General features: G+C 44.4%; 5 protein-coding genes across 5 annotated transcripts; 3 read left to right on the top strand and 2 right to left on the bottom strand.

Moving 5' to 3' along the window:
• Positions 1-5,078: 5,078 nt before the first annotated feature.
• BATF3 (basic leucine zipper ATF-like transcription factor 3) lies at positions 5,079-9,903 on the bottom strand. The gene is given in 3 exon segments (XM_050894743.1): positions 5,079-5,710; positions 8,214-8,318; positions 9,805-9,903. Coding segments are annotated over 3 exon segments (390 nt in total). The 3' UTR covers positions 5,079-5,524.
• A 3,607-nt stretch (positions 9,904-13,510) lies between these two features.
• NSL1 (NSL1 component of MIS12 kinetochore complex) lies at positions 13,511-25,897 on the bottom strand. The gene is given in 7 exon segments (XM_050893130.1): positions 13,511-15,024; positions 15,636-15,703; positions 18,468-18,522; positions 21,066-21,196; positions 25,242-25,326; positions 25,593-25,732; positions 25,735-25,897. Coding segments are annotated over 7 exon segments (921 nt in total). The 3' UTR covers positions 13,511-14,745.
• LOC127014069 (putative deoxyribonuclease TATDN3) lies at positions 25,896-31,859 on the top strand. Its single transcript, XM_050893118.1, has 11 exons — positions 25,896-25,967; positions 26,042-26,074; positions 26,172-26,245; positions 26,425-26,509; positions 27,171-27,233; positions 28,942-29,051; positions 29,452-29,507; positions 29,723-29,835; positions 30,333-30,389; positions 31,059-31,139; positions 31,491-31,859. The coding sequence occupies exons 1-11, from the start codon at positions 25,896-25,898 to the stop codon at positions 31,632-31,634; spliced, it is 888 nt and encodes a 295-aa protein (XP_050749075.1). The 3' UTR covers positions 31,635-31,859.
• Positions 31,860-40,092: 8,233 nt separating this feature from the next.
• Positions 40,093-47,964, top strand: LOC127014068 (putative deoxyribonuclease tatdn3-A). Its single transcript, XM_050893116.1, is given in 7 exon segments — positions 40,093-40,147; positions 40,669-40,777; positions 42,599-42,654; positions 43,616-43,732; positions 45,022-45,098; positions 47,822-47,912; positions 47,915-47,964. Coding segments are annotated over 7 exon segments (555 nt in total).
• A 4,816-nt stretch (positions 47,965-52,780) lies between these two features.
• On the top strand, positions 52,781-64,524 carry FLVCR1 (FLVCR heme transporter 1). The gene is made up of 10 exons (XM_050893635.1): positions 52,781-53,422; positions 56,748-56,892; positions 57,430-57,570; positions 57,881-57,948; positions 58,199-58,302; positions 59,492-59,602; positions 60,675-60,780; positions 61,000-61,111; positions 61,808-61,875; positions 63,290-64,524. The coding sequence occupies exons 1-10, from the start codon at positions 52,781-52,783 to the stop codon at positions 63,350-63,352; spliced, it is 1,560 nt and encodes a 519-aa protein (XP_050749592.1). The 3' UTR covers positions 63,353-64,524.
• The last annotated feature ends 5,975 nt before the right edge of the window (positions 64,525-70,499 follow it).

Here is a 70,499-nt window from a genome sequence, read left to right as displayed (position 1 = left end):
TATGCCAACTATTTCCAGAATAGTCAAGCCCTTACATTTGACGTCATGGTTTAAAAGTTCTACAGTGGGAGAAAAAAATTCCTGCTCTATTCTTATGGATTTTTTCCATAGGAACTATCTAGGAAAAAACCTGAATGACTACCAGAAAAGGAGCACGCAATCCCAGGGATGATTGTTACCATGGTTTCCTTATTAAGAATTACCCACTTCAAGTTAGCCTGTAGCTATTCTTGAGTTAAGTATTACCCAGGTTAGTAAGCATAGTGCCACATGTCCTCTGAGGCAGCCATAGGACTGTTTCTACTTCCAGTGAAATCAATGTAAACCCCACGTTTCTGCAAAGAATTAATCCAAATTCTTTCACTCCATTATGGATGTGTGCCCACACCACATGCTGTATGTACATGTAAAATGTTTCTCCAGTGACCACTTGACAGTAACCCAGGGTTTACAAACAGAAAACTCCTACCCTCCTATAAAGAGAATAACAGTAGTCTTTGTAACAGTAAATAAACCCACCACTTCTCCTGCTTATCAGACATGCTTCCTTCCTGTGACAGGAATTATATCACTGCACTGATGGGAAGAAAAGGGATTTTTTTTTAAATGGTTGTTTTATCTATCACTTTCACTGAGGCAGAAATTCTAGACTGATTCACAGATGGAAACCCCAAATGCCATGCAGCAAAGCGTTCATCTATGGACAGGAAACAGTATGGGTTTTATAGGCTAGAGTAAAGGTTATGTCACTTTTAAGTACATTTTAAAAGACTACAGAGACACCTTCCTTAATATTCAACTGACAAAACTAGCCACACATAAAAGACTTTAATCACATACAGGGTGTACCAGTGAGGTTCAATTTCTATAGCCTCCTACAGATTAGCCTTGTTCCTCTAATACTGGTAACATTAAGCGATGTTGTCACCAAGCTACATAGGAACAGAAGAAAACAGAAAGAAGGAAAAAAAGTGGCATTTGAAATAAAATGGTGAGAGAATACAAAGGCTACTGCAAATAGCAAATGCAGATGAGATCAGCAGATATTACAGAAGGAGCAGCAGACGACTGTAAAAGGTATCAGGGAAAAGAACAGCAAGTCTGTAGAATGGGCTGTTTTAAACATGTTTTTAAAAAGGTGTATTTTTAGCAAGATTCTGGATGAGTACATGAAGATGCTTATAAATGTTCACAGACATACATGTAAAACATCAGTGGGAAGGAGCAGGACTTTCTAATCAGCTCTCTTGACGTGTAGTAGTTGATCTCTGTTACACTGGCAGTTTTGGGAAGCTTGACTTTGTCTTTCTGTTGATTTTTTTACCTTCGGACGCTAAAATTATCTTTTCAAAATATGATCAATTTAAATCTGACCCAACAACAACTGAAAGAAATGAATAGGCAAATAGCTGAATTGGACCCAGTCTGCTCCCGGAATGAATACTTTTATCTGTGGGTAAGTTTGCACTGAGCATTTTGCTTCTTCATTAGAGTCACAGAAAATACAAAAAGGAAATCCATGCTAACCAAATCTAGACAAACTGTAACCTTCATTGTGAACCTAAGAGGCAAAATCCAGCTTTCTTGGCAACCCTTATCTACATTATGCATCCACAAACAAGACTGCAATTCACAGTACTCCTCACGTGAACCACCATCTGAACATAGAAAAGATCTTCCCTATATACCTGCGTCTGAAAATCATGCGAATGTAATACAGACCACATTCATAGGGAACAAGTCAAACTAACTGGAAGTTTTCTGAAGCTAGAATACGCCAAGCGGTATTTTAGCCATATATAGGTATGAAACATTTTTTGTGATGGTGTAATGCCCTGCTTCAAAAGGAGAGGTTTGGATTTGAAAAAGAACTTTCTGTTGCTTCCTTAACAAATGGGCCTTTTCCTTTCTGTTCTCCTTTCTGGTTCCCTATTCATGTAACAATTATCCCAGGCTCCAGAACGTACTTTTGGTTTTGAAACTCTCTGTAAATCGATATCCTTATGAACAGCTCCTGCAAAGAGTGTAATCAGCCTGTATGCGTATCATTTGCTTAGGGATACATAAGCCTGTGCTTTAACAGTTCATTGTCCCTTTTGAGCCATGATTCAGCTATGACATTAATTCTATAAATATATCAGAATGTTGGGTTTATTTGGCTTGGACACTCATTTTGCTCACTTCTTTTACTTGAGGTTCCCAGCTGCCTTTGAACATCAGTCACACAGTATACTGTTTGTGAGAGATGCCTTGGTTAATCTATTAAACAGAAGAATGATGCATAAGGCCCTTTAGAAATAGTGCTGGGAAAAACAGTGATGCAATAGATGCAGGAGGAAGAAGCAGCCCAGGCCCTGGAGAGTTCACAGTCCACTGTTCCTAATGGCCATGGTGCACAGCCTGGAGCTACACCCTGCGGTTGTGGGAAGGAACTGGTGGCAGTGAGTGCCTCTGCAGGGCCCCCACCCCTTCTGTGGTGGGTTGAACCTGGCTGGATGCCAGGTGCCCACCAAAGCCGCTCTATCACTCCCCTCCTCAGCTGGACAGGGGAGAGAAAATGTAACGAAAGGCTCGTGGGTCGAGATAAGGACAGGGAGATCACTCAGCAATTACCGTCACGGGCAAAACAGACTCGACTTGGGGAAGAAAATTAATTTAACTTATTACCAATCAAATCAGAGTAGGATAATGAGAAATAAACCCAAATCTTAAAAACACCTTCCCCTCCACCCCTCCCTTCTTCCCAGGGCTCAACTTTACTCCCGAATTCTCTACCTCCTCCCTGCCAAGCGGCACAGGGAGACAGGGAATGGGGGTTTCCGTCAGTTCATCACATGCTGTCTCTGCTGCTGCTTCCTCCTCAGGGGGAGGACTCCTCACACTCTTCCCCTGCTCCAGCATGGGATCCCTCCCACGGGAGACAGTCCTCCATGAACTTCTCCAACGTGAGTCCTTCCCACCGGCTACAGTTCTTCATGAGCTGCTCCAGCGTGGGTCCCTTCCACAGGGTGCAGTCCCCCAGGAACAGACTGCTCCAGCGTGGGTCCCCCACAGGGTCACAAGTCCTGCCAGCAAACCTGCTCCAGCATGGGCTCCTCTCTCCACGGGTCCACAGGTCCTGCCAGGAGCCTGCTCCAGCATGGGCTTCCCACAGGGTTACAGCCTCCTTCGGGCATCCACCTGCTCCAGCGTGGGGTCCTCCACGGGCTGCAGGTGGATATCTGCTCCACCGTGGATCTCCATGGGCTGCATGGGGACAGCCTGCCTCACCATGGTCTTCACCACGGGCTTGCATTGCAGAACAAGCATAGTGCTTACTGATGAAAAGTGATGAATAGATCTTGGAGTACTGAATGAGAAGCTGGAGCCAGTTTCTAGACAGATGTTTAGAAGAATAAATGTGTAAGAAGGAGGATTTTACACAGGGAACTAGACCTCTTCTTTTAGAAGAAAGCACCTGTGGGACAAAATCCTTAGGAGGATTCTGCTGGGATGGACTGTCTTGGACAAGGTGGTTGACCTTTCCTTCCATTTTTGAGGGTCTGCAGGGCTCCATAGGAAAGACCATGCTTTTGCACCAGCCGTGACCTCAGCTACCTACTGTCCATTCCCAGCCTCAGCTCAGCTGCACATACCTCATTAAGAGATGTGAGACATCTCTCTCACTCCCCCTCCATCCTAAGCTATAATGAATTTTCCCAGAGTGAATGTTGCTCATTTCCACTACGGTCCTCCTTCTCCATTACACCTCTACTCAGCCCAAATTACACAGTGGCATCCAGGGACTGAAGGAATGTGGGTGGGTGGATGAAAATGCTTAAGATAGCTTCCTTTCTTAAGGGTGACACACAGAATCATATCAAGGACATAATCCAAAAAGCGTAACGTGAAGTGTCCTGAAACTTTCGTTTTCCTTGGCAGGGGCTGCACCACTTTTTCTTTGCACAATGACTCAGTTCTTACAGGTCCATAAGAAACTTTGAAGACTGCATTTAGGCTGTAGATAGCTTCTGCAAATGCTGACAATTCTCTTGGGAACAACCTAATGAAAAATTTTAAAGAAGCCAACAGCTCACACCTGTTATCTTGAGCTTCTAGCCTAAGACAATGGCATGAGAGGGCCCTTTAGAAGGCAGAGCTGACTATACGGTTTCCCTAATTATATCTTGGCAGCGATCAGCAATGCATCATTCTCCTAAAGAAGCTAAAAAAGAAAAAAAATCTTTTAGACATTTCAGATCATATTCTGCTGATAAGTACTATGATCCTGGTGAGGGGAGAAATTAATCCCATGAGTTGAAATGAAAAAAATCCAAATGCTGAAGTGAAAGAGTTGGCAAAGGGGGTGGAGCTTTTTATTATCCAAAGGTGCTCTCTGACTGGGAAATACTGTGAGAAAAAACACTCTTTGCTAGATCCCAGGCTACAGCATTCACATTTCTAGAGCTTGACACTACTAAGAATCTTCAGAGAAAGTAAACACATTTTTCTGTATATTTCTCACTAACATTGTCATAATTCTTCCTTTTTGTAAAAAAAAAAAAAACCAACCAGTTAAAAACATAATGTTTTTCTTGCAAGCAGTTATCAAACATCTTCAGTGTGGACATGGAACAAAATGCTTAGCTAAACTGAATTTGTTCTATCCACAGACATCATTTACCAGAAGCAATATGCAAGATGAAGGATAAAGAGATTTGTTAGTTTCCAGTGGGTGCATTAAACTAGTAAATTTTAAAATCTGCTTTTTAAAACAACGTGTAGAACCAGCAAACTCTGTTTTGCTTTTCTTCCACACAGAGCAGACAATCATAATTAGAAATTGGCCAAGCCATATTTTAGGATATAAAACACTCCAAGAACTAATGTTGGCAGGGCTGATGATTGGGGATATTAAAGAAATAGACTGGGAAAACTCATTTGTTACTCACACTTCAAAAGAGGAACCAATGAAGAGGTGATAAGCAAATAATAAAATAACTGACAAGAAGATTAGCATTAGACTTTGGATTTGGCCAGTAAAGAAAAAGTAGAGATGTTATAAAGACGTTGATTATTGAAGAAGGTGGAGAACATCATAAAGATGGGACATCGCTTTTATTAACCAAACCTGTTTAGAGAAAAAAAAACAGCAGCCAGAACATGATATACATGGATGACAAGTGACAAAGGGTTATTGGCAGTGGACGTGTGGGAGAAAGGCATCCCAGCCCAAGGTCGGTACTTTTCCCTGTCTACATTCCATTGTGTGATGGTGAGCTGCACCGCACTTTGACATTTCTGAATGCAAACCCATGGCTCGAAGATTCTACCAAATAAGAAGTCACAGTTTGAGTTGTCTTTTTTCCATACTGGTGTTTTCCTGAGATTCGGAAGACTGTAACACTTCAATGTGGAAAAGAGCTGCATGGTCAAGTCCAGTCCTCTTCGATGGAAGACCTGCACCACAAGTAGGCAGTTCTTCAAATCTCCCCTGTTAATGGCACTTTCACACATCACATTTAAAGGCAATCGAGGAGACGTCTCATCTTGGCAGGCAGCTGGTGAGTGCATCAGGCCTTGGTACGGTCACAAAGTTCATGGTGCAGTGCAATAGCGGACAGATCTTTTCATGATCCTTCAACACTTCACTCAAATGTTTCATTTCATCTGTTAGCTTTCCGATTTCTCTTTTCAGGGAGGTATTTTCTTGCTCAAGAGACTCATATTCCTGGAAGGAGAGGGAAAAAAAAAGCCTACTCATAGTCAAAACATTCCTTTCAGTGCTTCCACCTTGAGTATATTCATCTAACTGTAGAAAAACTGCATGGTTTCTTATTACAACGTGCAAAATGCTAAGGAAGGAGACACAGCCTGGGTGCTGGAACAGGGCGAGCGCTTTACAACCTGTGCCCTGACCACACTGCGATTCCTTTTGTGGCCCTGAAGACCAGGAGGTGCTGCTGGTCCTTGGGGGTCCCCAGCAGCCCAGGGCTGCAGGCGTGGGTGACTGCGTCCCCGTGGTGGCCTCTTCCAGCCCTGGGCTGTCTCTCCTGGGAAGGGCTGAGCAGGGCAGCTCTGCGCTGTCAGAGCAGAGAAAATGAAAGCACTGACTGCGGGTCAGTGCTGGGAAAACCTGGTGCCTGGCAGTGCCGGTGAGGAAAGGGCAGCCCCTGCCCCGGGCTAGTGCGGGGAAAGGCCATTTACCCAGGTGCCGGCTGAGATGCACACCTAGCACAACGTGTCCAGTGCCAGCCACTCTCCTCCAGGCCAGCTGGGGCTTGTAGTCACCTGCTCTGATACCCGGGAACTCAAGAGCAGGAGGAGGGGAGCGTCATGCCAGCTTGTTCCCAGCCCCACTTTGTCACCAGAGGGCCTGACCACTGCCTTGGTTATCCCTGACCTGGGCTGCTTTTGAGCTAAGGCTTCTCTGGCAATGAATAAGCTGCTATTAACTGCAGAGGAGTTTTGAGATGCTCTGCAGCATACATCTGTGACGGATGTGAGACTCGCGTGTCACATTTTTTGATAATTGTGTGTCTCAAGTGTCCCTGCTGTCAAGCCACCTAATCCCAAAGAGAAGAGAGCTAGAGGTTGAGAGCCAGCCCACGGAAAACCTGCAGGTGTCTGCACCTCGCTGCTGGCCTAGGGCTCAACACTCGCCCACTCAATCTCACCTCCCTGGGAAAGCTTCAGAGCAAACTTCAAAGCCTACACATGCCTTAAAAGGCCTGTTTACCAGGCAGCAGGGAGAGCCTCTCATGCAATGCTCCTCTGGGCAGCCTGGGGCTGCCTCTGCTGCCCTTTGCTGCAGGAGTTTGGATCCCCCTGCCCTCCCTCACACCCTTCCACCACCCACCACCTCTCTCACACACAGAGGAAAACAGGCATGGTGCTCCTAACACATTATGGTAGCCAACTCCAGCAAAGTTGTCCATCCCTGACTCTGGCTCTGCTCACCTCTTATTGCCCCAAACCCCATGGGGTTGGGTTTTGGAGTAACTGTTACTCTCCCATTCTCTGTCCCATCTTCAGGGACGAGACCATCAAATTGTTCTTGCTAAGAATGAATTCCTATTCAACCAGATCTGCCTGCACCTGGGAAAACCTGCGTGCCTGAGAATGAAGATTCCCAGCATGAGGAAGATCCTCAAGTTCAGGAGGAACATCAGAGAGGCTGCAGGAAGGCACAGGGCACAGAAACGATTCCACAAAAGCCAGGGGTTACCCCTTTCCAGAAGTACCCTGCACCTGGCTTTCTCAGGCGCTGACTCAGAGGAGATCTGGGAAAAACCAAACTCAAAACTCCCCACACTGTCCCTCTTGGCCTCTGCTGACTGTTGGCAGATCCTTCCACACTGAGAAAGAGAAGGGCCTGTGCTGAACCTCCAGCCAGAGCTGAACAACTGACTCAGCCACAATCACAGCAGCAGAACTAACATTTACCCCAAGAGCCCTGACTCCAAGAGCCCTGGCCACAACAAAAGCACTGTTGTGTGAGGTAACATCCAAAACCAGAGAAAGGGGATTCCTGTCCTCCAGCGTTCGCACTGGGGACCAGAGAAAACTACACCACGTTGTGATATTGAGAAGAAGTATTAAGAGTTTCTGGAAGAATCAGTTACTTCATGGTTTTTTGGAAACACCCACTGTTATTTATCAGAGCATACAACTATAACAGCTAACTGAACCGAGCTCTCACACTTGGAGGTTTTGGAGTTCCTAAGAAGCCTTTTCAGCTGGGTATTTCTGTCTCACACCATAGTTTTAGAACTGACTTAAGCCAGCACTGCCACTAAGCTCATGGTCCCCTCCTCCTCCATCGCCTTCTCCCTTGTAAGGCAGCAAGCATTCATCCACTGCCATAGCGAATGTGACAAGCTTAACGCTAATCCAGAAGGAAATGGGTTTGTTTTAGCCTCGAGGAGCCCTGTGGTCCAGTTCACTCGGTGGTCATGGGAATAGCAAAAGAGGGAGGCGAGGGCAGGACCATGTCTCTCTCTCCCCATGGCAGTGTCATGGATGGCAGAGCTGCACTGTCCAACATGAGCATCAGTGTCCGGGAGTTCCCGACCAGGCACCCCGCAGCACGCCTGTCTCTGCCTTACACCCACAGCTCTCTGAGCTGGATTAGTGTGAAGACAGGCCCACGCCTGCTTAAGAAGTCCCATTTATTGTAAAGTCCCGTGCTCGGTACCCAAGCTGTGCCTGCAAAACATCAAGTTCCCATTCACCTCGTGAAGTTTATCTGCTTTCTGAGTTTGCTTCTTCCGGCTCCTCTGTGCAGCAACTCGATTTTTCTCTCTCCTCCTTACCTTCCTGTCATCTTCTTCATGACTCTGGAAGACATAAGCCAGAAACACTTCACTAGTTTTTCAGGTGCACACAGAGACGCCCGAAGTCAGGCGTGTCACTGTTTCTGAGAACGGGCACATACTCCCAATTTCACAGCACCTAACCCCGGCCTCCCACAGACCGCACGGTGCCTGCAAAGGGCAGCGCATCCCCCTGCCCCGCGGCACAGGTGGGGCCCGAGGCGGAGGGGTGGAAGCCGGCAGAGATGCCCGGGGGATGCCGCAGAGCCCCGCGGGCACTCGCTCTACCGCTGATGAGGGAACCTGAGCACCCCCGTCACCCACGGAGAGGACCTGCGCTCCCGCTCTGCCCGACGGGCAGCGTTTTACACCTGCCTCGCCCCAGCGCGAACGAGGAGACGGGAGGTGCGAGCAGCGGGGAGGACAGCCGGGCTCCCGCTGCGCCCGCACCCGCTGCCGGCGGAGCAGCCCTGCTCCGCTCCCGGCTGCCTGCGGCGGGGGAGGAAAGCCGCTGACCACGCCGTGTGGCGGCGGCAGGGAGCTTTCCGCGCACCGCCGGCGCCTCGCCCGCTCTCCTACCTGGAAGAGCCGGCACCCCAGCCACCTCCCGGGAAGGGAAGGACCGATGCCCGGGGCGGGGGGGAGCGGGCACCCCCGACACGGCGCTGCCCGGCGTGACTCAGCCCCACGTGCCCGCCCGCCCACAGCGCCGAGCCCCTCCGCCCTGCCCCTACCTGCTGGCTGCCCTCGGCCGCCGCGCTGCCCCCCGCCGCCGCCGCCGCCGGGACGGCGCACGACATCCCGCCGGCTGCGGAGCCGCCCCGGGGCGCCGCGCTCGGCGCCGCTGGGCTCCCCGGGCCCGCGGGGGGTGAGAGGGGAGGGGAAGGGAGGGGAGGGCAGGGCGGACCGGGGCGGGGCAGGGGACGCACCGCCCCGGGCCGCCCCGGTACCTGGCAGCCGGCACCCCCCGGCCCGGGGGCGGAGCCGCCGCCCCGCCGCGGGAGCCCCGCCGCGCCGCCCCGCCCCGGGCCGCTCTGCCGCCCGCATGGCCGTCACATGGCGCTTGCCGGTACCCGGCGGCAGCGCGCCGCGCCCGGGCAACCGGGAGCCCCGGGACCGCCCGTACCCCCCCCGGCCCGCACTGCTTCCCCCGGGCCGGCCGCCCCGGTTCTGAGCCCCCCACGCCGGCAAGGGTGCCCGTCCCCCGGAACCGCGGGGTCTGCTCAGCCCCCGGGAGCCGGGGGAAAGCCCGCACCCCCGGGGCACGGCGCTGCCGGGCAGTAGCTGCCTGAAAATCCCCCGGAGAGCCCCAGCCCCGGGGGCCGGCTGGGCCCGGCGCCCCTCCGGGCGGCCCGACTCGTGCTTTCGCCTGCATAAATAACAGCCCCGCCGTTTCTCTTTTCCCCAAATTTCCTCCCGGCGGCAGGGCGGGGAGGCCAGGCTGTCCCCGGGAGCCGGCCCAGCCCTCCCGCGGTGCCCGCCGCCCAAAGCCCGCTCGGGGCCGGCTTACCCCGGGCCGCTCCTGCGACATCGGCTTTCAGAAGCGGCGTGAGCTCCAGTAAAGTGACAGCCGGCTCAGCCAGGGTTCATGGGCGTGAGGACACGGCATCGGTGCTGGGATAAAGCGATTTTCACTTTCGCTACTCGCCCTGTTCCTTTAAATAATAAGGAAATGCCACAGGCTTCTTGTAAAGGCAAAGCCAGACAAGGACTGGTGAAAACAGTCGCTGCAGACAAGAATCTCTCTGTTCGACTATTCTGTTGAAAGTATTTTAACAGACTGATCGATGTTTCTTTTACCCCTTCAAACGCTTTCCTTACGTTTTAGTTGAACTGTTATCTTGGCCCTTCGCTCTGAAGGAGGGGAAGGTGTTTGCACCGACAGGTACTTCAACATCCTTGCTCTACCGTAGATGCGTTTGTATATGGTAACTAATGTGCACTCCTGGCTGTGCTCAACTCACAGGGGCAAACGCATGGCCATGCGAGGAGGGTTAAGTGCCCCCAAACTGCAGGGCAGTCAGTCATGAAGCCCCAGATATCTTAATAAATCGGATACTTCCCTATTTTTCTAGTTTCCCCAGAAGTTTGAGTCATCCACCTTAGATGAAGACGAGGTTACAAAGTTCGCAAACTGAGTAAATATAGACTATCCTTTCAGGAAGATCTGGCTAACAGTTCATGTTGAAGGTGAGAGAACCGTGCTGCCCAGGAGTCCAAGAGTCAAACCGAAGTCTGCGCTCTGCCACAGGTTTCCTGGTAGGCACCGGGACCATCAGCATTACTGAAAAACCCGAACAGGACTTCCCCGGTGGGAAGCGCTTCTCCCCAGCTGTTCCACCTCACAGCAGCTTGTGCCTCCATCTTCCAGGCTACACACACCTTTGCTTCTGCACTTTCTCAGAGCTCCTCTGACCCCGGAGGACTGAGTACCTGTGAGCGTTCCCCACCCTAATGGCCACGGGGACCCACAACTTGGATGGGCACCCTCACCAAAGTGCCCTGACCTCACCTGCGTCCCCAGACTGCGCTGGGTCTCCCAAGCATCTTGCAGGATGTTCCTAGCCCCCTGGTTTCTTTAAAAGCAATCTTGCTTCTCCCTTCCTCCGTCATCCAACATGCCGACACCAGGATGCTCACCAAGGGGGTGCTCCTGGAGGCAGCAGAAGGTGGGGGTTCAGTGCCGTTCTCCAGCTGAGGGCATCCAAACCAACATCTCCTGGAAGGCAGCCCGAGCCGCCAGGCAGCGAGTGATCAGAGGGTGAATTGCTCTCAACCGCTCCTTTGCAACAGTCCAATCTTGCATTAACTACACATCGTGCAGTTAAAGAAAAGGAGTAGAAATATGGGCACGAGCAGAGGCTTAGTTGGGACAGTTGCTTAAAAAGAGAGCACTGGGCTCCGTGCTGCCTTTGTAGCTCAAGCACAGTTGAAATAAACAGGACTAGAAGCCAGTATTTTCATAAGCTCAGGGAACAGGTATATTCTCTTGCAATAAAATCTATGAACTATGCGGACAAAATACCTCAACAGCCCTTCAGAGTGATCTGCAGGAAAAAAAGCCCCCTTCCACAGAAGGACTTTGAACTGATCCCACATGAAGCTCTCGTGCGGTTCCAGGAGCAATGCTGCTGTTAATGGCAACTGCACAAGCAGGCTATCTAACAGGATCAAGTCCTGAGCAGCTTACCAAGAATTTATTAGTACTGAATAAGTATCTGCTTCATCGAATAACTTCCAGCAGCTGTAGAGTAAGGTTTCCAGGATCCCACAAGTATGGGACAAGTCACAGGACGGTCCCCTTGAGCCTGAATACAGTCTGTTCTTGCTCAAAATGGCAAAGGAAATGGAAAGTTAAAATTTGCTTGTGGGAACAAGTTTCTGCTTAGTATTAAAGCTATCTCTGGTACATCTGTAGAAATGCCTACACAATAATTCCAGGTAACGCAGCAGTGAAGGCAGAGCGTTTCTATTGCAGGAGAGAAAACAAGCCCAGAAAGCAGTCTAGTCTGAGTTTACATTTTATAATGGCAGTTTATCAGTGATTTTTGTCTGCACTGAAGCAGCCTACACACATGCAGACCAGAGTCGCTGAACACAGCTTAGCACAGCGCGGCTCTTCTGAAGAACAGCACGTATCAGAACTGGGTTTCAGAGCACCAGCACGCCCAAGCTTCCAAGCAGACATCGGTGTCCACGTGAAGATTTCTGGAAGAGGAGCTTCCCTGCACGCTGTTTGTAATCCCCTCTGTTCAGAAACTACACACAGCAAAAGTGCGCTACTTTTGTGTGCAAATACTGCTCCAATTTGCAAGTTTTTCTTGGGTAGGGATGGCCCACCCTCACGAGCGATAAGCACATCGCTAACAGTACACGCTAACAAACAGCGAGATGTTCCATCTCACCCCAAAAAGCCAAGAAACTCAAACTCCGTTTGCAAATGTTCCCAAGCATCCCTCACCATTGAGCTGTCTTACAAAATTCAAAGGCTATATAAAGAAAAACTACCAGACATTTCTTGTTGCAATACCGATTCGCTCCAAGTTAAAAATAAGAAGTTTGGATGTTGTGACATTTCAGTAGAAGCCTGATTAGACACTTGTCTTGCACAACACTGCTGATTTCTATGAAAAGTTAACCGAAGGACAAAAGGCTAATGGAATGAGAAAAAACAAAGTATTTTATCTATTTCTGTCAGTGGGATGAACAGATCCCAGGCATGGCTAGTTGCAGATATCACTTGCTGTAGAAATTTTTAATAATAATTTGAAAAACAGCTGACCATTCAGGTGTTGAGTTAGCTCATCACAGAACTTGCATTTAAAGGGAGTGACACCTTCCATTGCCGCTTGGCCAAAAGTAGCCATCAGAAATTTGTAAATTCATAGTTTATATGCTGCACTTGGAATCTTGATTGTTTTCTTTATCCTTCTTTACACTATTTATTTGGCCAGTGCCTCCAGATGCACTTGTATTCTTTTTCCACCCAGCTGTGGTTGAAACAAGGGCCGTGGAACAAGGCCCGACTGCCCTAGCTCAGGGCACCCATTCCCACTTCCTTCAAATCCTGTGCAGACCAACTCTCTTGCAATCTCTGAACACCAACACGCACTGTAGGGTGAATTCAGTAATTCACTTATTAAGTCTTAACCCACAGTGCTCTCCCTCCTTATTTCTTAAGGCATTTGTCCTACCCTGGCCATTTTTGATGGGACCTCTTCAAAGAGATGTGCCTATTCCTAGCCATTTTCTGTACTTGTCTATCATCATTCGCAGAGAACAGCAGGGAATCTTCCTACCAACATAGAAAATGTTCAAATACTATAATGGTAGCCAAGCAAAATCTTGCAGGACTAAGATGAAGTCTAGGAACACACGGATTAAAGAGTATCTGTGGATCTTGGTGAAGAAAGCCATGGTGGGGATTTTCAACGCAGCACGCGTACTCAAAGCAGCTAGAATAGCAAGTCGCTGTGTGAAAAACCGTCCCAGTCACACGTTCCACAGCTTCGCAGCTCCAGCCCCTCTCACATCCTGTCCTCTCTTACATTAGACGCTTTGTAGCCCTGAGATTAATAACAGTTGTGAGTTCAAAGGCGGTAAATGGAACTACTTCAGTTACTCGAGCCAAAATTTAACACAGATGTCTTCTGAAGTACACTCGCTGTTCAGTCACCATCTATTCCAGGATTAGAACTGACAACATTATCTGGAACTTTGATCTTCCTTAATTGATTTAATTTACTTTGTATAAAAACACACATTTGTATATACAAGAGCGGCGGGAAACAAATATTTACATATGATTAAATATACAAAGTCTCAGTACAGATGCTCACCTTTACAAAATAACTAAAACCTGTCACACATTTTCTTGAAAATTTTCAGTCTCTTAGATATTAAGTTGGACCTATCTTCTTACCACAGTACATTTCATTAATAAAGCTTCTGAAAAACCCCTCCATTTACTGTGTGAGATATACGTTACATATTAGACATGAGTATTTACTGCAAGCACATGCAATCATAAACCAGAAAAAGTTATGAATGGTTAAGGCACAATGCTCAATTTAGTACTACTGTGCAATCGTCTAGGTACTAATGTGTAAAGAACAAAAAAAAAAAAAGTTAGCTAGCTCAACTTAATACCATTTACTGGTAGCCTATACTGATCTTTAAAGTTCAGTCAAACATCACAAATGCATGTATGACCCAAGTCAAGATCCTGTAATGTGTAGAAATATTGCCCAGGAAACCCCCAGACTGCATAATGGGATTACATGAAACAAAGTATCAGATGGTAAGATGTGGATGGTTGAATCCTTGTTCAGAAGAGCACACTGCAAGTAAATACATACAATTACTAAAAATCCAAGTTTAAACAAACATGACTATAAATAAGCCCAGCTGACCTAAATTCAGGAAAGGTAGAATAGCAGGGACCAACGCCACATTTGTGCGTGGATTTTCTAAAAACTGTAACATTGTATCAAAGCTGGTGTTTTCAATATGCTCCAGTGTGAATTTCTTCTTTATTTATTTATTAAAAAAATAGCCACCCGACTCAGTAATAAATGAAGGTGCATTAGGAGAACCAGACATTCTCCAACCTCTTTAGAGACATGCTTAATGTAAGTGAGCACTTAGCGGTCTACTAAAAGACTGCCCATATACATAAAGCATGTGCACAAACTCTGAGAAGCATGAGGACTCAAGCTAAATGCTGCAATAAAAGAGCAAAAAATGATGCTACTGGTATGCGTAGGCTTTCATATACCATCAGTGTGACAGTAAAAATAGAAGTATTTAAAAGGATCAAAGACTAAATAATTAAGGAAGCTCCCATGTATAGCACTGAATTAGGGAGGAGATGAAGTTTTAAGAAAAAAGACTGAGCACACTGAGCAAGAGTACAACTGAGATTCCAATCTGAAAATACTGAAGGAGAAATTCATGCGCTGAGAGTAATCTTCCTCCGTCGAAGTGGGTAGCGTCTTCTTTCTGGTGAATCTGCAGCTTTTTTTCTTTTTAGCAAAACATAAGGATTTTTGCTGGTATCAGTGTCTGTTGGTGTGACTTCTCCTGGTGATACGAAATTTTGGACGTTATTTTCCTCCTTCGCCTTGCAACCAGCAAAGACTTCTTGCCGCAGCTTGCAGAGTTCCAAGGTTGGTTGCCAAGTTAAGGCTTGGGAAAAACCTTCTGCTCTTTCTATTAGCGCTGGGAGAGACTGCAAAAACAAACCCAAGTATCTCAAGTTACATGGGAAAAGTAATGGTTACAGTGAATGAAATATGTTAATTAGATTCTGACAGGCACAAAAGCTTCAGTGTCTGCAGAGATGATCCTTAGGATGGCAGGTGAAGGTTGGGAACTCAGAGCTACCAGCCTAACAGTGACCAGGGTCTGCACTCAGAGGCCATGCAAAGAGTATGCCAAGTTTAAATGTTCCTTCATGACATCTCTAAGCTGAATAAGGATCACAGGAACACCACAGTTCACGTCTAAGCTGGTACTGCAGTAATAAATGTCACGTGCCATATGAAGTTGTACAGGTCTTCAAAAGATGTTTTATTTTTCAGATGCTGCAGGTTCTAAAATCTCTGTAAAAAAATATTTCCTATAGTCACAGGGTAATCTTCCTTACTACCATGGGAGGGGGAATGCTTTATAGATACAACTTCAGCAGTCCAAACCTAAAGACGTACTTGCTTCAAAAGTACACACGCAGGCTTTTTTGTACAAAACTATCACCAAGATGAGTTAGAACTCCTGTTTCAGGACATATTATCAGATCAAGAAAATAAAAATATATCCTCTTGGAGCACACAGAGATCTCACCTTCATTGCTCCACTGATCTGTTTGGATGCCACTTCTGTCACCTGCTTCAGATCTGCAATGTAAGCATCTACAGAAAAACATAAAGCTCAAATAAACTTCTGAAACATAACTCCCTCCCCCCAATACTTGCTATCGACTTCTTAGAAATTGGACAGAAAAGCAGTAGAGTCCCTGTATAAAACTTAAACCTACAACACATCCCTTTCACTATAGCATTGAGGATGACAGCTTGTATGTTTTATCTTACTATTATTACTCTTTATCACTCAAAATGTAGTATTGGCTAGCAGTCTCAACTATAGCAAGCCACAGAGTTCTTACTAGAAAACCTACAGCTTATACAAAGCATGAGACACAAAGACAGTATTTGACATAAAGGAAGAGAACAGTTATAAAGAAAAAAAAAAAGATCTGTTTTCAAACCCTTCAAACAAGGAGAATAAACACAACTGTGGAGAAAATGAGATGAAGGAAATCCATTTTAAGGAGGGGAAAAAAATAATCTTACAGTTCCAAGAAGTCAGCTTGTACAGTAAAAGCTACATTTTTCTGCTGGCTTAACTTACCAAGCATTAACACCAAGAATGAATAAGAACCAAGCGTAAACAACATGAACTGCATTAATTCTGCTGGGTTAGTAAGAAAAGAAAGAAAAAGAAGCTTTCAGGAACACTGAAACAGACAGCAGGTGCAGATACTGGGGGAAAATGGCACATATTTGATTGCGATAGCAATGTGAGAAGATCATCAACACAATATACGCTTTTGACGATTGATTTACAAGCAATAATTCTTTACTCAAGAGTTAAACTCTTTAAGTTATTATAAAACTGTTTTGCATGTTCTCCGTCATTATTCTGTCTGCAATGCTATGCCATCAACAAAAACTTAAAATCAGCAGCTAAGCAAGCGTGCTCCTGGGAACGAAGCAGCCTCACCTCCCCTACTATTATTTTTCTGTAGGGTTTCACCAGTGCCTGCAGTAGGATACAACGTTAGATGGTGCACACACCCCTAAACCCTTTCAGGCTTAAGCATTCTGCTTTGAAGTCAATCCTGTTAGTGCTACTGAAGATAAGTGAAGTCAATCACTGTATGCTAGTGCAGGGTGACAGTGATCCCCTGCTGAAATGTAAGCAGCAAGAGATGGTGTTTTGTTAAATTGTCTGTCCGCATGCCCAATGTGCTGATCAGACATGGTTTAGGAACACATACTCCAAGTACGGTCATGGATGCTAAAATGCACCATCATTCAGAGTCTGGAAGGAAAAATAGTCAAACAGCAGCCTCTTTAAACACACCACAGAGGCCTATGAATGCACATTCTCTAAAAGAAGGGTATGTCCATAATGAAGCATTCTTACAGTAGAGTATTGGGATTAGAAGACCGGTGACCCTATGAAATGGCAAGGAAGGAGTTAAGTAAAAGTAAAAATAATTACTTGGATTATTCCAGTTATACAGAAAGACTGACACACAGTTAAATGAAATTTGCCTGCAGGAGTTCAGCTTGACATGGACAGCATTATATTCCTCAGTGTTCAAGGCTTTCCAAAACATAGGGAAATGAAAAAAGGAAACGAAAGGTATTGAGTAATCTAAACATTTTTGGTTTCTGGCCACTGTACTTGCTAAACTGGGATACATAAACTTCCCAAAGACTACATAATACTAAAATTCAGCACAAACTCTATGCTATCTTTGCTAGGACTTTGCTGTTACCAAACCTAAAAAGGCAATACCATAGTGCAAGCTGTTACTAACTTACAAGAAGCAGTTAATTCACATCAGAAAAGCATAGCTCCGGACACTAGCTATGTGTCCACAAGAAAAGAAACCCAGATATGAAGCGACGCTCTTTACTGCTCCTGTTAGCTGCTTTGCTGCACAGGCTGGCATTTCTGGAAGCAATGTCTCCTGTTTACAAAGAGGAAACGATGCCTAGAGTGAAGTCAGATCAGCAGGGTGAGAACTGGAAGATTAAGCTCAGCTTCTCAAACTTTAACACCACTGCTTGTTACACCAGCTTTACATCATGTGCAGTCATCCATAGTGAGGGTTCTGTAACTACGCTTTTCAACTTAGAGCAGCATTGGTAAATTCTGTCATTTTTCAATACTTAAGAACAGGCAAGACAAAACTTTCAATTTCTTAAGGCCAGCCTCAAAAAAGCACATCCCAATCACCAATTGCAAAATACACCACCTTGTTCCAAGGAGTCGGTATAAGGAATCTTTCAAAAGCACGCAGCAAACTTAGGGCGTTGTTTGCAGTTTTGTTTCTTCATCAACCCTTACAAATGACACAGGCAGGATAAAATTTGATGCCTGGTTTGCAAGTTAGGAGAGTCAACACTGCCATCATTGAGTACTACACAACTGCTTTCAATTCCCTGAAGAAACTGACTGATTAGGAAGAGAGACTGAAGCATTTCTAGTATTCATGTAAAAGGAACACAAGAACGGCCAAAGTATAATGTCAGCGATCCATCTAGTTCCCCATCTGGCCTCCACCAGTGGTGAAGGAAAGAAGTAGGAAAACCTCTTGAGGGTAGCTCTGTGACAATTTCTACCCAATACCCACACAGCGGCCAGCTTTTGCCTTTACGTACAGTGCCTAACAGCAGACAGTGCTCAGAAGAAGAGAAATGGGTACAACAAACTGATGCAGCAATACATTCAGTTATGACAAACTTCTAGCTATTTTAGTTAATTATTTAAACAGTCAGTAATTTTAAGCAAGTTTAAAGAAAGCTTCTTAAACATTTACAGCTAGCCAGTAAGGTAGGCAGTGCTTCCTCAGTACAGTTGCCCTCCCCGTGAAATCTTTACCTTGAGAAGGCTGTGATCTTATCTCTTCTGGTGTTACAAAAGGCTGGTAGAGCTTCTGCATATTCAAAAAAAGAAAAATTCTGAAATACCCTCTTGGTTTAATAGATATCTAATGTACACATAGCAGTCAGAACAATGGAGAAAGGCTAATACAAGGAGATGGTGGTTGAAATATTTAGATAAAGAATGTATTAGATGCACAGTTTATAGATACTCAGTTACTGGAAACAGTGTTCTGGTTAACACAGTTAAGTTCACTGCAAACACATCTCCAAAATCTGCTTTAGTTTGCAGAATTCTAATTATTAAAGCATGAGAACTAAACTGAAACCCAGGCATTTTGGAAGAAGCATTGCCACCTGCTGCACAACTGAGGAAAAAGAGCTGCTCTGGCTTCTAAGGAGCCATTCACAAAAACAGTATGCTTTCAGAGGAGCAAACTCGAACAAAGGGTACATTAAGACAAAAAGCTAAGAAAGAGAAAACTATTTAAATGACTACATTCTAGCCCTGCAATTACTTATGCATGAATAAGAACACTCTCCTTCACAGACCAGGCTCTCTCTCTCTTTGGTCCTACTGTGAGTCTTGTGACTTGACATCAATTAATTGTGACATGAAGTTAACTAATAATAAATAATGAATACAACTAATATTTAGTTATATTAAAGGTGGAATTAGAAGTAACTACTGGCGAAGAAGGAAACAAAGCAAAGACATGGGAACATAAATTATATCATCTGCAAGTTAGTATTCTTCTCCACTTCAGGAGCTGTCCCTCAACCTTCTTCAACCAAAAACAAGTAGGAGGAAAGTTAATTATTCCTCCCTGTAGTTTTACCAGCGCAAATTTTTCACAGTTCACACATCTTCTTAGCAAGTTTACAGTAACAGCTCCAAGCAGAAGAACAAACATTGCTTGCATTATCCTCAAACATAACAGAACGTATTGACTGAAAACCTACAAGATGATCTCTTGCTTTGTCAATTATAGGGGGATCACCACACTAAATGAGTGGTTCTCTCCAGATAAACTGCAGTTAATTAGCACGTCTTCATAGCTGCTCTTTATGCCTCAGAAAACATGCATCACAGGAGTAGCTAGGGTCAAAAAAGAACATAAAAATTCCTCAACCAAAAGCAGAGAAACCACTAGTACCTTCGCAGAAGCAGCCAAGAGGGGAAAAAAAAGCCACTTCATTTACAGAGATAAACTAAAAACTGTCTATATTTTGCAGACACTTTTAATTAAAATAATCATCTAGTTGTGGTGGTGTAAAATTTGAAGAGGTCAGCAATAGAAAAAAGGTAGCATGAGAGGCATTCTAAAAAACTAATCCACTTTGGCACTCAGGTAGAATATAGTTTTCCTTTTGCAGAAAGATTAAAAGGTCTTGTTGAATCTCAGTGTTATGCAATAGCATATTCTATTTTAGTTGATTTTTTTTGTTTGGTTTACAGACTTGATATATCAACAAAAGGCAATATATGTTAGAAAATATCTCAGATTTAAGACAAATATATACCCATGCACTTTTACTTACTGTAAATCACCTATGCCTGGCTCACCTAGAGAGTTAGTTACTTTTGACAATTTTAGTCCTCAGAAATGCAATGCAGGCTCTTAAACAACTTTCTAAAAAAAATCCCTGTCTTCTTTAGTATAGAATCACAGAATAGCTGAGGTTGGAAAGGGCCTCTAAAGACAGTCTAGTCCAACCCTCTACTGAAAGCAGAGCCAACTACAGCAGGTTGCTCAGGACCTCATCCAGTCAGGTTCTGAATATCTCAAAGCATGGAGACTCCACAGTCTCGCTGGGCAACCTGTGCCAGTGTTTAACTACCTTCACAGTCCTTTTTTATTTTTATTTTTAAATGGTTAAATGGAATTTCCTGCATTTCCATTTGTGCCCATTGCCTCTTTCCTCCCCCCCCCCCCCCGAAAATGACTCCTAATTAATCAGCAGGTAAGCAAAAGGCAGGCCTAACGTAACTGCAGGAAAGAATTTAGCAACCAAGGACGTGACTGGGTTGTTTAATGCCAGTAATTACTTTACACTCAGTGTCAAAAAAAGAGAGAAATTACTGCACCTATTCATTAATACACACTACTTTTTTTTCCCCTTTCTTTACTGAAAGTACTTACTCAATGTAGTCATTAGCTCAACAAAAGTGCTTAGGAAAACACAGACATCTTTTTAAAAGTCATATACTGCACATGATAATATCTGTATGTATCATAACATTTAGTACTTCAACCAGCCTTCAGCCAAGGATTTCAGAAACCCGGATTTGACAAGATAAATAGGTGTATACTGGCTTGTAAATCATGAGTCATCATGTTGACGCAATCTGCTTAAGTAACTTGCTGAACTGTGCCACAGGCCCAATTCACTCATAGTCACACCCCTTTGTAGCAAACCTCATTTTACTGAAGAACAAATTAATACAAAGAAACAATTTCATTATATGACAAAGAATCAAAAGCAACCATGGGAAGGAGTTTAAAGGTCAACATTTGATGATTTATTTCTTCAAGTTACACGTGGTCAGCAGCTACTATATGCAAAGGTTTTCTGAAAATCTTACGTTACTCACCAACATCTCTTGCTCTGCTTTCATGGTTTGGATAGCATGCATCAGTACCTTTTTAGGCCACTGCTTACGCTTTGTTGTTGTCTCTACTATTATTTCATCAAAGTGATCTTCAAGAATTTTGATGTTGGAACCTAAAAATTACAAACACACAAAGTTATTATAGGAATTCTCCTACAATTTTTTTTTAATTTGAGACAAAGTTATAAGGAAAAAGACAGCTTTAGATCTGAAATAAGAAATCATGCATGATTATCAGTGAAGATAAAGATATCTGTCTTGGATCTCCTTGTAAGGTGATACAGAAATTGGAGCACAACTTGATATTGACCAGTTACTTTTGAAGTAAGGGAGCTGGTGAGAATGGGGGAGGCAGGGAATGATCTGGGGAAAAAACAAAAACGTATTTTTCTCTAGGCACTCTGAATCTATAAAGAAAACCTCACAAAGAAATGGTTATCTTTCGAGATAATTTGTTTTTCAACTGAAGAAAAGCAATGCAAGATGCAGCAAGAAAAATGGTTTATCTGTGTAATTTACAAGTGTTAAACAAACACCAACTGTTCAAACAGTAATCTGAAGCCTAACTGATTTTATATCATATAGAGCAGATATGCAGTTTAATTTTAAAATCCTTCTATGAATTTTTGACAATATACAATGCCACCTTAACGAAACACCGTTCCTGGAAATACTCTGCATCCTGAGGACGTCTGTAATTACTAGTCATATGGAGTTTGCAAAAAAACAAAACATGTCTGCTTTCAACATTTGAGGCCCAAGAGACTGTATCTGGTAGGAGCTAACTTTCATAGCTTGCTTTTCCAATCGTAAGATTAGACTAAATACCTGGAACATATTTTCAGCTCTTGACTGAAGTGTTTTGACCACTGCTACCCTACTACAGGTACTCAGCTTCCTCAAGATTGCAACTAAACTTAACAATTTTAAAAGCTTAAGATATATTTTAAAACTGGTTTCAAAATTTAGTAAATGCCTGTGCTGCCCTGACATCACACACCATCATTACAAACTATAAAAATTAAGAGTTCTAGAAGAAAACAGAATTAACCACTCAATCTTATATCCTAACTGTGTGTAACTGAAAGGTAGTGCATATTTCTATATTCTTCCATCTGCACACTCCTATAATTTTTCTCCCCTGATGGAGATTTGAAACGTTGACAACAGTCTTGCTTTTTTATTTTTTTAATTTAATTTTGCAAACTCCTTAGCATTTAAATTCACTGTCTCCACTAACGTCTTGAGCACAACTTGCAAGCCATGCAATGTTTTCAATCCAGTGGTAAAGAATGGATTTTGAGCACCCTCTCTTGGTTAATCTGTGCAGAATCAGGTGATTGTAAACCTCAGAAAGGCAAAATCAACGTTTTAAGAGCGTGCATTTGTTTTGTTTTGTTTGTTTTAGGATCACCATGAAATCATTTAAGTATAGAGAGGAAAGACTTGAGCCACTGGTCAACGTAAACACCAAAGGCACAAAATGCCAGATCACTTGGTGATTCAAACTGGATCAGATAGGGAAATGAGTAAATTTACGTCAAATTAAAAAGCACTATACAGTCCTTACACCTGCTTTATGCCAGCTGTAGGAAGATGACAGTATCTCAGCTGGCATAAAGTTAGACTTGTACAGACAAAGGCTAACTTACTGAAAATAACATCCAACTGGCCCTGTTAAGAAAATCCTCTTACGAATTTTTGAACAAACTGGAATTAGTTAAGTGAGCCTGAATCAGTTCAGCATTTTGCATCGCGAGACTACTGCATTTTTGACTTTGTAGTCAATGGAGTTGGAGTTTGATCATTCTATAACTACAACTGCAGAAGCTTCCTGATCAAAAAACATTTCAAAGAGCTCTTTCTCCATAGCCAGTTCAATATATCTGTATTTTCGGCTTCGTGCAACTGTAAAAAGCATCAAGTTACAGGCAAAGAACATCTAACACTAACTCAGGTGAGCAAATGAATCACAATGAAATTTTCTTTGGACACCAGACTACCAAGAATCTCCACTACTATTATTCAAAAGACAATAATTATAAAAATATTGTATATATTACATATAAAGATATGACTATATAGCAATAATTATAGACATTTACTTAATTTATATATTAAATAGTAGCAACAGACATACTACTAGGGTCTCTTGGTAGGAAGAGATCTTGGCCAATGCCCCTAGTACAAAATCACTCAAGCTGGAAGGGCCCTCAGGAGGTCTCTCCTGACTCAAGCCTCCTGCTTACAGCAGGGTCAACACACAGTTCAAACCAGGTTGCTCAGGACTTTCATCCAGTTGGTTCTTGGAAGCCTCCAGTGCTGGACACTACACAAGCTCTCTGGGCAACCTTTTCCAATGCTGAGTTATCCTAATAGTGAATTATTACTTCCTTACATCAAGTCAGAACCTCCCCTTTTAATTTATGACCCTTACCTCTGTGCACCTCAATAAATAGCCTGGCTCCATATTCTCAGTAACCTCCTCGCAAGTACTGGAAGGCTGGCTTGTCTTCTCTGGGCTAAACAAGCCCAGTTCCTTCAGTCTCAACTCATAGGGCAAGTGCTCCAGTCCCCTGGCCGTCTTGGCAGCCTCTGATGAACTCACTCCAGTTTATCAACAATTTTCCTATACTGGGGAGTCCAAAAATGAGCGCGCTACTCCAGATGTGCTCTAGTAAGTGCAGAGTGAAGGCAAATAATCGCTTCCTTGGATCTACTGACTACACTCCTGTTAACACAATATACTAGGCTGGCTCAGGGTTAGCCTGCCAGGACCCCCAGGTCCTTCTCATCCTGTACCCCTGCAGGGGGTTATCTCTTCGCAGCTTTAGGGCTTTGCTTTTTATTCTTGTTGAATTTCATGAGATTCCCATAGATGCGTTTCTCCAGCCTGTTTATGTTGCCCTGAATGGGCCTGCCCTTGAGCACATTCACTGCGTGCCACTCTGGTTCATGTCAGCTGCGAACTGGGTGAAGGCATCTTTCATCTCCTCCTCCAGGTCACAGATAAAGACATTAAACAGAATGGGTCCCAGATTAGACACCTGAGGAACTCTGCTTGTAATCAGCCCTGAGGTAAAAGTATGAACCATTAAACACTACCCTCTAACCTCAATGATCCAGTCAGGATTCTCACCTACCTAGACCATAACATCCTAGCTTGGATGCTCTGGGAGACTGTGTCATTGAGTACTGGAGCAATTCCAATGGAAGAACACCAAGAGTTCGGAGTACATGATGTACAAGAAGCAGCTGAGGGAGCTGGGTTTGTTCAGCCTGGAGAAGAGAAGGCTAAAGGGTAATTTAACTGCTACCCTCAGCTACCTAAAGGGTGGTTCTAGAGAGGACAGAGGCAGGCTCTTCTCAGAGGTATGCAGCAAAAGGATGAGAGGCAACAGATACGTTACAGTAAAGGAAATTCCAACAGGCCACAGGAAAGAAAATTTTCACCATCAGGGCAGTCAAACACAGAAACTGACTGCCCAGAGAGGGCAGAAAGCCTCCGGACTTGGATCCTGTTGCTGTGTTCTAGCTTTAAAAATAGATCACCTTACCTTATTCCATTAAATGTTACATACTCCCTTTATTCTAATAAGAGAAGCTGATGAAATAGAACATGCTCTTTCCTAACCTCCCGAATGAAAAATCTTGCTTTGAAATACTGACTTTCTAAAAGCTTGCTGTAGACTTTCCAGCAAGACAGCTGCCATTAAACTTAGTTAAACCTTTGTTTTTCCCATACTAATATCAGATACTTTCAGAGTCTCTATGCTACTTTTCTCTAGTAGTCGAGGGCAGATCCTTTAAGTTAGGTAGGCACCATACTAGTGATAGCTGGAACTTGTGCCTCAAGATCTAAAACGATCTTGACAGAACTGTCAAACAAGCAACGGTCCTTCAGATAAAGCACCTTCCCCTTCCCTCTTCTCTTGGATACAGGTCCCTACGCATCCTTCTTTTCGCTTATGAACACTGCTCTGCAAGAATCATGCTCCTGCAGTGCAGCACTTCAGATCTTTACAGGGGCACATCTGAGCTGGAGTTTGACCTTACCTGCCACAGACAGCCGGGGGAAAAACTGCCCCATTAAAAATATCACATGCAAAAACCAAACCACAGCCACCCAGCAGGCAATCAATGGAAACCAACGCATACCACTCTGCAGCTCGGAGTCATCCGAAGTCTCCTCCCAGGGCTGCCCATTAATGGTAACGTTCTCCCGCACCGCTGTTTCGAAGTTCTGCAAGACACGGCAGAGCCTGAGAAGCCATCCTTCAGGCACAGGTACGCAACATCTGCAGCTGGAAAGGCCCCTCCTGCCTCACCGCCCTGCCCGGCTTGGCCAACCTCGGGGGAAACAGCTACATAAACCCGCTAAGCTAAGGGCTGACACCATGGGGCGCCTCAGTGTGGTGCCGGGCCCCTGGCAGGAGCGGGGACAAGCGCTCAGAGACGAGACCCGGTAGCGCCGGGCCTCCCCGCGCCCCGCTTCCCCCTCGGTCTCACCCAGAGCGCGTCTCCCGCGGCGGCGGGTCCGCCCGGCTGCCCCTGGGCCAGGGCCCGCACGAAGGGCGCGCAGAGCGCCATCACCTCGCTCAGGCCGCGCCGCGAGCAGCACTGCACCCGCGGGTCCTGCCGGGCGGCGGCGGCGCCGGGCTGAGCGGTGGCCCCGCGCCCGCCTCCCCCGGCGGCGGCAACAACGGCGGCGCCGGGCCGGCCGCCATTTCCCGCCTCGGACGCAGGGAAAATGCCGGCCCGGAAGGGGAACCCGCGGCCTCCCCGCCTCTTCCCCTCAGCCCTGGGCGCGGCATGGCGGCGGCGGTGGCGGCGGCGGGGCCGGTGGACTGCCACTGCCACCTCGCCGCGCCCTGCTTCCAGACGGTGAGGCGCGGAGGGGCGGGCGGGGGTTGGCGGCGGCGCGGCCCCGGCGCTAAGGCGGTGCGTGTCTCTTGCAGGACGTGGCGGCCGTGGTGCGGGCGGCGGAGCAGGTGAGGCGGCCGGCAGCGACCCTCTCCCCGCTCCTCCCCGGCCCCACCGCCCGGCCCGGCCTGGCCTCAGCGGGGCGGGGGTTTCTGTCTGCTGCAGGCGGCGGTGTCGGCGCTGGTGGTGGTGTCGGAGCAGGCCGGCGAGTTCCGGAGCGTCGTGGCGCTGTCGGAGAGGTGCGAGGCCGGCGGGGGGGCGCGGCGCCCACCCGTGTCCCGGCCGTGGGGTCCGCGCCTTGGCGGGAGCGACTGGGTGACGCGCTGCCCTCTTCCTTGGTCAGGCCGGCCATTCTTTTTGACTTTAAACTTGCTCTCTCTGTGGTCTTTCCTGCTACTGATATCTATTCCGTGTCTAGATTCCCAGGGTTTGTTTTGCCATGCCTGGGAGTTCACCCGGTTCAAGAGATTTCGCCAGAGGAACAGCGCAGTGTTACTTTGAAGGTAAAACACAGGCAAGTTAGATTAGCGCAGCTATAAAATACTGCTGGGACTGCTCAGGGCAGACGACGGGATGCTCTGGTCTGCCTGATTTAACTTCAGATCTGCCTAGTGATTTTTCTGCACTTCTGTAATACAGAAGGCCCAGCGGACCAAATCCCAGGGTCTCTTAGCACATCCATCTGTCCGCGTTAGTCCTAAAGCAGAATTGTTCACTGGAGTCATCTGGCTGTATCACTGCAGTGAAATAGTTTTAAAAATCCCAAGTGAGTCCTTTGCTTACAGCGAACAGCACACGTGTGTGTTTGCAGATGTCCCTTTGTTAGCACGGGAAGTAGAAGGCGACCGTTTGTGCCCTTAGCCTGAAAAACTTGGAGAGCTGTCTGCAGCCATTTAATGTTGCCAGGCTTTTTATGGGCCCTGTTTTAATTACATCTTCTGCTCCTGTGGAAAGATAACTTGAAATGAAGGATCATTAAGTAAAGAAGGGAAATCCTGCAGGTTTCTAAAATCTGTCTGACCACACAACTCACAGTAATAGCAAGTTTTAAGGTATAGAATTTAAGAACAATGAAGGAAACTCCAATTTAATCATAATGCTGTGTTCATACCCCTTCCATCTTGTAAGATCAGTGAGGGTTGCATCTTTAATTTGTTCTTGCAGGATCTGGATGCTGCGTTGCCGCTTATAGAACTCTACAAAGATAAATTGGTGGGGATTGGAGAAGTAAGTAGAATTCCGTAACTTGTTTAAATGTCTATGGCTTTGGCAGCATCTGTCACCAGAATTACAAAAACTTAGTGAATACTTGGTTTTGTGTACACAATAAGTATTGCTATCAGTCTGAACAAGCGCTAAGTCTGATTTGTAATTCTCTTAACGTGCTTTCCTTCATAGATTTGCCTGATTCCCTCTTTTCCTTCATTATCATTATTAGGAAATAGATGGCATTTATGCTGATGGATTGTCTTGGTTTCGGCTGGAATAGAGTTAATTTTCTTCTTAGTAGCTGGTACAGTGCTGTGTTTTGGATTTAGTATGAGAATAATGTTGACAACACGCTGATGTTTTAGTTGTTGCTGAGTAGCGCTTATCTTAAGTTTAAGGATTTTTTGGTTTCCCATGCTCTGCCAGCAAGCAGGTGTCTAAGAGGCTGGGAGGGAGCATAGCCAGGGCAGCTGACCTGAACTAGCCCAAGGGATATTCCATACCATAGAACGTCATGCCCAGTATATAAACAGTGGGGAGTTGGCTGGGAGGGGCGGATCGCGGCTCTGGCATTAGTCAGCGGGTGGTGAGCAATTGCATTGTGCATCACTTGTCTTTTCTTGGGTTTTATTTCTCTTTTTTTGTTCTATTTTTTTCATTACAATTATTATTATATATTATTATTCTTAGTTAGTAGTGTATTTTATTTTACTTTAGTTATTAAGCTGTTCTTATCTCAACCCATGAGTTTTACCTTTTTTTCTGATCCTCCTCCCCATCCCACTGGGAGAGGGGAGGGGGAAGCGGCTGCATGCTGCTTAGTTGCTGGCTGGGGTTAAACAACATGGATTTAGTAGGAAGACTGCATAATTATGCTATATTGTCTTAGACCCGAATGTCTTTTGACCTATTCTCTGGCACAGTGAAGTGTCGAGTCACATTGTTATCCTCATTGAGATCCTTCCTGCCTTCTTCCCTGACAAAGTTAGGCTAAGCTATGATTTCAGTACACCTCGCCGACTTGTACAGTCCTTTTTTCTTGTGATCCCTCATCTGTCTGTATCCATATGTTGTCTCCTGTCTTACATTTGTTTATAAACTAATTGAGGATTGAAAGCTTTAGGGTAGAGTCTGCCTATTCTGTGTGTTGGTACTGGAGGGACTTATGGCTGGCTGCAGAAAAAGCAGTAATTGGCAGAGCTTTGTAGCTAAACTTGCCATGTTGTACTTGTACTGTACTGTATATCAGGGACTTTGGTTGGTGTAACTGTGAATGGGGCTGCTTTGACAAACTTTAAATTTTGCCTGAATGTGTTTAAATCAAAAAAGTATAGAATTAATGGGTAATTTTTGCTAGAGATTGGACTAAAGCTACAGGTTCAAGTCAGAAATTTTACTTGTATTGGAGATCCAGATTTGAGATTTAATCTGAAATAATATTCAATAGAATATAAACCCCCAGAAAACCAGTTACAGATTAAAATGTTAAATACCCTTGTTAGTAACTATCTGCCCACAAATGCTTTCATAGTTGAAAAGCTTATGGTTGAGAATGGATTCCTTTCTGAGTTAAGCTACAGTTGAGCTCATTTTAGTTGCAGTCTCTACTATATATATTTTGAAATGCCTTGCAGTTTTGAAGCATTTTTTGCCTTTATATATGGTGTTGTGGTTTAGTCAAGCGTTAGGACTGTAAAACTTTCTCACCTCTCTTCTTGTACTGTAGGTTGGACTAGATTTCACTCCCAGATTTGCCAGCACGGATGAACAGAAGGAAGGACAAAGACAGGTTTTGATCAAGCAGATTGAGTTAGCAAGAAGACTGGATTTGCCTTTGTGGGTTTTGTTTATACTAGTAGGAGAATTTGCCAGATCTCAGTAACATGTGGAAATATTTCCCAGGATTTATAGTTACTAAGAGCCCACAGAACTTTTCTTACATGGATTAAACTGGCATTAGTGTCCTGTCAGTCTCCCGTTTGAGATTTAATTATAGAATTTTCCCTGTGTTTGCACTTGAATACAGTGGTCTTCTGTGTCCTGTCCTTGCTGTGTTGTTGCTATATCTTCACTGTAGCTAAAATGATTCATATATACGTCTCTAGATTTTTTTTCCTGATAAAAGGTGTAATACAGATTAATTATTTTGATCCCAAAATGCTGTTAGTTTGTTTGTGTTTACAAAAAAAAGTATTTTGCTGAATTTCCTAATGCCGGGCCTCTCCTTGCTGTGCAGAAATGTTCATTCCCGCTCAGCTGGAAGACCAACCATTAATCTCTTAAAGGAACAAGGTATGTTTTTAATGCATTTTCTCCATCATGGCTTTTGTCAACAGCATTTCTTCAGTTGTGCCATGTCCTCACATCAGTTTGTGTACATGAAACTTGGGAGGAATAGTGCAGAGATTCTGTGTTCATTCTTTATGGGACCGAGGTCCCATTGGAAGCTGACATTGCAGACCTACTGTAAACACTGCTAATGATTTGGTTTGCTTCTTTTCTCTGAGGTGCTACAAAGGTGTTACTCCATGCATTTGATGGAAAGCCATCTGTAGCGATGGAAGGGGTGAAAGCTGGATACTTCTTCTCCATTCCTCCTTCCATTATAAGGAGTGAACAGGTAACGTTTAAAGGGGTATGCTCCTTCTCGGTGCTTTGGGGTTGCAGGTAATAGCTGACAGTTTATCATGATGGCAAACATGACTGTTTTCACTGTGCAGCTCAAGAATATGCTTGTTTTTTAAGTCTACAGTTTGAAGTGGGACTAGCAGTACTCGCGTACGGTTGCTGTCACCTGACACTTCACAATAGAAGTTTCAGTTGCTTTATAGCCTTGCACATTTTTACTTTGGCTAAATTTCTGCCTGGGGCTTTTGCCTTAGCTAGACTTCTGGGGGGAAATTTTGGCTGAAACAGTTCAGCTATTCCTAAGAAATAAAGATAAAGAAAATAGGCTTTTTTTTTCTGATTTTAATGTGGTTTCTGGTGAACTCTTCTTTGGTTTCTAGTGAACTCTTCTTTGGAAGCTTCTGTCACTGTACTGTTTTAGAGTAGGGACATGACATGTGGAAAAGGACCAGTTTCTATCTCAGTGCTGTGGCACTTTCTGTTCAACAGGAAATCTGCTCAAATTGGCTAAGTTACAGACCTTTGAAGAATTGTGATTATCACAAGGTATGCCCAGCAAAGAAGCAGCTAAATTGCTTAAAGACAGCATTGGTCAGGTTCAGCCCTTGATTTGGTGAGACTGCTCTTGTAATTTCTACTCTGGGCTGCCGCAAGCTATGCTGACTTCTTATTTTGGGGTAGCAATCTGTTTCCATCCTGCACCATCATCACTTTCTGTGATAAGCTCAGGAAATGTAAGAAAGGAAGAGGCATGATTCAAATGGAGGGGGTGTGAGGGATGGATATAGATAAGGATGAGGTTAGGAAGTTGGAGAAAGGAAAGCAAAATGGGATTGAGGGGTAAAAGCAGAGATGGGAAAAAGGTGCACAAGTATTATATACAGAAAAATAGCAAATTAAAATTACATTGGCAACTCTAAATATAGGGTATTTTGTGCAATGTAACTACATGATTTAATAAATAACAATGGATTCAGTGTTTAGATAATAGTACTTCAGATATTTAGAAAACAGGATAATCCTAATTTGAAGGGACTCCTTGAGCAGTTCCTGGTATTCTTGCTTCCATTCTGAAATTGTTGATGAAATGCAGACAGTGGCACCGAAGTCTTTTGGCATTCCTTTTAAATGCAGAGGATATCCTCCCTTCATACATTTTTTTCCCCACAGGTCTAAGTGCATAAAGCATTTAATAGCTGTCTTATTTTCTTCAAGAAGCAGAAGCTTGTGAAGCTGTTGCCTCTGGAACATATGTGCTTGGAAACTGACTCTCCTGCGCTGGGGCCTGAAAAACAGGTAAATGATGGGGGGGATGACTTCTATGTATGTATATCCAAACCCACACCTTATGGAGGTCAGTTACTGTCATGGGAGAGTGAAGTAGTGTAAGCGTGGGTGCAAGGGGCGAAAGAGGTTGCCAAGTGAAAATTTTGAGATGAGCAAGTCGGTGTTCCTGAGGCTGGGAAAGGAGAAGAAATTCCAGGAATGGGCAAAGGGGAAAATAATCCGAGAAGAACAGATACATGTAATTTCTTTGGCACACATGCCACAATGTGGCTGAAGTTGTGTCAGGAAGTACTGAATCTGAAACATCTATGATTTGTAGGGATCTGTAATTTGGTCTGGTTTTTGTTTGTTTGTTTTCAGGTGAGAAATGAACCAAAAAATATTTACATTGCTGCAGAATATATTGCCAAAATTAAAGGAATTCCAGTTGAAGAAGTTATAGAAGTGACTACACAGAATGCACTGAAAGTATTCCCCAAACTTCAGAACTTTCTTCGGATATAGATTCAGAAACTGAAATATATGATATTGCAGAAACTATTATTTATGGTGTAACTAATAAAACCAACGTGCGTCTTGTCTTAAAGTGGAGTTTTGCTGTTGGAAAGTTCAAGAAGTGAACAGAGTGTTATATAGATGCATAGGATGAATATAGGGAATTTCTCAAAGACCTTTAGTATGCACCATTGTCATCTCTTGGATGTGATAAAGACAGGTTGTTCATTTGCATCTCTCGTGTCTCTGAATGAATGCTTTGTAAAGAAGAGCACCATAAAATTGTCACTTCAGTTTCTCAGAGTCCTTGCTCAGCTGCTCCTAGTCTGGGAGGTGGCTAATGTGCAGTGTTTAACGTCCCCCTCATTCCTTAGTTTCTGCTGACTGAAAGTCACACGGTTGTGGGCCCACTCGTGATACGTAAGCTCCTGTTAGGACTTGCAGGCTGCACATCCCTTTCTGAGCCATTAAAAAAACCCCAGCTGGATGGACATTCTCTGTATGTTGTGTTGACTGGGCTCTGTGAGCGGTGCAGAAGCAACACCTCTGATTTCCTTCAAAATACAGTTGGAAGGAAAGAATTACAGCCCTTCTCTCCTTTTCCCTTGTATACAGTAACTTAACAGTTGCTCAGATCTTGGCTATTTTGAGAAGCATTTGCTTTGATGTTTTATATTTTATTTTTTGATTCAAGGGAAAAAGCCTGGGTTTGGTCTTATTTCAAGGACTTACTCTTCTGACTACTCAGTATCAGGAGATATGGGATGTGAAAGGGAGACAAGCCCGATTTTGTGAGATCTTGGAGGTACCTGTGGATTCTGCTATGTTGGCCAGTGTCCTAAAAACTGAATCTTGTGCTCCCTCACAGCACCTGTGTGGATGCGGGCCTGTTGAAATACTGATCAAAATTTTGCTGGCTATAAACCAGCAATGAACGAGGCAGGTCATATATGAAACTCAATTGTTTTGTGGGCCACTGGGGAAGCGGAGGCTTTGTCTCCCTAGGGGGAGTTTTACTAGCTCAGTGAAGAAAACACACAAGTATTAACTTAGTCCATGACGACCTCAGGTACAAAATCGTACCAGCCGATGGTGAGAGCATTTGGCTTTAAGATTTGGGCACATGTCTTCTATGTCTGAGGTGCCTATGTGATTTTTCAGATTGGACTCCTTCCTGTCTTCCTGGTTAGGGCATCTTACCGGTTGTCCCTCTGCAAAATGACTTGTAATGCCCAGTTCTGGAATCATCCGATGTCTGCCTTCTGGGGTGTAGGACTGCAAGGCAAGGGTTTGGGGTTTTTCCCTGTTTTGAGGAGGATGCAGGTGGAGAAGGTATCAGTTCCCAGATAGATAGGGAAAAAAAAGAACAAAAGCTTGTAGTGTAAGCGATACCCATCTTAAACTTTTGGTTCCCTCTACGTTTTCTTCCTCAATTTCTTCAAACCACATTGTCAGGAGGGTTTTTTGCTGTCTTTAGCAGAACAGCTGTGGTGTTCTGCTTTTTGCCTAGAGTTAGCTTATTAAGTTTAAACATATGTTCCTAAACAGTTTTCGGCCTGCAGCAAACAACCAAACTTGAATAATTTGTCTCTATTACAACGTGTATTCAGAGCAGCACACACCTGAATCTTTGCTGAATGTTTGACCCAGAGTAGTTAGAGCCATTTGTTATCCTGGATCTACAGGCACAATTTCCACTGAATTGGATGAAGAACAGAGTTTGCCTCCAGATGGTGCTAGGGAACAGGTGTGCAATAGTCTTAAGAATACTAATGGGATTGACATTAACAATTAATAATCATGTTGTCATCAGAGATGCTAAACAGGTGATACCAGGCAGCCTTACACGTGTTTCCTGCTGCATGCGTGACGGGAAAGCTCCCAGTATTGCATGGGACTGCAATTATGTATGGAGATGCTCGCGGCAAAAAGTCAGGCAGTGTCCAAATGTTTGCAGTGTTTTGGCCTTATTACTATTCTCTATGAAATTCTTAGCCTTGGATGAAAACACTGGTTTTGCAAAAAGGGGACTATCAAGTATTTAGTCTGCTCAAAATCCCTCTCTCTGCAAGGGGGTAACATTGCTCTGGTTCAGGCTCAGCCTCGCAGTCAGATGATGCCTGGCCTGAGCTCTTGAATCCCTTTTGCTGCTGCAGCGCTGCAAAAACCTGCACACACACACACACGTCCTGCAGCTCCCAGCTGGGCAGGGCACTGCCGAGGGTGGCCAGCCCTGTGGGGGCTGTGGGGGGCTCTGTGGGACAGCCTGTGCCCCCTGTCCCTGCAGGAGCAGGGCCCAGAGGTGCTTGTGGTGGTGTGGGAGTGTGGTTGGGGCTGGGGAAGGAGGGGTTGCTTCCCACCGGGCGAGAGAAACCTGGCATTGCAGCAGCCGTGGGTAGGGTGAGCCTGGCGGGGTGCCCGCAGCAGAACAGACCAACTTTGTCCTCTCCTTAGACCTGTGGCGCCTGAGCTAAGTCATGGCGTAGGTGGCCTGGCGCTCCACAAAAGCAAAATGCAGTGTCGTTCCTACCCCGTCTTGGCATCCCTAACACCATACAAGTGTCAGAAGTAGCACTCTTTCTCCGGTGCTGCTGGTTTTGCTGTGCGAGCTGTGCCCCAGCTCCCTGCAGTCAGCGCCGGGGGGGCGGCAGGCGCTGGAAACAAAGTCGTTGCTTTGGGCGGGAAACCCAACTTTTTAAGGCGCTCACTCGGGACTGGTGGTAGCTAATGTGCCGGGGGGAGGAAGTGTGGTTTCTGAGCTGGAAAACATCGTTGATCCCTCAACAGCCATCCTGTGTCTTTACCTTGAAAGGGGAATTTAACAGAGAGCTTGCATTTCTGCCTGCAGTCCCAGGCTAACGCCTGGTCCGGAGGGGCTCGGGAAGGCAGGACGGCTCATGGGAGAGCCGTGTGGCTGCACACCATGAAGTCCTCCATCCCCACAAAGGCTGGCCTTAGCAATATCAGTGTGTGTGCTGAACCCTGTTGCAGCCTCTCAGGTTGTCTGGACAAGCCATGTCCCTTCCTACATGGCATAGGACACTGGAGCGGCCAGCGACGTACTGGGGGAAGGACCCAGTGCAAATTTAGCTGGATGCCATGTTTAGCTTTCGGGAAACCTGAGGGGAAATGAGAGAGAAAGCACAGAGTTAGTGGAGACCCAAGTTTTCTTTTCAGTCATGCCATTAATTTTGGGGGATGCTAACAGCCCCGGTGACCTCTGTCTGTCTCACAGAGATGAAATGGCACAGGTGGTCTGCAGCAGTATGGGAAGCGGTAGGTCCCAAGCCCCATCTGATACCTTTAGCCATCACCTTTCCCTGGGATGCTACAAACAGCAGATCTGATTGCACTTTGTATGACTTCTCGTGTCTCTATCTTGCAGGATGTACATGATGTGATAAAAAAGATCAAGAAAAGTTTGTGATTTCTTTGGCATAATGAGTGTCTTCAGAGTGCCTCGTTCATTAGTTAGTACTCTGTTACTGATGCAGCTCTGGCTGGTACAGCTTCTGCCAGAAAAAAAAGCCCCACGTCGCTCAGTTCTTTCCAGGCTTAAAATAATGCACACAGATGCGCTGTCTGCACTAGGGACTCCCACACATGCAAGGGCTTACAGTGAGTGCATAGCTTAACACCAGGCATAAATAATGAGGGGGATGCAGGGTGACGGTAATAATGTGAAGGTACTTTCCATAGGCTGAGATGCAGAGCTTGTAGATCTAGAGAGCTTCTGAAGTGGATTTGTCTGTTGATAGAGAAAAATAGTGGACCAGCACATGCCAACAGTGGCTACCAAATCACACAGAGGTACTTTGCACCTTCCTTGTTCAATGAGCACCTTGAATCAGTAGCAGGGGCTGGAAGGACGCTGAAATTGCAACTTCTCGGCTGGCTGGTGTCATCACCCTTTCACCACCCATGCCAAGCTGTTTGCAGGACTCATGTGGAACAAGACTGAAGTGATTTTGCCTGAAGACCAAGTGACTTGCAAGAGTGGAATGGGTATAGTAGAACTAAAAAGTTCAGTGTAAGTCACTTGAACTCCTCAGATCCTGGAAATCCCCTCTGAGTTCAGGACCAACAGCTAAGAGTCTGTCTAAGGGCTCTATCTGTGCTCACTCAAATAGTTTTTGGAGGGTTGCAGGTGGATCATCCTCCCGGGGCCTTTCTTCTGAAACTTGTTTTTAGTCATGGGCTAAACAGGGTCTGAATCTGCTGAACTCTGGGACAGACCGTGAGGGTGATGAGCTTTTCCAGATTTCGACATGGGAACAAGCGAGGACATGGTGATAAGGCCAAGTGGATGATACGCTGTTTAATCCTGCCGTTTATTGTGATAAGAGTTTAAACAAATTGACCAAAGACTTCTACTCGAGGTGCTTCCAACAGGCTCCTATGCAATGCATAGATAGGCTCTTCAGAGGCAAAAGCAAATAAATAATTGGCTGGAAATGCAACTTTCATCACCAATGAACTTCTGCTTTTGTTTGTTTTTTCATTAATGCAGGCTGGGGTTCGATCCTCTGTTCCTGTTACAGAGCAGGAAAATGAATTTGAGTCACTGGCTTAGCAGAAAGGTTTGTTGTTCTTCTCTTTGCTTTCTATATGCAGTACAAAGATAGAGCTGAGATCAAAGAAAGGATACGAATTGCCATGGCACCTAGTTGTCTCAGCATTTTCCTCTTCAGCGGGTGGTTATCTATCTGTTCATTTCCCCTGCTGGGGCTGGCTTTTCTATCAGTGTCAATTGGTTGGGGCACGGGCATGATAACCCTCACTGCACTGCGTGGTGGCCCACCATGCAGTGAGTGCAAAGTACTCCCTCCAGGGCCTGGCAAATTTTTATGCCCCTCTTTGAGCTGCTGTGAATGAGAAAACCGTGAGAAAACATAGTGAGGATCATGGCTCTGATGAACCCATGCCTGGGGCAGGAACTGATACCCATCTCCCCAAATGCTCAGTGCTGTGCATAGAGAGATGCCGCCAACAGGGTGCTTAATGCAAACACAGGAGATCAGTGCCACTACGGCGCCGGGTCTGCTGATGAAAATGGTGGTGTGGTTCACCTGAAAAAGCAGAAACAATGAGGCACTGGGACAAGGAGTCTGTAGGAGCAAGGTGTAGCCCCTCTCTGCCCTAGAAAACAGCATAACGAGCAGTGCTGGCGTTCGGCTTGGCAGCCGCAGAGGGCTTTGGTGCACAGATGCAGGTGGCATCAAGGAACTGAAGGCAAAGCTGAAAAAAAGTGTAGAGAAGTGGCACACGCACAGAACAGGAAGATCTGGCCTGTTTTCAAAGGGCTGTGGCCTGAAGAGCAGGCTACTTCTGCAATAGCGCTTGGGGACATATCTGATATCCTACCAAAGCGACAGTCAACATCAAAATATATAGATTTTGTCTGCAATGCCTGGGCGAGGTAATATGTCTATGTACACTGCCTTCAAGGGCAGGCGAGGCGACCGCGTGGTGTCCACGGTCAGTGGCTGCATACAGATGCAGTCTGGCCTGCCGTGGCAGAGCACCTGCACCACGGCGTGGCTGAGCAAACCTTCAGCTTCCCGGCACAGGAGCAAGTACAGCTGCCTGAAAGACCACGAAGCAGCACTGACACGGGGGGAAGCAGGGCCACATCCCCGTTTTGGAAGTGCAGGGGGTGAGACATGGAAAAGTCACAACATCGTCAGTGTGACTGAACCTGTGATGCCCCAGAGGTATCACCTGGCAGGCAGGCTGGGTCAGCGCACGGACTGTGTCTGGGGCTGGCTATTAAAGCCTGCCTGCAGAGGTGAGAGAGCTGTTTGTGCTCCCCACCCTGCTTAGTCCCTATTGACGAAGCCCATAGTGCTAAACAGCAGCAGAGCTGTGCCCCACGGCACTGTGACAGGTGTCCTCTCCATCTGCTGCAAGATCCCCATGGATGCTGGCACTTACTGCACCTGGGCCATGCTTGCTGCTGGGGAATAACAGCTGACATGTCCCTGCCTCCTCCCGCCCCCCAAAGGCATCCTGATTCCGTCACTGTGTGTTTTGGGGTTCATCTGATTCAGATTGGAGCAGATGGGCAGTGCAGCGCCACGGTCCAGGTGAGGTGCCTGGCTCCTTCCCACAGAAATTTTGTATTTCTGTGACAGGGCGTGGACACTGCCTTTAACTTCTTTAATATGCATGTTCAGATTTTGTGTCCGCTATTTTGGCTGTGCCACGGCTGTATGCTCTGTCACCAAAGAGTGCAAACAGACGCTTGGCTCCTTGTCAGTGCTCAGCCGCAGTATAGATAAAGTGCGTGTGTCCCTCATTGCTAGAAGACAAGTTATCTCACAAGCAGCACAACCAATAAAGATTTTTGCCCCAGGGATTTGTCACCTCCTCACCATGGCAATCCCAGTCTCCTACCCATGTACTGTGATGCTCCCATCATGGCCTAGCATTCCTGGTGCTGTATTTCCAGTTCCCTGTATGTCTCCCTGATCCCTGCCGTGGTACCACCAGCTCTTCTGCATACCCTCTGGGCTCTGCCCGCCACAGTACCTCGGCTTTCTTCTGTGTCCCTGTGGCCTCCCTGTAATTCCCCAGCTCTCTTCCATGTCACCTCCCTGTGCTTGTTGGATTGCCATTCAGGTAAGAAATAGCACGTGCTGAGATTAGTCCAGAGCTGGGTAGGTCGTGTTTGGATAGCTGCCAGCGTCAGGCTCAGCAGCTGGGTATGTGCCTCCTCTTGGTAGCCCCAAGGGGGAATGGAGAGGGTTGCTGTCCTCTACATGGCCACCAACTCTCACAAACTTTGTAGGAACTTTGTACCCCCAAGAGCTTTGTCCATCTGCCAAATTTTGTTGACTGTTGTCAAAAATGGTGAGTTGTGGATGGGGACTAGGAGACAGCATGACCATGTTAACTGATTTCCGTGAGAATGTGTGTATGTTGGATGCTGCGTCTCCCGGGTGGAACTGGACCTGCTGCTTGGGACCTCCTAGGTCTGCTCAGCACATGACTGCTGGTGAACCCGTGAAATGGAAAGGACCTGGAATTATCTAGCAGGAAGGTCTGTCCTTGTGAAGTGCACTGCCTGGAGAGGGCAGCTTTGAAGTCCTGATTGGCACTGGCTTATTGCTATAAATATATAGAGAGAGCATTTTTGTGCTCAGAACATTTCTGGACACACAACAAAGGGGGAGGAAGCGAACAAATGGAGCGAGCGCTGTGGGAAGAAGTTAAATGGAGCACTACATGGGGAGCTCCAATCAAAGCATCACTAGATAGCTTCCCTTCTCTTTAGGGGTCATTACTCCTGCCTGGGAAAGTCAGGGTGGAAACTCAGCTCTGTACTACACAGGACTGAGTTGAGGCAATGGCAAGTGCATGTGCAGTGGGCTAACGTGGTATATAATATGTACGAGCAGATGTCAGCGCTCTCCAAAATCATCCTTTCTGCACTCCCAGTGAGTGTAGCACATCCATTGACAATCTCTGTGTGTACGTGGGACCATTTATCCAAAGAGGTTGTTTCATGACCAGCACCTGGAGGCTGCTGTGGTATCAGGATGCTCAGAGCTCCCTCTCAGAGTCCTTAGGTTGCCCTTTTTTTTGGAGAGGCGTGGCTACATGCAGTGGTCTTGCTTCATCCCTGCTGTCGTAGTGGATGCAGATTGTGGCAGGGCAGGGTGAACACTGGGGCATCACTGGATGACCGTAAGTGCTGACCCTGTTGCCAACAGTGATGGACAGAGTTGAGGTTCAGCGGGAGCCCTGCTGGTAAAGGCTGTCTTGCCGGCATCTCCCAGGGATGGGGAGAAGTGTCCTTCCCACTTACCCTCCATCCCACATGGCACTGGATGGGAGTCTCATTGCTGGAAGCCCACAGTGAAGTTTTACCAGAGCTGAGGACACCGGGCATGGGAAATTGTTGTGTCCATATGCTGTCTGCTGGTGCGGCTCCTGAACATGACCCTGTGCTCTTGAATAGCCCAAAGTGGTGAAGGGCTGAGCTGAGAAGGCAGTGATTCGTGGGACTGGTCTGGTAGGTTGGTTCAACGAGACTTGTTCTCTGGCACTGTCAAGTGCCTTTCCTCTGGGAAGGACATCACCCAGGACCAGGCTGCCAGAGACCTATTAAGTTGCCACGATGCCTTTCTCAGAGGTTTCCCAGCTCTTAGAAGATGAGGCTCAGTTCAGCCAAATTAGGAAGAATGGGGTCTTTCTTCCTCTGCTCACTAGCAGAGTTACCTGGACTAGCACCCCTCCAACCCTCTTTGAATCTATCTTTTCATTTTCTTCTTAAAGGGCTGAGTAATTGGGTGTTCAGAAGCTTAGTAACACAGTAGACTGATCCCGTCTGTCCCGGACTGTCATTTTCAGGATTTGCATTTCAAGGTGCACCATAATACAGTTGCGTGTGGTTTTGTTTGCCATGGCTCAGTTTAGCACCCAGCAGTCTTCACAAAGCATGTGAGGTGGTTTATTACAGGGCATGGAATCTGTCCTCTCACTCTTCGAGAAATACACAGATAAGCTGGTGGCCACTGGCGAGGTAATCTGCTCTGATTTCTGCATAACCAGAGTTTGCTTGATTTGACTATATGCAAACTGTCTTAAGCTGCTAACTTGTAATCTCTGGCTGCTTACATTCCTCTGCATGGATAGATATGAAATGAGTTGGGATTAAACCCCAAAACTTTATTTTCCTGGCTAAACATGCATGCAGGAGTAAAATGAAAATGGCAAAATCCCACCAGGGGGTGTATTGGTAGATGTCTAAAATGCTGGTTTCCTGCAATGAAGACATTGTAGGGAAGCTAGAAAAGCTACTTGAGATCTTTACCAGGAGTATTTTCATAGCTGATGTCACATTTTCTTGATTTTTGTTATTTATATGTTACTGTATTTCCAGGTATGTTGCCTTTTGGAGGGTGCTGTTTTCTGCTGTTTCTTCATTGCTAAGAGCTTCTGCCACTCTCCTGAGAAAATTAAGCTAGCGAAGGCATTAGATCCCCACAGTTTGAAGTTCATCGCATTGTGTGAAGTCTTAACTGGCTCTTTGTGCAAGTTGGGCTGGACTTCACTCCATGGCTTATGTCCATGCCTCAGCAATGCGAGGAGCAGCAGAGAGTCCTTGCGCTGCAGCTGGCCACAGCAAAACAACTGGACTTGCCAGTGTGAGCCAGAAACCTTTCACACAGCGTCTCCTTCATACATCAGACTTTAACTAGGCTCAACACCTGTTTCCTGCATCACAGCTCCACAGGCATCCTCTAAAGAACACTAGGGGTTGTTTTGAAGTTTGAGTTTATCCAAGTGTTCAATGGCTTGAGATGAAAAAATAACAATACTTGTGAGCAGTTACATCTAGGAGCGTGGCATCTTTGCCAAACGTGAACTAGAAAAATGTTCCTTTCCAGCTGTGCTTCTGCTAAGGATGTGGGAGACTTCCTAGCCTTTCTCCCAAAGGAGACTTCTTTTTACGGTTCTCCACCTTTTTCTGTTAGTCCCCACACCATCCTTTCAGTGATAACTGGGCTATGCTTCCCTAAAAGGACCACTCAGGGTTTAGACTTGTGATAATTACTCTCAAGGCTTCATTTTCTCTCTCATGCTACATGACGTAGCAGAGGAAAGGTTCTCATTGAAACAAGGGGAGAAAAATGAAAGAGGGCCTGCTTTTACCTCCAGGGAACTTGGCTAGTGATTTGCACATGATGCCCAGGAGCAGATGTGCCTCCTGTGCAGTTACTCTTAAAAACTCCTTCTTGACTCAAGTTCACGTTTCAGCCCTTGACATATGTAACTTGCAATGGAGGAGGGAGGATGCGACAAAGAAGCTTATCTTCTTATTAATATAAATAAGCATGCTGCATGCAGTTTATAGACATGGGGAAGGGTCATAGTTGTATTCGCATAGGTGCCCAGGGCACTGTCAGAATAAAAATGAGTTAAATTTAATCCAACACTTGTGAAAGACTCTCTTAAACTTCAGATGGATGCAAATAGCAACACAAATGAAATAACATGTGGCCAGCAGTGATTGCTGGAAAACAAATATTTGGAGGAAATCAAAGATCAGATTTTCTGGAGCACTACTGCTTTGCTGTGCACCGTCCGTGTAATCTGGCCATAGGCCAGTTTGAGTGGTCAGGAGAGGGTATTTTGCGTATAGTCCACTGCAGCTAGTCCACTGACCTGGCATAGCAGATACAAAGGTGGGGCTGGAAAAAAGGGCTGAGTGTTTATCCCAGTCTGCTGCTCCTGGTCTCTGTCCAGCCCAGGGCGAGTCAGAGCGGCCTCTGCTCACTCTGTGCCCTCCGGCTCTAAGGGCCTGTTCAAAACAGCATTGGGAGTGAGTCAGTGTAAAGGGGGACTTGAAACTACCTTTGCATGTGACTTCTGACATGTCTTATGCTGCTAAATTCACAAAAAGTAGGGAACTGGATCCATGGAAAGGGAGATCTGTCTATGTTTGGTTTGGGAAATCATTGCAGAATAGTATCTTTCCCCCACACTGCCTGCCCTGTAGAGTCAATCTGTGATTGCAAACCAGGTGAGGTCCTTTCCCTCACACTTCCAATAACAAAAGGATGCAGATCAAGCAGTGCCCTCCATGGTAACTGTTCAGTGCTATCATCTTACTATGTGTTTGGTGGACACGCACCACCACCGAAACTGATGGAAGCAGAAGGAAAACTAGAAGGAAAAAGAACAGCTCTGCCTTGCTTTTCCACAGCCATCATGGCTGTATGCAGCGAGCGGGTGCAAAGCCTTCCTCTGAACCGCACATGGCTGTCTTCCCGAGTGACCCGTGCTCCTCTCTCTCCACTGTGCTCTGAGTGCCAAGTCTAACTCTGCTCACCTCCACAGCTGCTCTCTATTGCTAATGGAAGGCTATTGCTTTCTAAAAGTAAACAAACTAGTGTTTAAGGTAAAAATGATAAGCTCACTCAGTGTCACTCTGCTTTTCTAAGGCATGTGTTTGCATTGAGCAGAAACCTGCATCCTTGCTCAGCTGGCAGACAAGCGATTGCTTTCCTGAAGGAGGAAGGTAGGCATTGCTCCTGGTTTTTTTAACAGTGGGTACAGGACCCGGGCTTAGACATAATTTTTTTTTTTGGAAGTGATCTGTGAGATGACTCTGCTCACATACAAGAACTGCACCCATTGCCTCTGCTTACACGGAGGTGATGGTAATGCACCTCTGCCTTGAATGTACATCTCAAGACTTGGTAAAGTCAAGAGAGCTGGGTGGAAAGCACAGGGGTGCTACTTAGCACTGACCTAGTAACTTAAGTAATCACGAAGTACACCTGAACAAGTATGTCAGATGGAAAATTAGTGAAACAGAGACCAAGGAAAGTACTGTAACTCTGGGGGGAATGGTGAAGGTAGTGGAGCAAAACAGCTACTGCCTCAGCATTACCCAATACAGTGGGGGTTTTTTAATTAGGGTAAGAAAGTATGATTTCATGAGGTTTTTTTTCTCCCTGTGGACTAATTTAAGCAGATGTGTATATTCCAAATTTTATTTACCTAATGGGGAAAAAAATGTATATCCTTTCCACTCATTTAAAAACAATTAGGTTTATGCATACCTTAAAATATAAGCATGGCAGAAGACAACAGGACAGAAAAAAGGGGCTGTGGACCTGGAAGAGAGGTAGCTGAGCAATTACAGCAAAGATTTTTCCTATATTTGCAAGTCCCAATATGGACCAGGCAGGTGCTAATTGAAAAATGTGCCCATTACCAGTCCTCTGGTGACTGATAAGAAGTTAATTTGGTGGTACTTACCTACCTACCAGTGGGCTGAGGGAATCTCAGCAGCCATTTCACCATATGGAGGGCAGGGTTAACAAATCCAAGCTTTGCATTTTTCAGTGACCGTAGCACTGACTATAATCTTGGAGTCTTCTTGTCCTGCTGTAAGAAAACCTGATACACAGTGTTCGGGTTGCTCAACTCTGCAGCCTGATCCCAGCTCCCTGGGTTTCTTACATATATTGTAGGTGTTCAGGACGTACTGCTCCACAACTTTGCTGGGAGACAGTCTGTCACTCTGGAAGGGGTACAAGCTGGCTATTATTTTTCTTTTCCTCTGGCCGTTACAAGGCATGATTAGGTTAGTCCTTGCAGAGTTCCCGGAAGCCATTTCAGCAGGGTTATAATTGGATTGCATGAGCCTTGGCCTTTTGCCTTCTCATCCAACTATCATTTTCCAGTACCTGAATCAATGCAGAAGGAACAGTGATACTAGCAGGGATGGGGGGTTGGCTGTGGCTGGCTGGGGGGTGACTTCCACGCCATGAAAATTGTCAATGCCCCCATAAACTTGTCTTCCTTTGGAGTGAAAATGAGACACTGGGATTTTTTGGATTTTGGAAAAAAACATGAGAAAGAGTCCTCATGTAGCAGTTTGAAGCTAAGCCTCCCACAGGCTGTTGTTTTCAAACAAAACTGCCCATTTTGAAATGAGAGGCTGATTTTTTTTTCAGTATTTCCCAGGTAAAACCAAACATTTCAACACTCCTTAACTGAAAGCTCAGTATGAAATTCACAGTGAAATGGTTTGGTGTTTATAAATGAAAGAAAGTTTCCCAAACATGTAAGTAACTTTGTTCCCTCAAAAATGCAGCCTCTCCCAAGCCAACCCCTTGTCAGGGAGCGGTGGGAGCTTCACCTTCACCACCATCCATCCAAACACTGCCCAGCTCTGCTCTTGCCCCAGGCTCTGGCTGCTCCATCACCTCCGTCTGGCCTGATGGAGTCACAAAGCCTTTTGCTTCCAGCACTCAGACATTTACCCTGGGAAGAGCTGAGCTGACAGGAGAGTCACCAAGAGTGCCAAATCTGCCTAGGTAAAAGGAGGCAATAATGAGCTCTCCCTATCCGTTCACTCAGGCTGGAAGGAGGGATGCGGGGATGTTTCTGAGCACGGTGCTCCCGATCCGCTGGCTGGGTCGCGGCTGTGCTGTTCTTTCACCAGTGTTTTAAACTGACCCGTGTCTTTTCAGCAGCTTTGTGAGTCTGCTTTCTGGCATCCAATATCGCTTTTGTCCTCTGTGTAGCTCCTAGGAGCCCAAGGTTGTTGTACAGCCAGCGGAGAGAAGTAAGCACCCAAAGCAGAGTTATTCTCGGGACCCAAGTTACCTCCTCTTCATTCCTCTCCTAAGGTCTCTAAAAGCTATAAGCTGTTGGTAGTGTCTGAGGTCTCAAGGGACATAAATACTCTGTTCAGCCTGTGTTTGCAGTTCATTGGAAATACAGGTTTACCTCCAAAGGCTTAAACAGTCTGAATGCCATTCTGGCAGAACTGGTACTTATTTTGCATGTTGCTATATATTGATTGCTGTAGTGAGACTGACCTTCTCATGAGCTATTCTGTCTTGTTTATTTTCCTGGCTGCACCAGTGAGAGAAGTTAATTAAACAGATTCCACTGGAGAACATTTGCTTGGAGACTGATTCCCCTTCCCTTGCTCCAAACAAAGAGGTATAGTCAACACCATGTAGATTAGTCCCTAAATTTATGCTCCTTTAAAATCCTTTTCCTATAATCTTTCTAAAGTTCATGCCCTTTAAGAGACTTAGTGCTATGTAACATTTACATGTGTTCTTTTTTACTGGCCTGGTCTTATTACTTTTAAAAAACCTAATATACATATATATATATATATAGGTGTGTGTCATGGGTGTCGGTCTCTTTTCCCAAGTAACAAGTGATAGGACGAGAGGAAACGGCCTCAAGTTGCGCCAGGGAGGTTTACATTGGGTATTAGGAAAAATTTCTTCACTGAAAGGGTTATCAAGCATTGGAACAGGCTGCCCAGGGAAGTGGTTGAGTCACCATCCTGGCAGGTATTTAAAAGACGTGTAGATGTGGCACTTAGGGACATGGTTTAGTGGTGGACTTGGCAGTGCTAGGTTAACAGTTGGACTCAATGATCTTAAAGGTCTTTTCCAACCTAAATGATTCTGTGATTCTATGATTCTCTATATATGTAAGAGCCACCGGGATCTCACAAGATAGAGAAACAATTTGTAAGTCAACACTTCAGCTGTTGGGCTGACATTATATGACCTGCTGCTCCAGTAAAACACACTGATGAATGTATTCGTGGACACCTCAGGGATGTCAGGTGCTGGGTGAGTGCTGGAGCTGCCGAGTGCCCTCCGTTCCCAGCAGTGCCATCAGGAGCCAGCGCAGTGTTGAGTGGGTCAGTGCACAGGCAGGAGATGGAAGCAGAAGGCCAGGCTCTCCCTTGCTCTCTAAACATCTGGATGAAGTAGACGTTGTCACTCACGTGCAAAAAGCTCTAGATGCTCTGGGGTTGTCCTAGCAGAGGAGCTGCCCACTGGCCGGCAGCTGTGGCAGTAACAGCATGGCTGATTGATAGGGGCACTAGGCTTGTCTCCTGTTGTGGTTTAACCCCAGCTGGCAACTAAGCACCACACAGCCGCTCGCTCACTCCTCCCCGGTGGGATGGGGGAGAGGATTGGAAGAGTAAAAGTGAGAAAACTCGTGGGTTGAGATAATGACAGTTTAATAGGTAAAGCAAAAGCTGCACGCACAGGCAAAACAAAACAAGGAATTCATTCACCACCTCCCATCGGCAGGCAGGTGTTCAGCCATCTCCAGGAAAGCAGGGCTCCATCACGTGTAACAGTTACTTGGGAAGACAAACACCATCACTCTGAACGTCCCCCCCTTCCTTCTTCTTCCCCCAGCTTTATATGCTGAGCATGAAGTCACATGGTATGGAATATCCCTTTGGTCAGTTGGGGTCAGCTGTCCCAGCTGTGTCCCCTCCCAACTCCTTGTGCACCCCCAGCCTACTCGCTGGTAGGGTGGTGAGAGAAGCAGAAAAGGCCTTGACTCTGTGTAAGCACCGCTCATCAATAATGAGATAATCTCTGTGTTATCAACACTGTTTTCAGCACAAATCCAAAACATAGCCCCATACTAGCTACTGTGAAGAAAATTAACTCTATCCCAGCCAAAACCAGCACATCTCCCCTGATAACAAGAGAGCGGCAATTTTCTGTGAGAGATTCTGGGTTTGCAGCTAATCTGAAACAGTTTATATCTTGCTAGGTGTGCTGCAAAAGACAACTGTTCAAAAGGGTCTTTGGAGAATGCTTGGAGTGCTCTCCCAGCACAGGAGCTCCAACAAGGAGAGTCCCTCTTGGTGTCTGGCTGGCTGACTTCCTGTTAAAATGATTAACACTGCTGGAATGTTAATGCATTTTCCATAATGTGCTGTCACAGCCAGGGTCTTGGGCAGGCATCTTTTATTGTTATTCAGTCTAAACAGAAAAATTCCTGCTGATCTTTAGTTAAGCTGAGGTCAGCCAGCATCTTCCCCATCGAATGGATGTAGACCTTTAAAGAACATGGCTCTCTTCCTGCTGATAACCTCTTCAGAGAGAAATAAGGAACTTCAAGCTGTTACTAAATATTTAGTTTTCCTCAATAGTAAAAGCAGCAACATTTCTTAAGCTTGGGTGAGCAATCTGTCTCTAAAATACAAGCACACTTCTGTGCTAGGCTCTTAATGGCTCCAAATTCACATGTCCCTTCCATTAAATTTTCAAAGGATGTGTATGCATGGACCAGGCAGGTAAGTTGTAATGAATCAGGTAGTGAAAGAGTTGGAAAATTTAAGTTACATTATGGTGTTTTTTCATGAGTGTAGTACTTTAAATTGTTGTAGCTCTTCAGTTATCTGAGACCTCCTAGAAGTGGACATTTTATCCTTGTTGCTCTGAATGGTGGTTTCACCAGCTAATTGCTTCAACACTGCTATATATTCCTCCGTAGATGGGGCAGGGAGCGGGAGCTCTCAGTGGACATTCTGCACCCACAGAAGGCTACATCTGAGTTAGTCACTTGGGATCCTGCTGTAGCCAGTAGAGAAAACTCTTAGGGAACAAGTCCTCTCATGTTACTGAATTCTTATGCGCTGAGTTGATAAATGGGTTGTGTTAGTGGAAACCTGCAATATCTCCCCAGTGTATTATTTAGGATGGGATGAACTGCAGCCTAGCAGTTCCTCGGGCTATAGGTGAACCGAGCCAACCCGCTCAGATGCAGCTGGCTGCAGCTGGCTGCATGCGCATGGCTTCTCTAATCACTTCTGTCGCACGATTCTTTGATGGGTCAGGTTGATGTCACTTGATCTTGCTCACAAAAGAGCTCTGTTGATTATCTTTTAGGAAAGAAATGAACCCGAGAAGATCAGGATTGTCTGCCAGCGCACTGCTGTCGTGAAAGGCATATCAGTGGAAGGAGTGTGTGAAGTAACAACAAAAATGCCTCAAAGCTTTTCCCCAAAGTTAACCAACCTTTGAGTGAATGAGTGCTTGTCAAAAATGAGAATGTTCATCCAAGACAACTCTTCTGCAGATCACGCTTTTTATTAATTTTTGTGGGCATATACATTTTTCTTACTGTGTATAAAGGATTCAGATGGAAGTTACATTTTTGGTAATATATGAAGAGCCTGTTAATCTTGGCGAATAAGAACCCAATAAATTTTACCTACTGTATTTGCTCACATGATTATTTTTTTGTACACAAAAAAATAATTATTTTGTGTATGTAATTTTTTTCCCCCGCTTGCTTTGGTAGGAAACTCAGGGGTAAAATTCCATTACGTATATGAAATTGATAGCTAACTACAAAAGGAAAACCAGATGGCAGCCCAACAGAAGTACCAGATGTACATTTCTGCATTTTTTATATGGATTGAGACACCCAGAAACACAAATTTCTCTTGTTTGCAGTAGAGGAGTTCATTACCCATATTTTAAAATTCAGAACTTTTCTCTGATACTTAAGAGTATACTTCTATATTCCTGTCAGTATATAAAAAATTGAACCCAGGTCACTGGCAAACACGCCTACTGTGGGCAGCCATATTCCAAAATTGAGGTGGCCAGACAAACACCTGGAGCTACAAACAAATTTCAGTTAAGTGCCTTGTGTTGCAAGCGCTCATTCTCCAGGTGGGATTATGGCTTTATCTTGTGGGGAAAGTGGGCAAATGCTGCTGGAATGAGGACTGCACAGGAGGAAGAGGATGTTTACGTTTTCCCCTCGTATTCTCTAATAGCTTTCAATCAAGAAATTTAAACATGTGACTCTCCAACTACTTTCTTTCAAGTCCAGCTTATTGAGGTTTGTTTAATATCCTGCTAAAATAGTTCATTTCTGGCTCAGTTGGAAATTCAGGGCTTTTGTTCTGAAATCCCTTTCTTAAGCTGCTGTAGTTTTCTTGTTTAAACAACTCGTCTGGAAGACAAGTACCTGGTGCACTCCTGCCATGTAGGTTTTCTCTACAGCGAGGGATCAACACTTGCATTGAAAATCATAACCAAGAGTTAAATGCATTATAAAATAATGCTTAATTTTTTTCCTTTAGAGACTGAAATACATGGTTTGAAACATTAAAAAAAGAAAATCTGGAAGTCTTAACTGTGTGCCTGCTGTACATAAAAATTCTAGTTTTATTTCAGAAGTGTTGATATTTTGGCAACATTCTACATTGTTCACTTCAGAGTCCTAACCTTGGGCTCAAGTTTTACAAAGATGGATTGACTTGTGGTTTCTTTGGGGGGTGGCTTAGATACCATTTTGAAGTTTGGAAGAAGGACATAACTAGGAATTGATATCACCGAAATAATCCAGCTACGAGTGTCGGAAAGCTAGTTACACTCTGAAAGCAGCACTCTCCAGCTGAGTTTCCTTTATTTTGTGAAATACCCTGGACTGAAATAAAAAGGCACCTTGTGAGCCATTTTTTGTACAAAGGTGGCAATATCTGTAAGATAAAGTTTGGAAATAGTTATGAAAATACATTGTTCTTTCAATGGAACATATGCTACAGGAGGAACAATACCACCACTACAAATAAGGATACTGTATTTCTAATTGCTTTTTAACTTTCTCCAGCCTGAAAATTTGAGTGCTTGGCCTCTGCCTGACTTCCAGAACTTGGGCACAAGAAAATAATTGCTGTGGAGCAAATTAGTACCAGGTACTTCCCAGTGAATGCCTGATACATAAGACGTATTTTAGCCTTTTCACAGCATTCAGGAAAACATCTTTGTTAACGTTTGGGTATACATGAGCAATTTCTGGCTCTGTCATTAATAGGAATATTCAGGAGAGCCTAAATTTTCAGTGAGAGGGTAGACTGAAAAAGGATAGCAACAGTTTTAAGCTAAACTTGTGCTGTAAACCTTGACATCAATGTTCTGTTTTTAGCTTAATAAATTGTCCATGAAATGTAGCAATCCAAGGACACGCGTTTTAAGTGAACTCCTGCAACGGATGTTTCTCATGGGCTAAATTTCCCTTGCTGGGCAACTATGTCCTTGGCCCTGCTTCTCATACAAATGGGTGTAAATCAGAAGTAATGGTTGTGAAGCCTATGAAATACTGCAGTGTGAAAAGTCAGGAGATAAGTATCAAAGCTTTGCCTTGATGCTGTCAATGTGGTTTGCCTTTTCCTTTCTTGTTTAGGAAGGTACTTCTGGAGATAAACATCCCCAAAGATGGAATTGTATTGACCGTACCTCATCAAAATCAACCTGGTTTTATTTCACCACGCTCAGTGCAGCTGTAGCAAAGGTGGATTTGGCTTCGTGTTGATCTGTTGTAAATAAACTGACTTCTTTCTGGAAAGTCTCCTCTCCTTATGGGAGGTAGCTTTCATCCAGGTGCTCCTTCTACTGCCAGGCTTAGCCTCTTTTTCTCTACAGTTCCCTGATGTCTAGTTATTTCTTCCGTGCAGGATCCCTGTGCAGGAAGCAAATGACGCTTTGTGTGCTGAACCGTCAGGCGGATAGAGGAGACGGCGCTCTGCAGGCGCTGTGGCAATGAAACCCAAGGCGTGCCGGCCATTCTAGAACAGGCTGAATTCAAACCTTTTGCTGAGGGTATTAGCTGGCAGCAGCTCTGCCTGCTGCATGGATCCAAGGATGTAACAGTAGGAAAAGGAAGAATGAAAGAAGAACAAAGCCTGTTTTCCTCTGTCTTTAAGGAGTAAATGTTACGGTTGGATGGACTTTGAGGTCATCCAAAATTCAACAGGAAAAAATGTTAAATGAAATCAGCTGTAGATCAATGTTTACACCTTCTTCCAAAAGAACAAGAGTTGTTTAGGACACTAACACTACGTCTATATGACCCAACCAAAGTGTCATGGTCCTTTCCCTGGCCCCAAGCCAACCCACAGCCTGTGCCAGGGATTGCTGTAGCAGTTCAGCAGTGTGGATGACTGGGTCCCAGCGACCATGAACGGGCACTGCTGGAAGTACTAGCGTAGATGGAGTCTCAGGTGTGTTTTCAGCATATTTCTACCAACGTGTAACATGGACACATGTTCCTAAAGCGAAAGCCGGCTATTCTGTTGCTTTGATAATGTTTGTTTCAGTTCCCACTACACTTCTTGAAGTCCTGTTTTTAAAAAGGCTTCACTGCTACAGCACGTAGCACTTGAACTGTGAAGTCAAGCAGAGGAATTCAGAAGAATTTACCCGGCATTTGATCTTACACAGGAAAAGTAAAAATAAATCAGGCTTTTTCTTGGTATGAATGAAAGAGGCAAGAAGGGCCCGAATCTGACGTAGGTAACTTTAGTTTTAAAAAGCAGGTTTCTAACACACACCTGTGATCTGCAAATTCAGGATTCACTTCCAGTAGTCTCTAAAAATCCATGGCGCCTGCAGTCATCACTACCATTGCTCAGCTAAGTGGTCAGGGAAAGCAAACATAGCCAAATTAATATTTTGAAGCATGTATTCATATTATTATTCATGCTGTAAATAAGATCAGGAACTGTGGCTTACATAGACCACCTGATCTTGAGCAAAATACCAACTCATAATTAGTGAGGGAACTTAAGACTGGTGGCTAAGCGCATCTACCACACAGACACAGATCTGATTAGGCTCCGACATGTCTGTGAACAGTGTGCAGTGTGTTATTTGCTGAACACACGCCAAATGATTTCCCACCGAAGCCAGTAAAATACTTCTAACATCGTTAACAAACTTAAATATTTCTGTGTTTTCCTAATGCTCTTTGGAGAACAATCTGGCTTTTTATTAGGGTCCGGTGTCTGCAGCAGCAGAATTACAAGCCGTGACAAGGGCTGCCAGACACTGCTCCTGTGCAGACACGTACCGAGCAGGGTTTGAGGGGAGATTGCTTACTGAAGTGGTATCTCACCGCCTCCGCACGTGAGCCAGACGGCCAGTTTTCTGGGGTACGTGTCAAATCAAATTTCAGAGGTTGAGTGGACACAAGGAACACCTCGCCTGCGGCTCTGGAGGCAATGGAGGGCCGGGGTGGATGCACACGCCCTCGCGGTGCACAAGGCCGGGCCACCTCTGCCGCCATTCGGGCCTCCGCCTCTGCCCATCTTATCACTTCGGTACATTTCTCCGCGCCGCCGCTGTGAAGAGACAAATCTTGACTATCGCAGGGGAAGGCCAGTGATTTTTCCCTGACCGTGCTGGGAGCAGGGCGGCCTGCGTGCCCGTGGCACAGACGGCGCAGCAGCCGATACAGCAGCCTGCACTGTGCCCAGCCGGAGGTAGGCGAGGGACGGGCTGCCAAGCGCAGGTCTGTGACCGCTCAGCCTTGCCTGACACACCGGCCGGGAAGGTGATTACAGGAATGAGATTATGCTGCTCCTTCCTCGGGGATGCCATGGGGATTATTTACATTGTTCCCGTCTCCGTATGGTTCCCAGTCACCTGCATAGACAGCCTTCATAGGTTCAGTTTAAAAGACATTAAGAAGCGTATGTGTGTGTGTGTGTGTGTATATATATATATACACACATACACACACTCAACGGCTTCCCAGCAACCAGGGCTGCAGCAAGACCTTTTTAAAACCACACTCGGCCATTCCAGTGCCGCCCCCCGAGCGAGATCCTCCCTCCCTCCCCACTCCCCGGAGCCGCCTCCCGCTCCGCTCCGCCCCGCCGGGCTGGGCCCCGGCCCCGGGGGTGGGCGGCCGGGCCGGGGCGGGGTAGTGGCGGCGTGGTCTCGGCGGCGTGGTCTCAGCGGTGGAGCCGGAGCCGGGTGACCTTGCCAGGCAGAGCCGGGCTGCGCCAGCCGCTGCTACCACCGCAAAAGCTGGGTGGGGAGACGGCCGAGATGGTGGAGGACAGCGGCGAGGAGGAGGCGGAGGGGGAGAACGGGGAGATGCCGGCGGCCGCCGCCGTGCCCTCCCTGCAGCGCTGCAACGGCTTCCTCCCCGGCAAGGAGGCGGAGGACGGCGGGCGGGCGGCCCCGGCGGGCGGCGGGGAGCGGGCGGCGGAGGCCGAGGCCATGCTGTCGGCGGCAGGCGGCCGGGTGGAGACGCGCCTGTCGCGGCGGCGGCTGGCGGTGCTGGCCGTCTTCAGCTGCTACTCGCTGGTGAACGCTTTCCAGTGGATCCAGTACAGCATCCTCAGCAACGTCTTCGCCGGCTTCTACGGCGTCTCCTTCACGCAGATAGACTGGCTCTCCATGGTCTACATGGTGGCCTACGTGCCGCTGATCCTGCCCGCCACCTGGCTGCTGGACGCCCGCGGCCTGCGCCTCACCGCCCTGCTGGGCGCCGGCCTCAACGGCCTGGGCGCCTGGCTCAAGTGTGCCAGCCTGGCCCCCGACCGGTACCCGCTCACCCTGACGGCCCAGGCCGTCTGCGCCGTCGCCCAGGTCTTCATCCTGGGGCTGCCCTCACGCATCGCCTCCGTCTGGTTCGGCCCCACCGAGGTCTCCACCGCCTGCGCCGTGGCCGTGCTGGGCAACCAGGTAGGGGCGGAGGGGGGGGGCGAGGGAGGCTTTTGGGGAAGCGGGCTTCCTTAGAGTTTGGCGTGGCATTGATTTAAAAATGAGTCGTTTTAAGTGGGAAAAAGCGTTCTCCAAGAAACGGTTACGGGGCAGCGTTGGGGAGAGGAAAAGTGACAGAGCGGGGCGGGCGGAGAGGTGATGTGATGTCCCACCCTCCCCGTCCAGCCTGGCTTTGCAGGACCCTGGCTGTGTGGCAGCGTGTAGCAGCTCGCACGCTTCTGTCAGCTGCCTGGAGTACCTCAGTCGAGACCCTTTTCAGAAGTCATCCTGCTCTGCTTTCTCTTCCTCTTGCATTCAGTGTCTTGTCTCTTGCGTTTGGCATCATTCGTCTGACTGAATCCACCCCCAGCTGGAGGGGGGTGAAGTGTGTGAACTTTCATGGAGAGCCCCAACACCAACATATATTAATTCCTGCTTTTTAAAATATGGCCTCGAATCACTAAGTGCCAGTAGTCAATGCCCTGGTGACTGATGAAGTTTTCTGTAACGCTGTGATAGTCCACGTCACTGTGGGGAGCTGATAACTGAGTCACGGATTTCCTCGAGCTCCCTGGTCCTGGCCAGTTTCAGAGAGCTGGAACAGGTGTATGTGAAAGCACAGGTGAAGATATGATACTGATGGTTTTTTTCCTCCCTTAGCATTGTTCTGGCCCCCTGCCACTGTCCCTGCTTTTCTCTGGCAACAAAACGTTAAGATTCCAATCAACATCACTGGCGCAGGCTGAGGTCATAGGTACAGTTTGATTAAGGTAACAGGGGATTTGTTTTTCCTCGTGTGAGTCTAACGATTTTATGTTTGTGCACTTTGGATTATTACAGCAGTAATATTAGCATTACATATTTACAGTTAGGGTTGCTCATCAGGTCATACCTGGCTGTTTAGAGTTTTCCCAATGCTTTTCCAAAACAATTTTTTTTGCATTGAAGTCTTCCAGTGGACCAGTCAACTGTCCCTTTTGGACTGAAGACTTTGGGGTTGTTGGTTGGTTGGTTTAGCAGTTGAGCAAAAACTTTGCATCTGCGTTCCCGAATCAGTTTAAAGGTTTCTTTGGCAGCTAAATTTCCACTCTTCCTGACATGCACCAGTCCTCCCAGTATCAAGGAGTTACTGGGGTTTCAGTTCTGCAGCGCAGTGCCAAGGATCCAACTTGGAGTCTGAAACTGATGCTTCACTCAGATGCTGAGATGTGGGGGTTGAAGTGGTGCAGGACAGGAGCAGGAGTTGCAGGGATCGTGCGGATAGGAACCACGAAAAAGATGGACAAGGAAGACGGGAGCAGAGGTGTGAACAAAATAAACCTTAGTTATTTCTGGAGTGTATTCCCCTCCAGAAGGTAGGACTGATCTTAGTGCGCTGATGTGTTTGATGGTCCTCTGCTGGGGAAACATCTGTGAAACGCACTGACAAAGTGTGTTTCCTCTCCCTCTGGCAGCCCTGCACAAAGGATAATGGCTTATTCTGCAGCTGTGCCATACCCTGCTAGCTTAGAGCTGTGTGCTACATAGGTCTTAAGATCCCAGTCCTGCTTGTGACCTGTGAAGACTGATATGGTGTCAAACAATAGAATTTCTCTGTTCTCAGTCTTTGCTTTCTTAAAAAAAACCTCTCAAAAGCTAGATTGAAAGAGTAGTGCAATGTCAAATTGGGCACTTGGAAGTTAGAAGTAATGTTGTCTGTATATCGCAATGCAGTTCACTTCTGCATACGCATTACGATGCAGTCTCACTGTACTTGTTTAATTGCACAAGGTGAACTATGTAACAGTTGGGTTGCTATAACCAACTGGGCTGTTGGTCATCAGATTTCCTATCGGATACTTTGCATAACTTCAGAGCTACAGCAAACAGGGCTGGGACTGCAGGCAGGGGAGGGGCAGAGTAGTTATCAAAAATCAAATCGCACCTCTTGTCTCTTGAGGTGCTGATCATTTGCACTCGAAACACAAATCACTGGGAAGGCAGCGATGTACCTGTCAAGGGTTGTTAGGAGTGCCAGATTTCCACAAGTATTTAGCATCTTAAACTGGGCACGCCAGACTCATTGGAACTCTTGATCCTTCTGGCCTTAACCTCTCTAGATGTAAAAGGTGAAAAATGGTATCGCTTGGCTTTCTTGCAATATTGTGGGTACTGTACTGGCTCACATTGGGGGAGGAAAAAACATACCTTAAGAAAAAGAGTAATTGTATACTCAGTTCATGTTTGTAGGGTTCATATGCTGAAGGGTGAGGATAAAAAGAAACAAATTCTTCAGGTGAGCACTGGATACTGTGTAAATCTGATGGTCTGGGGGGGGGGGAAAGCAGCAAAACCCTTATCAGGCATATGCACAAAGGGCGCTTTTGTAAGCACATTGGCACACCTTTAATTTACGTACTTTCTGAGTGTTGGACTTGCTACTCTAACAGGCTTTGGTGATCTCTTTTTTTTTTTTTTTACCTGATGCAGGTTTTTTTAGTTAGAACAAATTTAGTTGTTTTTTTTTAACACTTTAAAATGCGGTTTAGTTTTGGAGGAGCAGCAGAGATAAATTGGAGAGTAGTCCAAGACTGTTGTTCCTTCATGTTTTAAAATGCTTTATATATATATACCCAAAATTTCAGTCCTTGTTTTCTGTCTCTTTTTGATATAAAATCAGTTGCTACGTTGGAGTTGACTCCAGATACAAACCCACTACTACTTTATTTTGTGATTTTTCTTTATTTCCTTAGCAGTAATTGCAGATGTATGTTTTGGTTTTGTGTTCCTTAATAAGGACGCTCCTTTTCTCTTGCTCTTCTCTGCTCTATCAGTTCTGCAATAAACCTTGCATGTCAGTCTTTGTTACTGTGGTGGCAGGATCATGGCATCAAGTGGAGCATTTTGATGGAGAAAGAGAAGAGCGTTTCTACAAGAGCAGCTGGAGTCTTCTGTCATCTCTAGGCCTTCAGTTGCAGGATGACTGATACAAATTTATGTGCATGCACAGTATTTTCCTGTGAAAGAGTCTTCTGCAAAAAAACTTCCTTAATGCTTAGTTGTTTAATGTGCTATATACTAGGTGTAGTATTTTAGTTTAATTTAGAAGTGAAAGGGTTAAAACCTGAGTTACGGAAGACCTGATTGTGAAATGTCATTGAGAGCAAACAGCTCAGAAGTATGATACTAAAGGAACACTTTTCCTTCATAGTTTTATCAATACTTTTTCTGATATAAAGTCTGAATTCTACCTGGTAAGGCTTTTCGCTTCTGTTAGTTTTTATGTTCACAGGGAAATGATTTTTGGTTTTCTTATCTTGCTTTTCAGCTTGGCACTGCAATTGGCTTTTTGTTGCCACCTGTTTTGGTTCCAAACACACCTAACGATATCGATCTAATGGCACATAACATCAGCATCATGTTCTACGGAACAGCGATAGTGTCCACACTTTTGTTCTTCTTAACAGGAGTTGGTAAGTGTTCCATTCCTGTAATTTAAATGGTGACCATAGGGAGTGTTTACATCATCTCACTTAAAGCATCTGACTTTGCTCAAAGTAGTTGAGGTTACATTTTCTCCAGTTTACTTGTGTTCACTTACCTGTTGCGCCAGAGTTAAGCGACAACCAGTTTACTGTATGTCGTGCTTCATGTGGGGTGACCTCTCTCAGAATATTTAGTTGTTAGGCTTTTTGCTACAAGGACATTATGATATATAATGTGAATTCTCTCTGTTAATCTTACAATTCAGATACAAAGGTCTAGACACATTGCAGATGAAGTCTGTCTTTGACCATATGTTGGTAGCAATCAGATGTGACCAAATAATTAGCACATCCTTTGTGGCTGTGACTTGATTCTTCCATGAGAAAATCTAGAATTTTTTTTCATGAAAGTGTTAAAAACTACAAGTTAATCTTCTGAACTTGATCAAACTGAAACACTTCAAAAAGAAAAAGCATTAGTCTGGTAAAGGCAAATCTAAGTTGTTCCTTCTTCTTTTTCCCCAGTGTTTGAAGAAAAGCCCAAATACCCTCCTAGTCACTCTCAAGCAGTCCTGCAAACTATGCCTCCCGAGGATTACTCCTACAAGCAGTCGATTATTAACTTGTTCAAAAATATCCCATTTGTACTTTTGCTGATCAGTTATGGTAAGTGGTGCTGTCTGGCTGTAGTCTGGCAGAACAGTTCAAATGTGTGCCAAAAGCACATCACGTTTTAGTTGTGGTGGTATTTTTTTAGGGAGGAGGGAGTGTCAAACTTCTACTTACTTGGCAGCCAGTGCTGGAAAATCCAGCAGGATTCAAAATACCAGTTGTAGGTCTAGTGAAGAGATTTTACCTGGCAGATAAATGGTTTTGCCTCGGATGTGAGTCTTAAATATCAGAAGATTAACTCTTTAGGGTAGCAGATCTACGTGGCCACACCTGGAATGACTGAAGCTTTCTTTTGGTACTGCAGGTATTATGACTGGGGCATTTTATTCTGTCTCCACATTATTAAACCAGATGATAGTAACTCATTATGAGGTAAGTTTCTTGGATCTTCTTTGTATTTTTTTTTTTTACTGTACATTTGCAGAGGTGACGTTTATTATTATGTAGGTGCTATGTGCGCTCAGACATTTGGTTTCCTTTATACCCCTCTACAGTTTCTTGCACCATACAGCTGTGGGAGTCATAGGAATGTTTGTTTGTGCTTATGACTGCCAAGAGGTCTGAACTTGACTCTGAGTGGAAGCAAGTTATTAATGAGCACCATATAAATATTTGTTGAAAGGGAGAAGAAGTGAACGCTGGGAGAATTGGCTTGACACTGGTGGTGGCAGGAATGGTGGGTTCGATTATTTGTGGTTTGTGGCTGGATTACACTAAAACATACAAGTAAGTGTGGGTAGGCATGTACGGGGTTAGGGGCAGGAGAGCGGTGCAGTTGCATTAGAAAAATACTGCAATGTAAGGGCTGAAGTGAACTGATGGTAAAATGCAGTTCATCCCTGATCTTTTAGCAGCCTTGATGGAGACTAGTTTCTGAGGCTACAGCAAAAGCTTGAGACTCTTACTGGTTCTTGGCCAAAAGAAATGAGAGAGGAGAATGCAAAGATGTGAAGGGGTTTTCCATCTACTCCTGTCTCTTCAGGAGTGTCAGGCTAACAAGGAAAGCACTGTATGCCCTACATAGAGCAGCCAGGTGGCCCAGTGCGCTCCTTCTCCTAGGAAAGCATAAAGGCTCAAAACCTACTCTGCATTGTTTTGTAAAATGGACAGTTGATGGATTCTCTCTCTCTCTCTTTTTTTTTTTTTTTTCCCACTACTCCTGGTCCTACTAGTAAGCATAACATTTGCTTTAATTCAGAGGATGACCATGGAGCAGAACTCTGTTCTGGGGTAGGAGCTCCCAGGTCCATCACCCATGGTGTGGTGCCCCCCAGGAGTGAGCAGTGCCCTGGAGCGCTGCTTGCGGTGGAGTAGTTCTCCTCTGTGAATCTTAGTACATTATGTGCAAGAGCTCTAGAAACCTAATGGATGTTAATGCTGTAGATTGGCTTTGTTTCTGCATGTGTTTTGGCATATAAATAAATGATATGTGCTTTAATATTTTGGATGACATCCCTTATTCCAGATTTAAAGTAAATAGAACATTGTAATGAGATGTGTTTGACTTGCCTCTTAGGCTGACTTTTATTGCTAATAGTGTTCGATTTGGCTGCTCATGTATTGATGTATTGTATAACGGGCAGCGCTGCAGAATGGCCAAAAGGTACAACATAGCGGAGAACTAAAGTAGCCTTAAGGTAATAGTATCTGCTGTGATTGTCCACTCTTTGAGAGTCTGAGTAAGTCTCTAGCCGTGAATGAAGCAGCCTATAACCAAGGCAATAAAGAGTTCAGGAAGGGATATGTTCTCATTGCATGATATGTTTGAGTCAGAATCACATGAAGCAAATTTTATAGTTGTAGAATGTCAGTTGTTAGAGAGCAAGTAACGTTTATGTTACTCTTCCATGCTTCAGCAATGTGCTATGACCTTATGTTAACAATGTTAATTTTTTTTTTTTTGGTTGGGTTGCAGGCAAACTACTTTGATTGTTTACATTCTCTCTTTCATTGGGTTGGTGGTATTTACTTTCACCCTGGACCTCGGATACCTTATAGTAGTGTTCGTCATTGGAGGAGTACTTGGGTGAGCAATTAAAGAGGACTAGACGACTTACTGCAGTTCTACTCAGAAATAATATTTAACTGTTTTAACTAAACAATTCTACAGTATTTTTTGTCGCCGTGCTCTCAACCTATGCCAATAGCTCACAGTACAGATAGGGTTTACTAGGGTTTTACCTTCTGTTACATCAGAATAAATCTAAAGTAACTCACTTTTCAGTGAATTTCATTTAACATTTTTATGGACCTAACAGAAGTCTGTATGTGGTCAGTTTGTTTGGTTCCAATTCAAAAAGCTGTCTGCAGTAGAGTTGAATCTTTCTATTGACCAATGGATAAGTGATTAGAGTTTAACTGGGCAAATCTAGGAAGGCTGGTTTCTGTGCATTTTGATTAATCTGTATTTTGATAGCCCAAGCAACGTGCTGGGTGCTTTCTTTGCTCAGAAGAGCATGAGCACTTCTCATAGATACATAATCTAAAAGCCCCAAAAGGTGCTGAGGGAATAGTGCTGTATCCAGACATGGCAGTTGAGGTATAGCCAGAAATGTCTTGAGAGTTTCAGTTTAAAAACCAGTCAACCAACCTCAACTGCATTAAGCCCCTGCTCTTCCTGTCACCCATCGGTCCCCTCAGCTTCTTCCACAGCCGCTTCTAGCAGATGTTCCAGTGTCCCGTCTCACTCCCTGCTGATGGTCTCTCTTTGTCCTCCAGCATGGATGTTTGGGTTGATCAAATGATGATGTTCATGTATGTCTTTATTTGAAAGTAATTGGCTTCAATTATGGAGTGGCTTGCGGACTGGTTGGAGAAGGTTGTTTCGTATGTATGGGGTGGAGCGCAGGTGGTTATGGGAAACAGGACAAATATGTTGAAACATCTTTGTCCTAAAAAGAGAGATGTATGGCTAAAATTGTTGGATGACGTCAGGGGAATGAAGCAGGCAAAGCAAATACTGAGTCATGTTATGTCTTGAAAACAGACAGTTCAGAATACCAGCTAGTTCATAATACCATGTGTTTATGTTTGATTTTCTTAGCTGCAGTAATAGATGAAGGCCACACCTGTCTTCCTCTTACTGTCCTCTTCAACAGGTTCTTCATGACTGGCTATCTCCCACTTGGGTTTGAATTTGCTGTGGAAATTACATACCCAGAGTCTGAAGGCACTTCCTCAGGTCTCCTTAATGCATCAGCACAGGTTATATCATTTTATTTCTTCAAGTGACGTAATGTTCAGGAAGGCCACTCTGCTTGAATCTAAGAAGGCTTTCTTAGACTTGGCTGCTAAGTCTTTGTTGTGTTCCTGTAGTCTTAATTTTTTTAATTTGGTTTCTATAAGATGTGACCTGAAACTTCGCAAAGTAAAGCGATGACTCTTTTCTGTGTGATCCTGATGAAGTGACTTGTTTGTTTATAGATATTTGGAATTGTCTTTACACTTGTTCAAGGAAAACTCACAACGGACTACAGTCCTCGTGCAGGAAACCTCTTTCTTTGTGCTTGGATTTTTGTGGGCATTATCTTAACAGGTAATTAATCAGAAATGTAAGTAATGATTTCTTTAATGTGAAAATGTGGAGGGTTTTTTGAGATAGTGAATTTCTGGATAGTTTTTAGATGTCTAAGATGGTAGTTTTTTAGATATTTAGATTTAAATATGTGGCTTCTGATCTGGGATGACAAGTTGTAAGTGCAGGCTTTTTTTTTTTTTCCCTTTGTTTTTCACTTTAAAGACTTGCTGTGCGCACACCCTCTGTTTTAAGGATGATGTTGCTAATATATGGACAGCCATCTGTCACCCATTTCTTGAGTCATGTCTTGAATTTGTCTATGCAGATGTCTATCTCCAGAGTAGGATAGTAAATGTAAACAAATACATAAATGGAGACAGTTTGCAGTTTTCCAAATGCAAGAAACTGCCGATGTATTCCTGAACTGTACCAGTGGTACATGCTGCTACTTACAGATGTGCTGAAAGTGCCAAAAGCATCACACTTTGCTTTTAAGTACTCATGGTTTAAAAGCTTTTTATTGTCATTTTCTGCACATGCTTTTTGAGGAGCAAGTTCAAATTGTCAGTAAGTTCAAATCGCAAGAGTGAATACAGGTATTTTGAATATGTGCTGAAAGCAGCTTCCATGTGCTAGCATTGTACAAACCTTTCCCTTGAAGTGCATGTCATTGCAAAGTTGTGAACCAGCTTTCTCTTTATTTTTTTGTTTCAGCCTTAATAAAATCAGATTTGCGAAGACACAATGTGAATTCAGGGATTATGAATTTGGATGTTAAAGCTGTAAGTGGTGGCTCTTTTACCGTGGTTGTATTGCTGTACTTGAATGCTTGGCTTCTACTGGCATAATAATATTAACAGCAAAAGAGTAATTGATGAAAACTTATAATATGACTGTTTCCATGCTGTTTTGGAACAACAGAGCCACATGGGATGCTGCCCTCAGATAGCTGTTTCTCCCCTTAGCTCCCATGAAAAAAACTAAAAGACCGTCTGCTCTCAGATTTTCTTGAATTTTAAGTGGCTAATATTAATCTCTGATTTTATTGCTTGAATCTTGCTTTTTCATATTTGCAGGTACCATTGTAACTTGTGAAGCCTTTTTGTGTATTGGGTTAGGAGGCTGTGCTATAGACTACATACTTTATTTAAAATAGCTGCAGTCCCTTTAAGTGAAGTCAGTGTCTGATGAGCAGAAGTCATGCTGCAGTTTCTATACTGTGCTGCATGAAGAGTTAGCTGGGTCTGTTCTTCTGCTGAGCACCCTCTCAATTTAAATGAAGAGCGAGCATAGCACTTTCTGCTGTTCAGGAGGTCCCAAGACCATGTTTCAGCAGCTTTTCCAAATTATCGCAGTTACTAGTAGAAATAAGGCTGTCATTGGAAACTTTTCAGTGCTGTGGGGTTTTTGATCATTTGGATCAAGATAATGCAACAGCTTTTTCGAGTCAGATATTGCAAGATCCTCTGCCACGCTTCTTTTTATGTGTAGGTGTCTTGCATATATAGCAACTTTTACTCATCTGCGATCAGGTGCACACTGTTAGTGTTTGCATAAGGTTCAGAAGCTTCCAAGCTGGTGCTGTATGAGCTAACTTGAACCTGAAACCTGTGCAGCTGTGTGTGCACAGTATGGCATCCTGCGGGGTTAGCAGCCAGGGTCGGGGCTATCTTGGGGCTGTACATGCTGACTGTAGGCAGTGGGCCATGACTTGTCTGTTTTCCGTTATCACCTCGTCAATTAGCCTAGATTGTTGCACAACTTCATTTATATTAGCCAGCATATTACAAAAGCCTGGGGTCCTCACCCTGATATTACCATAAATGAGAGCTGCCTGTGTTAATAAGGTACAGTAGCACTTTGATCCAAACCTTGATCATCAAGATTCTACCGTGTTTAAATGTAATGGAGAAAAAACCTGGAAGTTAATCTCTATGTAATAAATATCTATATGCAGTAAATACATAGTTTAGAGTTATACTAAGAAACTCAATTCTGTGGTTTTTTGGTTGTGTTTGTTTTTTATTACAGGGGGAAGGGAAAATAGGGCTTTCTATAAATGTGTAATTTGGCTAATTAACTACATATACTATTGGAGTCTAACCTAATAATTACCCAAGAATACTGAGGTTGGGAATAGCTTCTGCTGAATAACAACTTAATTCCTGCCTTTTTTTTTTTTTTTTCCCTCTCCAGGTACCAGTTGACAGTCCTGTAGAACCTGAAAGTAGTACATTAAAAATTCAGTCAGCTTTATAAAGCTGAAAGAAGGTGACTTAGAAATGCACAAGTTTGGTTGGATACTGAACAATATTAATTAGTGTAATCACTGGATTTGTGTGTATGAGTAGTAAAATGTGTTTGGTGATATTGGTGATAGTTGTGTGGTGGAAACTATGAAGATGGTCAGTTCATTTTGCCCAAGATGCAAACAATTCACCTTTGTATGGAATATTTATTTTAACAGTTTTCAATTTTTGCAGTTTCATTAGTAAAGAACTATGTGAATGCTTTCCATGCTAGGGAGACATGTACTTTCAGGATGCATACTTGAAAAAATCTGGAATCCTGAAGTACAGTCATCATGATCAGAAGTATCTAATACTCTTTTCTTGTTCAGTCTTTGCTAGTGCATTTGAAAAGTCAGAGTAGGTAGCTGCGCAGCTGGAGGATGTTCACAAGTTCCTTTTTTTTAAATGTATCTGTATTTTTAATATAAGCCAGCGGTTCCTTCTGGGAAACTGTCTATAGCACAATACTGAAAACAAGAGATGACTGCAAACTTGTGTGTTTCATACTGGCATCTGACACTTCTTTTGCCTTGAAACTTCTTGATAGATATCAGAAGGCAGATAAAAGAAAACACTATCTTATAGATTCATTGTAACATTTCCAGGAAGATTTATAGAGTTTCCCACTAAATACATTGAAGAAAAAACATTTCTTATTAAATACAGTAAAAAGCAGGAGAAAGGCCTTCGATATCTCTACTGTGAAGTATTTATAGGCAATGGAACACGAACACACAGGTTGCCTCCGTGGAATATTTTGAGTGCTTTCTCAGTTAAAGTGAGAGGACTACGTGTTTACAAAGAGCTGGTGCCTTTACTTTGTAAAGAAGATCCTTGCCTCATCTTGAGTTTAATCAGTGCTGCTGAAGAAATTCCATTTTGTGTGTTAAACCTCCTCTGAATATTTGTGGAGTATCAGAAAATGTGTTCTGTCCTTTTTTGCATTTATTTCTCTGCGTTATGAATTGTATCATTTGTCTCGTGAAATTTTTGTGCTCGTATAACTTAAATCATGTCTTTCGCAGTTTTTTAAAAGCTGTAAGGATGACTGAAAGGAAAATAGTGATGTTTCACTTTGAAATATTTGCTGTTTGTATCGTGCATCTTAGCTACAGAAGGAGCAGACTTCATTAACATTCACCATGTGTTATTACATTTATCTGAATTTGGGATGTGGATTTCTCATTGCAGTGCTTCTGAAAATACTCTCCTTTACCTTGTGCTCTATCTACACACCTACAAAATTGATAGCACTACAATAATACTGCGGCCCTACTATTACTGAAAAAGTCAGACCTGAGTTAGCGGACTTTTTGCAAACATTTAAGCTTTAGCAGTCTTTAAGCTGAGCCTGCAGGTTCAGTACCATCAATGATGCTGTCCCTTTGAGTTCCCACAGATGTAGTGCATCCAGAAGGTGGAATCCTAGTCGAAGTTTTCCACGGATTGTTACAGTTGGGTATGGGGAACTTTTTAACTCCAAGATAGTCTTTCAGTGTGATAAGTATCGTTAAATGCTTTTCTTTTTCTTGTTTCACTGTAGATTTAGAGAATCCGTTTATATAAAAAAGACCCTGTAAACTTAGCTTTCTAAACTTAGCCTCTAAACTTGATGATCTTGATGTAACATTTTGTGTGATAAATGCTTCAGACATGGGAAGACTGAATGGCAATATACATATCGGAATAAGCTAATCATGCTTGGAACGCTCGCCTTTCCAAAAAGGGTCCGAGTCTCTTTGCCAGGTCCAGTGCTAGGGAGAAAACGGGCACACCTTGCCGCTCCTGGAGAGGCAAGCTCTATTGGAAGAGTCCTCTGGTGAGGTAGCTGAATATAGGAAAAGTAACTCATAGATATTTAAACGGCAGGCAAGAGTATAGGAGTGGAAGTAGAGATGCTTTCATTATGTCAGTTCTTTACATTTAATGATTTGCTGTGATATAAGCTGCCCCATCAAGGGATGCACACGTTTTCAGTCTGAGTGAGCAAAGTGAAAGTTCCTGCCTTTTGATATCTGTGGGTGGCTTTTCCCTTTGGAAAAATGATAATAATGTGTGCCAAAATATGTATGTTCTTTGCCAAGATACAGATTCAGTAGAAATTTGTGTTCGGGGCCTGTGGTTGCTTTGTATTTCTGCTGTTGCAAAATCTTAACAAGACAATATTTTTGCAGTTTTGGCGAAGTGTTTTCAAACGTCCAATAGAAAGTCTTCGGCAGTATCCAGAATGCTTTCTGAGGTGTCCAGTACACACTGTTCAGATTCAAAGATTGAGCTTTTTTCTTTCTTTTTAAAATTTATTTTTTAATTCCTTTCTTCACTACTAGTTTCCAGTTTCTTTAGTTATGTTCAGCTGATTATTGAAAAAATATTCTAGCCCTTCTGGCTCCTTGTGTTTTTTATCTTCTGCCAAATTACTTGGCTGCCCTCTGAAAAGGTCCAAACAAGATTTTGGTGTGCTGGAAACCCTGCTGGGTCCCTGAAAAGAAAATGTTCCTAATAATGAAGGCTTAATTACATCCTGGATTTAATACTCCCCCTCTAAGAGGAGCTTGAAAGTTGGAAACCCGTGAGCTATTTCCAGGCAACGATGAAGTATTTAAATAAAAGGCCCAGCAGCAAAATAAAGAGCAAATAAAGAACAAACAGTATTGTATGCAATAATCTTATAATCTGTCTGTCAAGAAACTGAGGTTCTAGCTCATGGCAGAAATAAACTTGGGGTAGTTGGGGCTTTGGTTTTTTTGCTTTTAATTTTTGTTTTTAAGCAAACAACATCCACCCAATCAAGCATCCATCTGGAACTGGAGATAGGGTTTCTGACTCTCTTAGCCTTGAGATGCTGGCTCAGCCTTCCAGTAAGAGTAGAACTGGGGCCTAAAAATCATAACTGCTTAAAGAGGTAGTCGTTTAATGAATGGAATTACATCTCAACTATGAGAGAATGGAGTGGGAAACCAAGTGAGGAGAGGCATCCCAGTCCCATGCATCAGCTTTTGCTTTTCAATATGCTTTTCTTTTAAGTGCTTCAAGAGAACTCTAGAGGATGCAAGAGAACTCATGTAGTGGTGAGCATAAGCAAGGGGGTTGCCCCCAAGTTCCCAGGGTCCCACCAAGGTGTGTAATTGCTAACTTCCAGCTACAAGATTCAGAGATCAGCCTTGAAAGTAACTCTTACCTTTCTTTGTTTCTTCCAGACTATGTTAAACTTTGCTAACTTCAGTGGGAGAGACCCAGAGAACATTGACCCATTTTTAGTTAGGATTCCTAACATGGCCTTAAAACCTTGTTTCTGTTGGCTGGGTTTGAAAATTGTCAGACCTGTAAGACATAGTCGGGAATTGCTGCGGTCAGGAGCTTTCTTCTTCAGCTTGGTAGATAAGTCCTTCAGAGCATTTATTTTGTAGATGAGTGCTTGTTTTTAATAACATCTCTTTCTGTTGCTGAATGTTCATGTTTTACGAGGAAGAAAGAACAAGAGAAGTGGGAAGAATACATATGAATCATTTCAGGTTAATAGGGCTTTCCTAACTTCATCTTCTTGGTCATCTCTTTTGTTCAAGACAGTCTGTTGTTTCAGAGACAATCACTGGAGTGCATAATTAGAGCTGCCAGCCCATGTTACCTAATGAAAAAATGCTTTTTGAGAAATCTTTGGACTACCTTGTGCATCTACAACCAAGTGAAATTGTGTTAAGCTATAAGCATTTATTGCTTTCATTTTCCATTCTGTGAACTCATGAGTTTTCCTGCGCGAATGGGAACATGTGACCTTTCCAGTTGCTGTCTTTCAATACGCATGTATCATCTTCTTAAGTGTAACAGACTACTAATGATTCATAGACCACAAGCTAAGTTTTTGTGTCCCATGTGATTTCCCCACCACCAGCATTCGGTCTGAAGTCTTGAAGAGGGAGAAGTGATGTTAATGCATGAACTAGAATGAATTAAGCAAAAAATATTCCGAAGAGAAATGTATTTCCATGTAAGACCCATGTTGTTTACTGCTCATGTCTTTGTTCTTCTCATGAAGATAGCAGAGATTTTTGCTGTAATGTTTTGTTAGTGTCTCATTCTTTGTTTCAAGAGAAAATTAAAAATTCCTTATGAATGTTCTATAATTGCAATATTGTACGTATGTGTATATGTGGGTGGCATCATTCCTTACCATTATGTGTTACTAATAAAGTGTATAACGTGTAACTTGATTGGAGCCAAGATTACCATTTTTGAGAGCTGCTGATACAGCTGATGGTCTAAAAATTATTCTTTTTTTTCCTTAGAAGCTGCCATTTAATGTAGGAAGATCTTATAAGTGAATGATATACTGTGTCATTAATAAACATGCATGCACATGTATATGCAGAGTGCATGTATGCAGGGTATATAAATGTATTCTACCTAAGAGTATTGGCTTACAGAGAAGTTTTCTCAGGGTGTGGAATTAAAGTATTAGCATCAATAGTTGAGTTGCACTGCTCTAGCACAGTGATTTCTCCTCCTTTGCTTTGGAAAAGGTCTGTGAGGAAAAGAACGTGTAGTTAACACCTAAAGCAGAACAATCCAAAGTCATCTCCTTAAGGGTAGTGCAAATATTATTTTATTAAAGCACCCAGCTGTACAGAGAATATCTGGGGGGAGAGGGTAGAATAACTTCTTAGAGAGGATAGATTGAGACATTACATTCAGTTATGGCCTACCTTTTGTTTCTAAAACCAGAGTTGTCTTCAGCGGGAGCACAGTAGCACCATTGTGAACACTCTGCAAGGGATCTGTTGCTTATCTTGAGGTTTTTAGTGTTGATGCCCAGTACATCAGCTGCGAGCCAGGTAAATTTGAGGAACTTGCTTCAAAGAAAGTAGAGTCACTGTAAGAAAAAGTTTTGTTTTTCTTTAATCTCCCTTCTCCACAAAACTGGGATTACCTCTGAGCAATTTTTGTATAAGAGATTCTTCACAAGAGGCTGCAGGTGCTGCAGAGCACAGGAAGCACAAGCCTTTTGGTGTAAAATGCTAGCATCTAGTTCAACAGTGGGATGAACCTTCAGATGGGATCTTCGTTTTACAACCAGGACTGTAGGGTCGTATTCCTCTTACAGTATTTCTACGAAAGCTGCAGTCTATATCCCTATTTAACATTGCAATTTAAACATTCCCACAGCTGGGAAGGAACAATCACAGGAAATTATTATTGCCTTAAAATTCATTTTTTGGCAGACACTCACTCGTTCTTGAAAGCAAACACCAGAAATCTCATCAGGTAAGTGGGAGATGTGAAGCTGTCCTGACTATGATTAGTTAAAGCCATTCTTCAAGGAAAATCCTTTTTTTGTGTGTGGGTTTTTTTGTTGTTGTTTCTATAGTTGGGAGGAGGCCCTATTATCCAAAGCTAACAAGTGTTTCCCCTTCCAGAAAGTGATGCGGTTTGTGCATGGCTCGAATACGCGTGTGCCTAACAGTCCAGCTGCTTCCTAGGCTGGAAAGGTTTCTTAGAAGCCTGCTGGATTTCTTTCTGGCTGTGCTTCACAATGAGCTAACCTTATCTGACCATGTTCTAAATCAATATTTATATCTTCAACTAAACAACATCTTTCAGAAGACAAAACAATAATATCCTGATCTTTGTAGAAAGGACTTCAGCAGGTATGTCGCAGGAAAAAAAAAAAAAGGCTAAGTACTGGCAGTGGTTAGGCGTAGTTACTGATTTGTGAGGCTGGCTAATACCTGCTTAATATCAGGTGTGGTCAGAATTCAGCCTCTAGGATGCTGATTTCCAGTCTTTTCTCAATAAACTGCTTTTGCCTGTAACAATGCTTAGGCCATTAAAAAAAGTTGTAAATAATAACTAAGGGGCATTGTCAGAATTGTGGCCTTGCGTTACGAGTTCTAGAAACAGAGGCAAGAACCTACAAAAGCTATAAACCCCAGGCAGATGGAAAACATGAAAGCAATTATTTTTTAAAAAATCTGGTTAAAGATGCCTCACGTGAGCCCAGAAGTGCTGTTGCTGTGGTTGTAGCTCCACAGGTTGGAGTTCATCAGCCTTGTAGAAGAGGCAGTGAATGTGCATCCTTGTGAGCTGATTTTGGAAAATGGGAAGGTCTAATTAGAAGCCGCCTTTTTCCATGCCCAGGTGACTTTGGTTTTGATTACAGTTTTCTCACTGTAATAGCAATTTCTTACTGTTTTGATTCACTTTGTATTCTATCTGTACTTGTGTGTGCATCCTGAAAAAATGTCTTGTAAAAGCCATGTGAAAGAGTCTCAGATGAGACTCAGTCAGTTGAGTAAAATATCATTGGCATTATTGGATGTAGCAGCTGGGAAGAAGTGCTTTGGCTAAGTAAGAAAAGTAAACCTACTGAGAGAGAATGGGATCTCTGGATGATAGTTTAGTTCTCTATCTAGGTGTTCCTTAATGGAGAAATTGACTTTTACCCTAGGAAATTATTTTGAAAGTTTTTTCTTCAATTGACTTGCAGGAGTGAAGTTGAACTTTAGTTTCATAATCGTGCATCTGCTCTGCTTTCAAAAGTTATGTAGCATGTACTAAACTCAGCTTCTTGGTGAGCAGCATGACTTAGGGATGTCAGGGGCTAACCTTGGTTCTTAGAACACTGTGAAAATTGCTGGGAAGAATCCCAGGGAAGTATTCAAGGCTTCAGAAGTTTTCCCAGCCTGCGCTTGGCTGAACCAGAAACTTCCCAATTTCTTTTTTCAGAGTGGGGCAGTCCTAAGGTTTCTCAGATGCTGACCACTAGTTTGGATAAGGTAGAAGAGGGACTGCAGATGAGTGCAAAGTTACTTATTCTTTTGCAAATTAATTTGTCCAGCTGCTGCCAAGGGAAAAAGAAATTAAAATACAATAGTGCAGTTTCTAAGCCTGTACATACTGGTTTCTCCATTAATTCCTGGAAGGTAACTTGATTTCTTCAGAATAATTAATCAGCTAATTCTGAACATCCCTACAGGCATTAGCCAAAACCTACATCCTGTGCTGAATGAAGAGGCATTGTCCTGCTAGGGTGAGAATGACTCGCCCTTGGATGATTAACTGGCTCCACGGGACTTGAATTTGTGTATCTTGTGCTCCCAGAGAACAAGTGAAATTCACTT

This window comes from Gymnogyps californianus, chromosome 3, assembly GCF_018139145.2.
Source record: "Gymnogyps californianus isolate 813 chromosome 3, ASM1813914v2, whole genome shotgun sequence".
NCBI lineage: Eukaryota > Metazoa > Chordata > Aves > Accipitriformes > Cathartidae > Gymnogyps > Gymnogyps californianus.
The sequence above is the reverse complement of the archived record's forward strand: the minus strand, read 5'-3'. Positions and strand labels throughout refer to the sequence as shown.

What these genes read in the sequence shown, in the direction of transcription:
- FLVCR1 (XM_050893635.1), top strand. Translation starts at nt 52,781, where the DNA reads ATGGTGGAGGACAGCGGCGAGGAGGAGGCGGAGGGGGAGAACGGGGAG. An exon ending in GTTCTTCTTAACAGGAGTTG is followed by an intron (nt 56,893 to 57,429) that starts GTAAGTGTTCCA and finishes CTTTTTCCCCAG; the next exon opens with TGTTTGAAGAAAAGCCCAAA. An exon ending in TGATAGTAACTCATTATGAG is followed by an intron (nt 57,949 to 58,198) that starts GTAAGTTTCTTG and finishes ATTTGTTGAAAG; the next exon opens with GGAGAAGAAGTGAACGCTGG.
- LOC127014069 (XM_050893118.1), top strand. Translation starts at nt 25,896, where the DNA reads ATGGCGGCGGCGGTGGCGGCGGCGGGGCCGGTGGACTGCCACTGCCAC. An exon ending in GTCGTGGCGCTGTCGGAGAG is followed by an intron (nt 26,246 to 26,424) that starts GTGCGAGGCCGG and finishes TTCCGTGTCTAG; the next exon opens with ATTCCCAGGGTTTGTTTTGC. An exon ending in AGCGCAGTGTTACTTTGAAG is followed by an intron (nt 26,510 to 27,170) that starts GTAAAACACAGG and finishes TTGTTCTTGCAG; the next exon opens with GATCTGGATGCTGCGTTGCC.